This window comes from Pan troglodytes, chromosome 9, assembly GCF_028858775.2.
Source record: "Pan troglodytes isolate AG18354 chromosome 9, NHGRI_mPanTro3-v2.0_pri, whole genome shotgun sequence".
NCBI lineage: Eukaryota > Metazoa > Chordata > Mammalia > Primates > Hominidae > Pan > Pan troglodytes.
This window is the reverse complement of record NC_072407.2, coordinates 59,422,971-59,483,918: the sequence shown is the minus strand read 5'-3', so window position 1 is coordinate 59,483,918 and position 60,948 is coordinate 59,422,971. Positions and strand designations below refer to the sequence as shown.

At 45.3% G+C, this 60,948-nt stretch overlaps 1 protein-coding gene across 2 annotated transcripts; it reads right to left on the bottom strand.

Annotated features, from left to right (window-relative positions):
- Window positions 1-17,872: 17,872 nt before the first annotated feature.
- LRRC55 (leucine rich repeat containing 55) lies at window positions 17,873-29,672 on the bottom strand. 2 transcript variants are annotated; one of them, XM_009440409.5, is made up of 3 exons: window positions 29,321-29,672; window positions 26,915-28,450; window positions 17,873-22,344 (listed from the first exon to the last, which is right to left on the bottom strand). In XM_009440409.5, the coding sequence occupies exons 2-3, from the start codon at window positions 27,702-27,704 to the stop codon at window positions 22,109-22,111; spliced, it is 1,026 nt and encodes a 341-aa protein (XP_009438684.3). In that variant the 5' UTR covers window positions 27,705-28,450; window positions 29,321-29,672; the 3' UTR covers window positions 17,873-22,108. The 2 variants fall into 2 exon arrangements, with proteins under 2 accessions (XP_009438684.3, XP_024202911.3); XM_024347143.3 differs by lacking the exon at window positions 29,321-29,672 and adding an exon at window positions 28,918-29,216.
- Window positions 29,673-60,948: the final 31,276 nt, after the last annotated feature.

The window sequence follows — 60,948 nt, the reverse complement described above, 5'->3', positions numbered from 1 at the left end:
GGAATCTGTTTTTACTCAGCATGCCAAGTAATTCTTATGGTCAAGCAGGTTTGGGAAAATTTGATGTAGCCTAAAGATGAGAAGAATCAGGCACCAGTTTGGTCAGGCATTATGTTGGGGCTGTAGCCACAAGACCCTAATGGCCACAGCAGTCCTACAAGGTGAGTTTTATGTGTACTTATGTCATAGGCAAGGAAAATGGAAATTCAAGAAAGGCTTGTCCCAAGCCACAGCCAGTAAGTGATGGACTGGTCTTTGGACCTGGCTTGAATATTTAAGAAAGTAGGCTTTAGAGTCATTTTGAGGTTCAGATCACACCACTAAGTGAGCTTGGGCAAGTCACTAAACTTCTCAAAGTTGATCTCCTTCTTTGGAAAGTGACAGTCCCTACCTCCTAGGGATGTGGTAGTGATTGATTGAGATTATGTAGGTAAAGGGCTTTTGGTTCTTTAGGCATCAGATAAGGGTCCAGTAGCAAACTTAGCTCTGGTGGTAACAAAGAGAATGCCACTGCAGACAGCTCTGCTCTTCCCATCACATCTTTGTTCTAAGAGCATCTTTTGTTTGTCTGTCTGTCTCTCTTTCTCTTCTTTTTGTTTTTGTTTTTGAGACAGGGTCTCATTCTGTCTTTCAGGCTGGAGTACAGTAATGTGATCATAGCTCACTGCAGCCTAGACCTCCTGGCCTCAAGTGACCCTCCTGCCTCAGCCTCTTGAGTAGCTGGGACTATAAGCATGTGCCTGGCTAATTTTTTATTTTTGTAAAGAAAGGATCTCACTGTATTGCCCAGGCTGGTCTTGAACTCCTGGGCTCAGGTGATCCTTCTGCCTCAGCCTCCCAAAGTGTTGGGATTACAGATGTGAGCCACTGTGCCTGGCCTGTCTCTCTGTTTTATTAGGTGGTAGGGAGGTGCTGGTTTTGCTCTTTCATGGCGCATGGCTCTAGGTGTTGAGTGTGGAAGTCAGGAGGGTTCTTGCTGTTGACCAGGTAGGCCCAATCTGCCTCCTTACCCAGAGTCTGCTGTGCTGCAGGACTGCAAATACAACTTCAGCAGAACAATAAATGCATTAATAGAAATGATTACTTTGTGACAATGTAGCAGCTGCCATTGATTTATAGAGCACTTTAATTCCAGGCACTGTGCTAAGTGCTTTATGTATCAATGTGTTTAATCTTTTCAGCAAATCTGAGGCAGGGGTTGTATGCTTCATTTTATAAGGCACTTTCATAGACATGGAGTCATTGGATTCATATAACAAATGCTGTATGGTGGGGGTAGTTATTCCTGATTCCCAGATTAGGAAAATGAGGTCCCTAGTAGGTGTGATATATCAGGATTACCCAGCTAGTGGTAACCAAGCCGTGGTCTCTTAGCTGCTACATTTCTGCTCCATCAACACAAAATCACTTAAGAGAAATTCAACTTATTATTTCCAGTTTTTAATTATCTTCGTTCTTCTTGTGCCTTGTCCCATGAATGATGAAGAGTCAATGGCTTCTCTCCTTCAGGGGTGGAAGTGCTTTGATTTGGTTAAGGCCTGAGCAAACACAAGATGGGTGCTATCTCACTATTACATCTTAGTTCTAGCTCTTTCTCAAGGGTGAGGAAGATCCTGTGACCTCTAGACTCCCTGTAGGGAAATGCTGGCTCCTGGGAAGGCCTTTTCCCCCTCGTTCACTGCAATTCTCCACTTACACAGAACAAAAACTAGCTCATGGAAGCAAGTGGGTGTTGCAAGAGAAAGGGTGTTGGAGTCAGGAAGAACTGTGTTGGAATTACTGTTCCTTTTCCTTCTTGTTGTGTGAGTTAGGGCACATCATTTAACCTCTCTGAGCCCCAGCTTGCTCTACTGTATAAATGAGATTAATAATAACATTTATCTTACATGAGTGCTGTGAGGGCTGAATTAGTCAATAGCCATTAATGCCTAGGCACACAAAGGCATTCAAATAGGAATGATGACCATCTGTGATCATAATCATCAGCCAGCCAAGTAGAGAAGTAGCAGGAGGAAGGGGAGCTGTGATGCTCCATCTGGAGTTGTCCCAGGGTCCCTTTCTCTCAGTGTTGATTGGGGACAGAGGAAAAGGGGGGTTGGTCCTGGAGAAAGGACAGAGGTCCTTTAATGAGCTCAGGAAAGCCATTCTCCTGACAATAACAGCCCTGGGCTCTGCAATAACATCCTGCCAGAAGAGGTAGCGACAGGATATGTGCTAGGAGTGGGAGCGTGTGGCAGCCCCATCGCCCGCCTGCCTGCCAGCCCCTTAGCCCTAAGAAGGTTCAGGAAGTAGCAGCCGGGGATCAGAGGGAGATGAAGACTTCCCCCTCCACATGCATCCTGGACTGATATGGAGACTGGAACATCAGCTGTCTTGGACAGACACTCCTGTGGGGCAGATGGTTAGAGGCTTCTCCATGAGCTGCTCCTGTTCTATCACTGCCCCTGCCTTAGCAGGAACTATCTTCTGGGTCCATGCTCAGTGGCCTCTGTGGTTCCACTGAGTCAAGGAGCAGGACACATAAAGGGGAGTGGTCTCCACTTGTCAATCAAACACCCCTACAATATTTGTCGAACATCCTCTGAGTGCTGATGACAGAGCCTGACTGTGCAAGTACATTGATGATGGGGAGAGAGAGACTGTCCCAGGCCAGGGGAGTCTGTGGTTGGGTGGAGGAGAGAGAGAGAGGATAAGCAAGCACAGTGAGCTGAATGGAAATCCAAAAGTCCAGGGTGCTTTGGAGGTTGTGTGTGGGGTGGGATAACATGAGGGAAGGCTTCATAGAGGAGGAGGCTGGGCATTCAGCTGAAGGAAGAGCAGGAGTTGGCCAAGTGAGGAGGTGGGAAACAGCCCTGAGTGAGCTGGTAAGGTAAGGGAGGAGCTGGGAAGTGCCGAGTGAGGGACTGAGGCTCAGAGTGACAGGGCCGTGTCTGGAGACAACATCGGGGTCAGGGTCTCAGAGGACCCATCCGGAAGGATGAACTTCATATGAGGGTGGGGTGAAGCCACTGCAGTCCTTCAACAGAGAAGTGAGGCGATCAGATTTGCAGTTTGAATCTTGACATGCTCTCTCCCATCAACGGACAGACACACCTTCACAGGGACCTGCTCTGCTCTCAGGCCTGGAAGGATCCAAGGAGGCTTCTTGTCAGGGCCAGAGTCCAGAGACATGGAGCAGAGAGATCAGTGTGGGACACCAGGGAGCAGGACCCAGACCTTGGCTCTGCAGTCATTCACATGGCAAGTCTCTATCACCCTCTGGATCCCATTTCCTAGTTGTAAACAGAGAAGCTGGAACCTGGTGAATCCTAAAGGCCCTTTAGAACAATATATTCTGTGATCCAAACTTAAGATACTTTCCTGACTTCAAGAAACTTATGGTCTGGGGTTGAATGACCGAATGAGACGGCACATTTAATAAATGCTGGTTGACTCTCAGAAAGCATCAACTGGGGGTAGGGAGTGGGGAGGAACCGTAACTCTCCATTTCCTGGAAGATGAACTTTCTGCGTGCAGAGAAGGGAGGGATTGCCATCGTGTGCTCACCTCCTGCTGGAACTGAGGTTGGATTCTTCATTAATCTCAGTACTGAGTAGGGTCAGCCTCTCCAGCTGGTGGGCAGGCGACACAACAGGCTACAGGTACTCTCCCCATGGGAGAGTCCGGGATCTTGCTCTTGGAGCCTTTCTTATAAAGGGGTGATTAGGCATCCCCGGAGAGTCATTGGAGGCTCTTGTCCACAGGATCATAAGTGAGTCACATCGCAAATTCATTCCCATCCCTTCCTGAAGGCAGGGATGCAACAGGGAAATGTGTCAGCTTGAAGTGGTAGACGTGGGTTAGATTCCTGGCCCTGCCAGTGAGTGACTTGTGTGACCCTGGGGGACAAATCATTCTTTCTCCTGGATCTTGGTTTCCTCATCTATAAAATGACAGAGTCTTCCTAAGTGATAGTTGTGTTCTAGGCACTGGATGCTGGTGATAGGCGATGAAAAAGGCTATTCTGGCTGAGGAGACAGGTGTGGAAACACATTCTCTCAGTGTAGTAGTATACAATGCTAGTGGGATGCCCAGGAGGCATAGAAATGCAGATTTAGGAACCTTAGTCCAGCAGGGGTGATACAGGAAGGCTTCCTGAAGGAGGAGGCCCATTTACACTTGAATGATCTGTGCAAGTCAGTGGGTGGAGAAGGTGGGGGAAAAGGCACTTTAAGACATTTCCAAAGAAGAATCTATCTAGTCATCTTGCCTTTCCACAGTACAGACTTCAGCTCTCCTCCTAGTCTGATGCTCTGGAGCCATTCCCCCGGGCTGCCTGCTGGCTGGGAGGGCAGCCAGCTCAGAGCGCTCTAGGGTGGACTTCTGAGCACCCTCTGCTGGAATGAACTCTGAGCATAGCCATAGCAATTGGCTAAGTCTCAAGCTTGCCTTGGGCAGAGCTTTCCAGCAGTCAGCAGGATGTCTCCTCGGGAGCCTGACAGTCTTAGATCAGATCTGTTTTAGTCTTGGTCTCTGCCAGGGGTTTTGGAAAAGGTGCCATCCGCTTCTTAGGAGCTTCCTAAGGGCAGAACATCCAGTCCCTCATCTTGAAAAGGTTTATTGAGGGTAGACTATGGGATGAGTAGGAATGAGAGAAAGCAATGTCATCCCTGAACGCACTCAGAAATGGACAGGAATGCTCTGTAGAGAAGGCAATGGTCTTATGGGAAAGTCTACCCAGGGAATCTGAGCTAGCCTGGTGAGTTCCCAGGAGGATTTCTAAGCAGAGATGCCTGAGGTGAAATCTAAAGGAAGGGAAGAAATGGACAAGTTGAAGAAGGGAGTGGGATAGAGAGGAAGCAGATCAGCATTCTAGGCAAAGAAATTGCATGAACAAAGATTGAGGCTTGGGAGGCTTGTCTATTAAGGAAGCGAAAGGCCAAGGGGCTTGTGTACATTGAGGAAGGGAGGGTGGTCAGTCATGGTGCTGAGGGGTGGGCTGGGTTAGCCGTGAGGGTCTCACAAGCTGCACTATTGTTTACCCTAATTGCAATGGAAGTCCGTACCAGCAGCAGGCTAACATGATCTTAGATTTTTTTTTTTTTTTTGAGACAGGGTCTCACTCTGTTGCTCAGGCTGGAGTGCAATGGCATGAGCATGGCTCACTGCAGCTCTGACCTCCCGGGCTCAAGTCATCTTCCTGCCTCAGCCTCTTGAGTAGCTGGGACTACACGCAAATGCCCCCATGCCTGGATAATTTAATTTTTTTTTTTTTGGTAGAGCTGGGATCTTGCTATGTTGTCCCGGGTGGTCTTAGACTCCTAGGCTCAAGTAATCCTCCTGCTTCAGCCTCTCAAAGTGCTGGGATTGATTACAGGCGTGAGCCATTGTGCCTAGCTGATTTGTGTTTTGAAAAGAAACTTCACACTGGTAGTCTCCAGGATAGAGATGAGGGAGGGGCGGCAGATGTTGCTTGACCAGTTAGGAGGCTATTGCAGTGGTCTAGGTGAGAGCAGGCAGCCTGATTGAGTAGGTGGCAATGGAGCTGTCGAGATGGGGTCTGCTGGGTTACAGTGCATGCAGGTGATCAGGGGGAGGGCATGTCAAGATGTGTTCCAGTTTCTGAGATAACAGAGCTCTGGACTGAGAGATCATCTAGCCCGCCCCTCATTTAACTCCCCAAGGAAACTGAGGCTTAGAAATGGGAAGGGACTTTCCCATGCTGGCAGAGCAGGGACAGTATTAGAGCCAAATCCTGTCCATGCTCATCCTGTTCTTTTATGGTAGAAAGCTGAAATCGTAGGGCAGGAAGTAACCTTAGACATCAACTTGCCTAATTCTAATATTTTATAGATAAGAAAACTGAGGCCTCAAGGGATGAAGCTTTAGTGGCCAAAGGCCACCCAGGGAGCTAATTAATTAATCAGTTGAATGGCCTAAGCACATATACACATGGCTCTGCTGACCCCTAGATAGTGGGACATGTGTTTGTTCAGGAGGGAGATGACTTGGCAGACGTCCCTCCGAAGGCTTTCCCAAGCATCCTTGTGTTGCTGCCTCCTCACTCAGCTGGCTGCCTGGGGTTAGGGAATCCAGATGTCTGGGGCTACAGAAGCCAGCTGGATTTTCCCATGTCATGGGTTCCCAGAGTTTGGGCTCAATAGTTCAGTAGCCATGGGAAGGGGGGTGAGAGGCAGGGAAGGCATGCCAAGCTGTTCTTTCGGCAAATTCCCCAGCTGCTGAGGTTAGAAAAAGGGTTGACGTCCTCTGGTTTCTGGATATCCTCCTTCTGGCAGGTCAGAGCCCTAAACCTAAGGCCAGAGCTTGCACATTGCTACCTTGCATCAAAATACAGGGACCGTGCTCTTTAGAACCAAATGTTGTGACGGGGTCTGACAGATGTTGTCAAATATTGTGCTGTTTCCAGATGAACAACAGCTCATTTGACAGACGTATTAGTTTGGTGGCAGTATGTTGGAATTTTCATTCTTTAGAAAAACAAGCAGAATTCCCAGAACATATTTTTGGCAGCTGTCTGAGTAGCCCATCATCTGGGTGACCTGGCCTTGTCTCTGAGGAATCACTCAGAGACCTAGCTCTCTGCACCTGTCCCCCTTGGCCCCTCAGGAACATTCAGGCAAGTGGGGAAAGTGGCATCAACTTTCCTGGAGGCTCAGGTGGCTGGGAAGACTGTGGTTTGTGGAAAAGCACAGGGTCTTTGGAATGATACATCCCTGGGGCTGGAGCTGGGGGGCACAGTTGTGTCCTGGCCTTACCACTTACTATGTGTGTGACATCGGTATTTTCTTCTCTGATCCCCAGTTTCTCATTCTGTTAAGTGGGAATGAGGATACCTATTTCATGTTACCATTGTGAGTATGAAATGAGAGAATCGGAAAAACACACTTAATATGTTGTCTGGCATTGAAAAAAGCATTCAGTAGATTTAAATTGTTGTTTGTTCTCACTCCAGGATCCTGAAATCAACCAAGGCTGAGTCAGATGGATTTTGATCAATGGAACCCTTCCTCTCCAGCTCTGGCCACTCCTGGGTGCCCCTTGGGGTTCACTGTCATGGCAACGGGTCTGTGGAGTGGTGTGGAAGCTGATCGGGGAAGCTAGGCAGCCAGAACGCTGCCTGGCCTGCTGGCGCCACAGCCAAGGAGGGCGGCCACCTGATTAATGCCTGCCTGATCCATTGGCCTCATCTCAGGCCACCCTGGTAGAAGCTTCTTGCTCAGGGAGGGATGGAGCGTCACTCCTTGGGATGTGCCAGGACCCTGGTCAGTGGGCACAGTTACAGGTGCCGCAGAGTCTTAGAACTGCCCAAGCAAAATATCAGAGCTGAAAGGGACCCTGGAGATTTGGTATTCCAGGCACCTCTCTTTATGGCTGAACAAAGAATACATGGGTAACGAATGCTTACAGTGTGCCCAACACAGTATGAAGCTCTTTCCTCACAGGTTAATTTCTACAATAACCCCGTGGAATAAGTATAATTATCCCCATCAGGGAGGTAGAAACCAGGGCTCAGAGATATGAAATCTTTTGTTCATGACACACAACGTATATTTGCACCCAGGACTTTCCTGTTCCTATGTTCTTTCTACCGTCTCACTTTACTGATTGTTTGTCCAGTGCTCTGGAACTTACCTATCTCATCCCTGGCTGTATTTCCTATGCTTGCACAGTGCCTCACATGTCTTAGGGTTTTGGTAAAAGATTGTGGAATAAATGAATTGCTGTGGTTAATCTTGAACTGTTTTTGCAAGTATGATCCTAAAGATGGGTCAGGGAACCATATGCATGTTGAAGGGAGGGCCAATTATCAGACTCTAAAGATGAGAAAGGGAGGACTAAGACCCTAAAGATGAAAATCTCCCCTGCACCTCCCAGACCCTCCATTGCAGGCTATTCTTTCAAAATACCCTTTGTTCCAGTCACACTGGATTCTGTCGTGAGCATCCACTCTTCCTTCCCCTCTGTGCTGTCTCTCCTGCTTTCCCTCCACCAGGAATGGCTCATTTCCATCTTTACTGAAGAGCCTATACCCATCTTTAAATTTCAGATGTCCCCTTCTCTGTAAAGTTTGGTCTCTCACTTCTCTAAATTCATATTGTACTTGCAGATCTCTTTCTCGTGTCCTTGATTGCATTCTTCATTGTAACACGTCTTCTTGTGACTGTGGAACTCCTCCCCATTAGACCATGGGCAACTGGAGGGCCCTGGCAGTGTCACCTCCTGGCATCATCCGGGGCATCTAGCATGTTGGCACACACATCAGTAGTAATGAATGTCTAATTGAATGGAATTGACTTGGAGCAGAGTACTGATACACTGGGATTGGGCTGGATTGGTCAAGGAGTAGCGCTAGAGTTAGGCAGAGATGAGGGTGGGCAGAAGGGGTGGGCCTCTATCTGCTCCATTTCCCTGAAAGCGGCCCTCTCCAGGGACCTCTCTGACCTCCGCTGACCTTCACTAGGGCTGTTTTCTCATTCTCTTGGATCAGGCTGAGAAAAACAGGAAGAATCATTAAGAGACAGAGCCTTCTGAGCCAGCGAAATTATTGCTGATTCTTTTTGCAGGCACCAAAAAGAATTTGTTTGTGCGTTGTGACGAAGAGTGGGCCTTTCCTGCTGGCCCCCAGGAGAAGCCTCTACCAATCTCCTGGATCCACCCCAGGCACCGTGCCCAGCCCCATTTACCTCTCTTTTTCTCCCTTCCATAGTTAGAGTATCTACTATTTTTTCATAATTAAAAAACAGAATTGGAGGATCCCTCATTGTATCCAAAATTTCTCCCTGAGAGATCATTTGCCCCATTGCTACTCAAAGTGTGGTCCATGGGCCAGCAATGCTGGAGGTTTGTTAGAAATGCAACTTCCAGGCCTTCCTTCCCAGCCTACTGGTTTGGAATATGCACCTTAACAGGATCCCCGGGAAATTGTTATGCACATTCAATTTTGAGAAGTGCTGCTATAACCCACTTACATTTTTTAAATTTTAAAATAGGAGGTGAAATACCAACCCCAGAGAGGGAAATTGATTTGCTAACTAGTGTCATGATTAATTTGGTTAAACAAACATTTATTGAAAACCTGCTACACATCCAGCCCTATGCTGGGCACGGTGGATAAAATATGAATCAATAATCTCTGGTCTCTTTGGTTTTTAGTAATTCTTCATGTACCTAAACATTGCCTTGCCTCATGCCAGGGCCTCGGCAAGTGTTTGTTGAGGGACTATGTCTCCTGAATTAAAGCCTAGGGCTTCCTCTACATTACTACAGCTGCCTTCTATAATTATCAGCCTCCTGGAGTAAATCGTAGCACTTTTAGCCAGAAATAAATAAATTCTTCAAGGAGGAAATCACAGAGTGGGCTGCATCATTGGTTTTGCCAACTCTTGACAAATCCCAAGACTCTAATAATGAGATAGGGCTCATGCATCCAAAACTCCACATATCGCAAATGGTAGAAGAGGAGGATCTCTATGGAAACAAGGAATGATTTTCAATGGACTAAACCAGCAGTCCCCAACCTTTTTGTCACCGTGGAATGGTTTCATGGAAGACAATTTTTCCACACGCCTGGGATGGGGAATGGTTTTGGGATGATTCAAGTGCATTACATTTATTTTGCACTTTATTATTATTACATTGTTAACAATAATGAAATAATTATACAACTCACCAAATTGTAGGATCAGTGGGAGCCCTGAGCTTGTTTTCCTGCAACTAGAGGGTCCCACCTGGGGGTGATGGGAGAGAGTGACAGATCATCAGGAGTTAGATTCTCTTAAGGAGCGTGCAACCTAGATCCCTCGCATGCGCAGTTCGCAATACGGTTGGCACTGCCATGAGAATCTAATGCCACCGCTGATCTGACAGGAGACAGAGCTCAGGCAATAATGCGAATGATGCGGAGAAGCTTTAAATACAGAGGAATCTTCGCTCACTCGCTTGCCTGCTGCTCACCTCCTGCTGTGCAGCCTGGTTCCTAACAGGCCACAGACTAGTACCCATCCGTGGCCCGCAGGTCAAGGACCTCTGGACTATACCATTGCTTCGATGAAGCAATACAGGATGTATAACGTATCCAAAGATCAGTGCTCAGCTCCACCTCCACCAAAGGTCTGGTGATTGTTCTCAATTCTACTGCTGATGATTCTATTCTGTTCAATCTAGATCGTCTTCTGGGTATTCCATGTTGCTCTTGTTCCCTGAGATCTCTGTTGGAATGTCTATTTTTTTCGCTGAAGAACTTTATTATACGTTTAAAGTAATCTACAGAAATAACCTTTATTTCTATGGAAGGCCTTGCTTTTCCCTTATCTATTTATTCATCAAAATGATGAATGCAGTACAGCTGCACTCCTCTATGTAACTCATGGGCTCAGTGTCTTTGTCTGTGCTACCTTTGACTGCAGCTTTATTTCTGGGAACTCAATATTCTTCCACCATTGTGGAGTGAGACAGGTTTAAAATTCTTTGCATAGACAAAATCTCATACTACTTTGTGTCTGAATTGGAAATGAATTTTTTTTTTTTTGTCAAAAAATGCCTGTCATGATATATTGCTCTGTAACAATGCCATTTTGCAGGAGTAACTTGGGAAGTCCCTATTTTTTTTCTTTTTTTTTAAACAGAGTTTCCCTTTTGCTACCCAGGCTGGAGTGCAATGGCGTGATCTCGGTGCACTGCAACCTCTGCCTCCTGGGTTCAAGTGATTCTCCTGCCTCAGCCTCCCTAGTAGCTGGAATTATAGGCGCCCACCACTGTGCCCAGCTAAATATTGTGTTTTCAGTAGAGACGGGGTTTCACCATGTTGGCCAGGCTGGTCTTGAACTCCTGACCTCAGGTGATCCACCTGCCTCAGCCTCCCAAAGTGCTGGGATTAGAGATGTGAGCCACCATGCCCAGCCAGGAAGTCACTACTCTTAATGAGCAGTATGAGACCAGTTGTGGTCATCTTCTCTTTATTAACTTTTTTTGTCCTTGTCAAATCTTTTAATAATCAAGTCTTTACAATACTGTGCACTGAAATTTCCTAAAGCAAAGGAAAGTGATACAAATTTCCTGCAGCATTATTCCTGGAGAAGTTAGAAGCAAAAACTAAGGATTTTTATCTATTCCTTGCATTGCAATTAAATTGCATCTAGAATAAGTGTATTCTTGTTAATAATAAAAAAAGCAGCTAATTTTTTGTTGATTTCTTACTGTGTGGTTGGCACTATTATATGCTCATTAATAGGACTCCAGAGCATGGATGATTATTTTCTGTACAGCTTGCTTCTGGGATGCAACAGTCACTCTAGGTTTCAGCCTTATGTTACTGACACATTTTTGTCCCCAATAAGTCTTTTTCTTATAGATTAGTGTTTCAGTTGCATATTGTTGCATAACAAATAGCCCCAAACATAGAGGCTTAAAACAATAAATTGTCACCACTGTAGCTTAGTTGGAGAGTTGTTTTGCTGGTCTTGCTTTGGTGTCCCATGGGGATGCAGTCAGAGGGTAGTTGGGGCTGAAATGTTCAATATGTATCCAGTAATATGTCTGGTGCCTTGGGGGAATGGCTAGAAAGATGGGCTCAGCTGGCATGCTGGAAAGGTTGAGCTTCTTTTCTCTCCACGTGGTCTCTCCATATGGACTCTCCATCACTCTCCATGGATCAGACTTAATCCATGGTGGCTCAGGGCTTCCAAGAGCACAAAAGCAGAAGCTGCCAGGCACAGCATTACTTCTGCCACTTTTTGTTGGTTAAATCAAGTCACAGGGCCAGCACAGATTCAGTGTGGGAGTGGACCACTCATGGATATGAATATTGAGGGCATGGTTCACTTGGTCCCAGGTTTGGAGACTCGCTTTCACAGCTTGCCAGTGTGACCTATCTGGTATCTGATAGATACTGGGTCTGGAGGACAGAGGCGATTAAAACCCTGGCTTTGTCACATTTCAGCCCTGTGACATTAGACAAGTTACTTAAGCATCTCTCAGCTTCTAAGTCTTTCCCTGTAAAAAAGGAATGATAGTAATAGTCGCTATCACTAATTGAATATCACTCTGTCCCAGGCACTGTTCTAAGTACTTTATTTACATGAACTCATTTAATCTTCTCAGAGGTCCTATGAAGTAGCTACCATTATCCTCTGAAATTTACAGGCAGAGAAACTCAGATTCAAAGAGGTGATGTCAGCTGCCCAAGGTGGCAGTATTGGGATTTGAAACCAGGGAGTGTGGTTTCCTAGTCCATGCTTTTAATCAAGTCTGTGCTTTCTTCCAGGAAAATCGTGAGACATCCGTGAGATATTGCAAGTACATTGGTGCAGTGTGTAATACATTGTAAATGCATAATGATTATAACGGTTTCGGATGTTCTCAGTATTAGCACCATCCTGAGACACCTAGTTTCTCACAATTGCCTTTCATTCCTTGGTTAAGATGAGTGAGTACAAGCTGCTCATTCCCATTTTTCTTTATGTGATTCTGTGCAATATTCCCATTTCATATTTGAGCCCATCTCAAATATAATTTGTTTCCTGGGTTTGCTTCCTGGTATACAGTCAAGGGAGTCTAAGACTCTCCTTCTAGGAAACAACTTTAGATTGATGCTCCGTCTCTAGCACATCACTGTGGATACAAATCTATCTCTACTGAAAATGCTGCTGATTATTAGACTTGAACTCCAGTTCCCGAGGCCCCATCGCTCTATTTAAGGTCCACTGGGACACTCCGAATGATATTGCAGACTGTTGAAACCAACTCTGTGTGTTCATACTTTTCTACCCCCATCTCCGGGCCCTCAGGTTTTGGCCGTTTCCTGACATTATGAATCTGTTTTTCTATCTGCTTCCTCCCTCTCCCTTCCAACTTACTCATCAGGGTTTTCTGACTTACTGATTGTTGACTATCTGTTGTGTGTGTATGTTTTTTAATAGAATTAAGACAGTCTTTCCGCTACTTAGGCCTGGCTGAGCATTGCTGCAGCTGATGTGAAAGAAAAGATTAGGAGTTAGTTTTGATTTTTCTTTTGTCCTGTCTTCCTACATCCAATGCATCAGCAAGTCCTATTGGCTCTGCCTTTCAAATTTCTACTCTGATTGTTCCTTCATCCACCACCAGCCCTGGTGTCCCTTTGGAATGCCTTTCCCCTGGACTCATGGAGAAGGCCCCTCCCTGATGTCACAGCTTATATATTCTTTCCCACCTTTTGAACATACAGCATCTAGAACGGTCTTGGAAAATCGCGTCAGATCATGTTATTCCCCTGCTGAAAGCCCTCCAGTGGTTTTCCATTGCATTTATACAACATTTGAAGTCTGACCGGAGCCCACAAGGACCTACTTATCGGGTGAGATCTAGGCCTACCTCTGTAATCTCACCCCCCAAACCTCTTCCTGCTGTATTTTCTTTGCAGCACTTATCACTATCTGGAACTATTTATTTTTCTTGTTTATTGTCTGATCTACCACCATTACCAACCCTCTCACCCCGACCCCTGCATAGAAAGACACCAAGGGGCAGGGGCAGGAATGTTAGTTTCTTCAGCACCATATACCCAGCCCTGGAAATATATGTCTAGCATGCAGAGGTGTGGGATTCATATTTTTAAATGAATGGAGGCATAAACTGCTTATTTATATGGGAATCTAACTCTTGGCCAAGTAGTCTTCTTATATCAACCATTTTCATAGCTTTGGCTTATTTATTTATTTAAGACTGCGTTTTGCTCTTTTCACCCAGGCTGGAGTGCAATGGCGTGATCTCAGCTCACTGCAACCTCCACCCCTTGGGTTCAAGTGATTCTCCTGCCTCTCCCTCCTGAGTAGCTGGGACTACAGGCATGCACCGCTACGCTCGGCTAATTTTTTTGTATTTTTAGTGGAAACCAGCTTTCACCATTTTGGCCAGGCTGGTCTCAAACTCCTGACCTTTGGTGATCCACCTGCCTCTGCCTCCCAAACTGCTGGGATTACAGGCGCGAGCCACTGTGCCCAGCCCAGCTTTGGCTTTTAATATGCAGATCCAGGGATCTCTTTTGAATACTGGCTCAGCTACAGGAATAGAATCCTTAGCTTTGTAAAATCAGCCACATTATTTTGTGTTTTCTAGAATGTCATGCAGTATACTCCTGAATGATTCCATGAGATAGGTGTAAAGCTGGGTGGAGGAGGGGGGCACCTAACAATATTATTTTTCTTGTAACCGTGTCACAGTGGCGTTTGTATTTCCTTGTGATCTCTGCCTTCCATGTTGAGGGGGTTGGGAATAATGACCAGCAATACAATACAGCCAACATTTTCTCTTTAGATAGCCTCCTTACCAGCATCCACTAGGAGTAACTTTTTCCCAGCAACCTGGCAGACCTATCCCTGCTGTGGTGATTGCTGGTAGACTTTCTGAAATCTGAATGTCATCAGTGAACCTTCTAGCTTGGTAGCATTTTTTTTCTTCTTCTCAGTTTCCTTCCTTCTCATCCCGATGACCATTTCCCATGAGGAGTTTCATTCCCTTCGTGAAGTTCAGGTTGCCTAACTGTTGATGCATTTTAAATATTTTTGGTCTCAGTCCAGATTGATCCGAACCAGGTTTCTAAATGCCTTACTTAGTTCTAAAGGAGTTTGAAATTAGAAATGAAAAGAAAGAGAAAGAAAGTAAAAAACGAGGGGCACTAAAAAATGGAAAAAGCTGACTGCTTCTAGACCTAAATGATAAGAGATAAAATTGAAAAAGGCTTTGAGCAACAAGGTGCCCTAAAAACATCCAGTTAATGAGACTTAGCCAAGAGGAAATGAACAAGAATAAGAATGTGTCCTTCTCATCTGTTGTTTCAGATAATTGCAAGGCTGCATTAAGGGAAGAGAAAGAGGCATGGAAGAAGAGAAAGCAAAGCATCACAATAGGCTTGAAAGCACTTTTTGGGACAAAACTTTGTATGTGTACTGAAATGTGGAACTTAGTGGAAGCAAACAGAAATCTACTATGTTTTTAAGGGAGGTAAATTGCTATGAAACCATGAACCTGGAACCAAAACCCTTTCGACTATTGAGTCCTAAAACCAGTTTCAGGCCAGCATACTTGCACCAGCAGAAGGCTGGCTGTTGAAGCTGGGTAACTGCCAAAGATTGCATTCTCCCCAATATCCACTGTAGATATAGCCATGGTGGATAATGGAAAAGGGAGACCCTTCAATCAAAAGGGAAGAGTCAGGTCACAGAGGACGGTGACAAAGGAGTTCTTCTCAGAAAACAGAATCAAAGTTGAATATAAGAACTTAGTCTGAGGCCTTCATAATGCTCTCCAAGCAGGATTTCAGAATTGCTATGAACCATAATGGGCGTGTGTGTTTTCCTTCTTTTCAAACAAGGTCTTTAATTTGCTGTTACTCTGTCCCTGTGCCACCATTGTATATTGGGTGTGTGTAGAGTAGGGGGTGGGTTGGGGGGCAGATAATTTTTCTTTTTAGTTCATAGGTCACTGGACCACCAAGAGACCTGATGGAGATACTGGAACATTGGCAATCTTGAGCTTTGACCTGGATGTGCTGACAGGGTAAGATAAGTGTGGAGGAAGAGTGAAACAGGTATTTGGTAACAAGAAGAGCAGACCATGTTAGAGACTGGTGGAGTTGATCAAAGTCTGTTTCCTTTGCCTTCTATGTGCACAGCTAGTCTACTTCCCTGATGTTAAATGAAATCATAGGACTCAGTTCTGGCCAATGGAATATGCGGGAATTAAAGTACAATGCTTCTATTTTTGACTCCTGCAAATGTCCTTGAGATCCTCCATGCTGTAGAGAATTCCCATGGCCTCAGAGATGGCAGAGCCACTAGATGGAAGAATCCTGGGTCCCTGAATAACCATGTGAGGCAGAGCCTCTGACATGCTTTGGGACATGACATGAGCAGGAAATAAGAATTAATTGTGTCAAATAACCTAGCAAACAAATCTCTACTTTGTTGAGATTTTGGAATCACCTATTATCACAATCAGTCTACCTTGTCCAATGCAACCATTAAAGCTACTTGCAATGAAACAGATAGGATACTTGTTGGTTTTACCTATTACTCTCCAATTTTTTTCACCAAATAATCACAGAAGACTGATATGGTTTGGCTGTGTCCTCATTCAAACCTCAATTTCAATTGTATCTCCTAGAATTACCACGTGTTGTGGGATGGACCTAGGGGGAGGTAATTGAATCATGGGGGCTGGTCTTTCCCATGCAGTTCTCGTGATAGTGAATAACAAGATCTGATGGGTTTATCAGGGATTTTCCCTTTTGCTTCTTCCTTATTCTGTCTTGCTGCTGCCATGTAAGAAGTGTCTTTCACCCTCCGCCATGATTATGAGACCTCCCCAGCCATGTGGAACTGTAAGTCAAATTAAACCTCCTTTTCTTCCCAGTCTCAGGTATGTCTTTATCAGCAGTGTGAAAATAAACTAATATAAAGACCTCTGTGGCTAAAACCCTACTTTTGACTGAGACTGAATTTTCTCTTATGGCCCACATTGTTCTTGTCTTCTGAAGTTAGTCAGTCACCAAGTATTACTGAGTGTCTAAACTCAGATCAACTACTTACTAGCTATGTGACCTTAAGCACGTTAGCTTGTTTGTGCCTCAGTTGCCTCATCTGTAAAATAGAAATAATAATAGTACTTACCTTGGGTTTTTGTGAAAATTAAGTAAATTAATCCATATATAGTGCTTAGCAGAGCAGCTGGCATACAGTAAATGATGAGTAAATATTATATCATCATCATCATCATCATCATCATCATCATCATCACCATCATCAGTCCTTGGCACTATGAACAGCATTGAATGGGATATGCAAGATCTGGTCTTTCATGAGATGTCTGCTTATTTCAGGAGCCTTATTTTTGATCTTGCACTTGTTCAGCATAGTCTCTGTTAAATACTTAATTTGAAGAGAAGGGTTTTGCCTCCCTCTAATCTACTCTAGAAAACACTGATTACAGTTGAAGATGTTCTCTGTTTAGCTAAGTGTTCTGAGTCAGTATCCGTGTTCCATTTAGAGGCTATGAGTGCGGTATTTGTTTGTACCCTGTGGCAATTGGAGTGGGAGGAATAGAGGCAAGTTAACATCCCTATTGGTGGAAGGAACTACTTTCTGCTCAGAGCCACTTCCTGCTTGGATTGACTTCCTTACAGCCACTTCCTACTTAGAATACTAAGATAAAAACAGCTGCCATTGTACCTACAGAAGTACACTTTCCTTCTTTTCCTGTCCCTATTCTCAAGGTACACTGCCTAGCCATCTCACTTCTGATGATGTACAGGCAACACTTGCAAAACCCAGGAGGTTTAGAATCCTTTCCCTTCTTTATTAACCTATGAGAACAGAGGCTGAACTTATACCAGCAATGGCCTCATCCAGCCCCAACACCATGCATTTAGATGCCTGATTTACCTGCATGCCTGAGTTAATGTCTTTTTGCCTATGCCGCTGGTGTGTGCTATCTCCTTATCACACACCCTTCAGTGATGCAAACTAGGCAGGCACACCCACTTGCCTTGGTATGTTTTATGGACGACCCAAGTTGCAAACATCAACATGTGTAAGACATATGCTCTCTTCTTTGTGTAATTTCGGGCACCAAAATATGCCTACACAGAGGGGTATGTGCATACAGACACACGCGTATTCTTTTTTTGCCTGGTAGAAATATACTTCTGTGATGTTCCTTCAACTCCCACACATGCCCCTCCATGGCTGGCACATCTCCTAATTATTTCCATCCACTCCCTCCCATAGACCTTTTGTGCGTATATTTTGGCACACATTCTCTTGGTTCCGCCTAGTTCCTTTCTCTCTTTCTTTCTCTACCTCCCTCCCTCTCCCTATCCCTCTTCACAGCTCTTAGGAAAATTTGTTAAACTATACACTCTTTATTATTAATGTACACTTATGAAAAATTCTTCACAGTTACAAAAGTACATGGTTATAAAATCATCTCCATACAAAGGTTGGCATCTTCCCTCTAACCCCACCCCTCCCCAGCCCTCCCACCCCCAGACATTAGCACATTACAGGACAGTGCTTAGAAAAACTGAGAGCTCTGTGGATCCAGCTCTCCGCCCAGTGCTGTGACAAACACAATAGTGATTTACAAAAGACCTTGTGACGCCCTCACTTCCCTTTTGCCTCTTCCTGGGGTGGGGAAGAGCAGACAATTTTCTCTGGCTTTAGGAAGATGTCCTTTTGAGGAATGGGTTAAGATATATCTTTTTAGTCTTCTACTGCTGGAAAGGATGTCAGCACAGACACCTATAGGGGAAAATGGAAGCTGGAGGTCTTCCCCCATGGTTGAAGACAAACACCTGTCTTGATCTGTTCAAATTTCATACATGTCCCTCCATGAAAGGAGCCATGAACCTCTGTAGCAACTCTGGAGACCTATTTCTGCAAAGTTCCCTGGGAATTCCTCTAGGAAGGGAGAAAAAGAGATGAGGGTTTGTCTGAGGGTGACCAGAGATAACTGGCCCAAAGTGATGTGATTCAGATATGAGGGCTCTTCTAAAAAGGCATTTTCTTGGCCCAAATCTTGACCAAACTAAACTTTGATATCCTCTGGCCTAGCATGGAGGAAGCTTCTGCAATGAGGACAAGTCTCTGAGGGGCAGGAGAGAGCAGAGGGAAGCAAGGAGAAGTCAAGTTCTCATTAGGATGCCTCTGCCACAGATTTTTCTCCTTCTTTATTTTTTGAGCATCCAGTCCTACCCTAAACCTGGTGGGATTCCATCTTAATCTATCAAGCAATGTAATATTAGATTGGCGCAAAAGTAATTGCGATTTTTGCTATCACTTTTAATGGCAAAAACCGCAATTACTTTTGCACCAAACTATATATGCCTATTTAGGCATGCTTATTTATGCATATTTAGCCACTCAGCCTATGGCTGAGTGGACTATGTCAGAGAACTGAACCCAAGTTCCAGAGAGATCTGTCCCATGTCAGCAGACAGCCAATATACAAGGAACCTCACAGACAGACATACAGATGCAGAGATACCCCATCACATACATGTTAACCAGTTTGGACAATTTGAATGAAGCCTGTGGTCACCAGGGATATGGGAGCAATTCTAATCAGGATTGTTAGATTATCTCTAGAAGGTTGCTTCTGACAGCTTGGACAAGATGATGGCGGTGGGGGAGAAGCAGGGAATTCCTTGGCAGTAAGGAGGTTGAATATTTTCCTCATTGTGCTCCAGTAAACTGACGAGCTTCTAGCAGCAGGAGAAACATCTGTCCTTTAAAAGCCATGTATCCTCTTCAGAAAGGTTTGGCATTAATGGAGACCAAATTGTCCCACTAGAAAGGACATTGATGTCAAGGGGGCATTTGGTGTCTTCTCTGGTTCTAGTCCTATGCAAAAAAGCATATATCTTAAAATATATTAACTACATTTTGGCAAACAATAGTTCCTGGGAGGTTGTTATAGTATTACGGTATGCCCCTATGGGAAACTTTTCTATTTTGTCAGGATTATAGTTTCTAAAAGTTCCTCTCCAAGTATTTAGGTTGCTGGCCTGGCTTCTAGAGAACAGCTTGAGTTCACCATCCTTGGTCATCACAGAAGGAGAGAGCAGGGCACAGTTCTGCTTCGGATGTCACAGGGCCAGGGATTTGTCCCAGATGTTGTAAGCAAGATTCAGGGGACACAGGTTCAAGTACTTCAGGTCTAGCAAAGTTTCTGAAGACTCTTTTGGTTGACTAGCTCAGGGAAGCACGAGTGAGGGATGCCTTCCTGGAAGATGACATATTAGCCTCCTTCGTTCCTTTCAGGCTTTCCAGGAGGATGGGCTGATAGAATACTGCTGGAGCTTGGGGCAAGGGAGGTGTGGAAAGCCCCTGTTTTAATTCTCCTCCTGGCCAGACTTATCAGCATGTTGGACTGTGCCTTGATGTTCTTCTCCTAAACTGCAGAGGTTCTCACCTATAGCTTTCTTGCTCTCTTAGTATCTCTTGCAACACACACAGCAGGGCTTGAGAAGGAGTGGTTAACACGGCTTCCTTTCTTGATTCCCAAAGATCTTACTTTTCACATGACTGCCACCATGGCCACCATTGCTGATGTTTTATCTACACATTGTAAAGCAGGAGTCTCCTATTCAGGTGTTACCTGTGTAGTCTCTGTTTCAGAGCCTGCAATTTGCCCTACCGTGAGCATAGTTCAATCTGTACAGCAGATGGGTTTGACTGCCTTCTATTTAGCTTATCCACTAGCACATTCATGGATGCTGAATTCCAGGCCCCACTACCCAGCCTTCTGAGGCATTCTCTTCCCCAAGCACTTGAGAAAGCACTGGAAAGAGAACTGTGTTAGGGTTGAGCCCCAACCTTGCCACATAGCAAGTCATATCCAATCTTGAGACTTTTTTCCCCATCTGTAAAACAGGATTACTGATGTTTGATTTACCTCCTGCACAGGGATGTGAACAGTCAAGGAGAATGATGCAAAAATACTCATGAACTATCCGGTGCTGAACAAATAGAGGGAAGATAATGATGCTGCTGACGAAACTGATGAAGAAGACCACGATGATGATAATTGTGCTTTGCTCGTAAAGTTACTTGATTTTTGACTGACTGATTAGATGCAGTTTCCCTGAATGGAGCTGCCTACCGCCTTCCTTCTAGGGCTTATCCAGACAACCTTGGGTAAGTCACTCAACTCTCTACGATTAATTCATCTGTCAAATGGGGATAATAAAAACCACCAGGCAGTGTTGCTGTGAGAATTGAAAGAAGTGAGTCAATAGATATAAAAGTGCCCAGAGGAGTGCCTGGACCTTATGAGGAACTTTGTCAGCTCTAGTTGAATTTGAATTTATATAACTCTAGAGGGAATGGTGATGTTCCCCAACTTGGATGGGGCAGTAGAAAGAGCACGGACTTTATCTTGCTCATAGTGGCATGTGACTTAACCTCTCTGAGCCTTAATTGCCTCATCCGTAAAATGGGAACAACAGCGTTCACCTCAAAAGATTTGTGTGTGTGTGTGTTAAAGGGAATGGTTTGTGGAGAGAGCTTTTCAAAGTACCTGACACTGGCAAGGGCTTAGTATTTAATAGCTCTCTCACCCTCATGCTTAACGTGGGTAAGTTGCTCAGAAGAAAATGCAAAGCCTCATGTGGTCATAACTGTGCTGCCTTTGTCCCCTTTTAGCTCTGGGTGCTGCCAGGCTGTGGGTCTGTGGCCCACAGTGCACTTTCCTGGTGAGACCCTGTGGCATGAGCACTGTGGCAAGAACAGTCACATGATTAGGATCCCAAGGTGCCAGGACTCTTGCTGCCCCAGTTGCTGGGCCTCCTGCCTCTCTCTTCTGAAGCAAAACTTGAGTGAGAGGCAGGAGCAAGGGCATTGAAAGTGTCCATCCTCAGCCTGCTGCCTGGGACCTCACCAACTGGTGACATTTGGTCATATGGGGGCAGTCACTGGGAGGTGGTCTCACCTGGTAGCTGCTGGTGGAAGGAGGCCAGGGGCTGTCATAGAGGTGTTCTTACTCCCTGGAGGCAGTGGCTGGCATTGCTGAGAGCTGACAGTTTTGGTGTCAGGAGATGGGGAGTAGGTTTGAGTTCTGTGCCACACCCCCTCTACACAAGTAAGTGACCAGGAACTGTTCACTCTTCTCAACACAGCACACTATGCATATTCTGGCCTCTGCCATGTGCAGACACCCTTCTTTGCCTACCTGACAAAGTAGATATTTCCTGATGACCAAGTTCACAAATCACTCTAATCTTATAATTCTCATGGACATTGCTAGATACAGAGGATGGCTCCTCCTCTGGGCCTCCATAATGACGTGCTCAGAGTCCTGACATATAGTCTTAAAGGGAATAGTTTTTGGATCTCTCTCCTTGACCAGAGGGAAGTGCCTTGAGGGCAGGGACTGAGTCAGTTCATCTGATGTTCCCAATTCCTAGCGTGCCGCCTGGCTCAAAGCAGATGCTCATACAAAATGAGTGTCCCCACCTTGCTTGAACCATGACTGAGGCAGCCAGGTCACCATGGAACCAGAGTGAGCAGTCAGGGAAGGCGTCTGGTGGCCAGCAGCTGTGGCGGTCAGCAGCATGGAGGGATGAGAGGCAGGCATGTCAGATCTCTTCCTCTTCACTGGCCTTGCTCCAGCGGTGGCAGCAGTTGGCAGTGATGCCCAGGAGGAAGTTGGTGGCCACAGAAGCAATGGAGACCACGAAGCCCACGAACGCAATGAATAGGTAATCATCCAGGGTCAGGGTCAGGTGGCAGGCCTTGAAGCTCTCCTCAGTGAGTGAGAAGAGCGGGGCGCCCTCGACTTCAGGAGGGCCCCGGCACTCAGCCAGCTGAGAATCTGTAACACAGAAGCCAGGGAGGGTGATGTACCCAGGGAAGGAGAGGGGATTGGAAAGCCCACCCACAACTGCTCGCTGGAAAAAGTAAGAAAGACATTCATTGAAGTTCTTCCATGTGCCAAGAATTCTACTTAACTCCTTTAGTTCCCTCAACAATTCTCAAGGCAAGGATTTTTATGCCTATTTCTATAGATGTGGAAAGTACTGTTTAAAGAGTTTGGCAATTTGCTGAAAGTCATCTGGCTGTGACCAGTGGTAGATCTGGGGACACCATCATCTCTTACAATAACCTCCCAACTGGTTTCTGGGCTTCAGAAGGTGTCTGTCCTCAGCCTGCAGGCTGGGACCTCACCAGCAGCTGACAAACGATTTTAATACAGTCAGCTGAGTGGTTCTTTCAAACCTGATGTCCTGCCACACCTTCTCTACTGAAACCCTTCCCTGGATTCCTGTTTTTGAATGGAGCAAAAACCAAGGTGCTCCCCTTGGGCTCCAGGGATTCTTTCCCATCTCTTCCACTCTGTTCCTTACTTACCCTGCTCTAGCCACACACACCTCCTGGTCATCCTTCCATGATCTCAGAGTGTCCCCTCTTGAAGCGGGGAAGGGATGCTTTTGCATTTGTCCCTTTGGGAGGGAACTTCTCCCCTCGATCTCTGCACAGCTCAGCTCCCCACTTCCTTTGGGACTTGGCTCAATGCCACATTATTAGTGAGGCCTTTCCTTAAGACTCTGAATAAAATAGCACCCCACTTCACCTCCCCCCGGGCTCCCTATCTTCCCTGCTCTGCTGTGTTTTTCTATGTAGTGTTGATCACTGCCTGAAAGTTTATTGGTTTATTTTCTGTCTTCTCCCCTTTCAATATAAGCCCCTCCCATGGTATCTTTAGCATGAGAACAGTGTCCTGTCCATAGTAAGTGCTTGACGAATCTTTACAACACGAATATAAGAGTCTGTCTAACTCCAAATCATTGGGCCTTTCCACTACTTATGTTGCATTTCCAGATACACAGGGTATAGAGTTAAGAGTATGGGTTCCAGAGCTATTGGCCTAGTTTCAAATCCCCTCTTCACCCCTTGCTAGTTGCATGATTACAGGTAAGATATTTAATCTCTCTGTGTCTTGACTTCTTCATCTGTCAAATGACGATAATAACAGTATCTACTTCTCAGGGTTGTAGTGAGGATTCAGTGAGTTAACGTACACGAATTATATGCTACATATTAATGTAATATATAACGTATATTATATTTCAATTATATGAATTATTATATTGGTTGTTTTTCCTAGAGAGGCCATTGGGGGTCATATTCTGCACTCAAGCTTCTGTAGGAGGGGGCTGCTTTTTCTGGTGGGGTTATTGTTATTTTCAGCATTGATGGTCTCATCTCATTCTTCTGGGATCACTTTTATGAATGCATGATGGCTGTCAACGGTCTTATCTCACTCTGCCTGGGAAGTAAAAGTAGTGTGCAGGTGACACTCTTGCCATGCAGCTTTAAGCACCAGCTTTTGAGCAGCCAATCATTCCTTTGTTTAGTGGATAAATATTAATCAAGCTCTTACCTTGGGTAAGTCTTTTTTTTTGGTCTTTCTGGCTCTCATGCTCTGCCTGTATAATAAGGGGCCTCTATAAGAAGGGGATAACCCAGCCAGGCACAGTGGCTCATGCCTGTAATCCCAGCATTTTGGGAAGCCAAGGCGGGTGGATCATGAGGTCAAGAGATTGAGACCATCCTGGCCAACATGGTGAAACCCCGTCTCTACTAAAAATACAAAAATTAGCTGGGTGTGGTGGTGCGCACCTGTAGTCTCAGCTACTCGGGAGGCTGAGGCAGGAGAATTGCTTGAACCTGGGAAGTGGAGGTTGCAGTGAGCCGAGATTGCACCACTGCACTTCAGCCTGGGTGACAGAGCGAGACTCTGTCTCAAAAAAAAAAAAAAAAAAAAAAAAAGAAAAGAAAAGAAAAGAAAAGAAAAGAAGGGGATAATCCAATCCAAATTTTCTGAGAGTCAGTATGAAGACATTTTCTAAATTATGTGTTGTATAAATGCATAAATGCTATGTATTCATTCTGCAGTTTTTGAGGGCAAGGAATCAAATGATGGATTTGGATTGAACCTTTCAAGAATTGAATCAGCATCAATATCCTTGGAAATGGGGAGTCAGGTTTGGAAGGAGAACGCAACCTTCCCCAAATCCCAGGTTGAGCAATTCCTGTAGGCTGTGAGCACAGGACCCCTGTCCTGCCCAGGCCAGGATCCTCTCTGGGCTTGACTCGCATGAGCTCTCCTCTGGAAACCTGAAGATGCTGAACTCTAAAGTCTATTAGGTAGATGAAGTGGGTACTGGTGAGACAGTGAGATGGGGAATGTGGCAACCCTCATATGGACCAGCCAGAGGAGCCCCTGACAGCTCTTGGTGGGACCACACAGGATGCAGGGTGGGAACGTGGAGGCTGACAAAACCCCCTGGTAAGTCAAGGCACCAGTCCTAAAGTCATGCTGTATCCCAGGGGCTTGCTTATTATGGCCCTCTTTGTTCAATTTTTCCAAAAACCATGGATAACAGTGGAGTTCCACAAAGAAAAAGGGAGGAAGCAGCTGAAAAGGACCTAAAGGGAAGAGCATCACCTAGTCCTGCCTCCACTGGCAAGGTTTTGTCCCTACGGAGAAGCACCCTGGTGCGTGTGGCCTGGTGTTAAGTGTGTTCTGTGGAGGAACAGGGAACCTGGCTTTCCAGCTGGGCCTGCTTGCTTCCTCATCATGGGCCTGTGGACAGTCACTGTCCCCTTCTGGAGCTCAGGTTCCTCACCTGTACTACAGGTGTGGAGTACACTACATGTGTGAGCCTACACTGATGAAATCTTGGACCCCTCTCCTGCTCGCTGGGAGTCTGAGCTTCTTCAGAGCAGCAGGGACCTCAGAGATCACAGAAAAGGAGTCCCTGGGTGTAATGGAAGCTTAGTGCTTTGGGTGCCCTTTCTGTTATTAGTGCACAGGAGAGAGAGGGAAGGCGCGCCTGCCAAGTTTGAGCAAGTTGAGAGATTGCTCCAGGCATCCTCCCACTCCTGCCCTCCACCATCGCCCCATCCCAGTCCCCAGCTATTTTGATGCAAGAGAATTTCCTCCTACAGCTCTGTGGAAACACTGGAATCGTGACCCACAGCCCTTCCCAAACTATTTTGGTCTTGGGCTCCCCACTCAGTCCTCCTCTCCCTTTTACCACATTCAGCATTGCTTCTTCTCAACATGGGCTGAGCTCAGGTTCTGGGAAAGCCCCTTGGATAGGGCCTTCAGCTACTACTTCTGGGTTCTTGTGCCAAGTCTTGGTGTTGTCACACAGGAGAGCTGGTGGCTAGGACCGCAGCTGAACATTGCCTGCCTCTGGGTCAGGCTCAGATGCCACTGGGTTGGGATGCCCATCAAACCTGTGTGATTTGGGCTTCTTCAGGCCCCAGTCCACCCTCCAGTTGGGATTGGCTGGTTGAGTTGCCACATCTCAGTCTTCCTTTCAGCTCCCTACCCTGTGCCCAAAGTTTACACTGCTCAGGGCCTTGAGTTTGAGGAAAGCCAGGTTCTCGTAGCTGAGATCCAGGTCTTGGAGCTGCATGAGGTCCTGGAACTCTACTGCAGCCCTTTGGCCAGTCCAGGACTCAGGTTCTGACTCTTCCGGCAGGCCAGAACCTGACTCTTCAGGATATAGTCAGGGAGATTGCCAGGACTCAAATCCTGGCTTCAACACTTAGCAACTGTGTAACTTCCAACAAGCTACAGAACCTCTCTGTGCCTCAGCTTCCTCCTCTGTAGAGTGGCAATCTCATTAGTGTTCTTCTGGGGATAGGAAGAGATAGGTAAAGCTGCTTAAGAGAGGGCCTGGTAAATAGCAAGTACTAAGGTCTCAAGTTCCTCCTGGAACATATTGGCTGTCACGCGACTCAAGCTATTGCAGCTCTGTTGAGATTGTGTTAGCCATTACTATTTATACGAGAGTTTCCAACACTTGGAATGCTAAAAAAGCATTCTGGTAGATTAGAACAGGGCTTAGAAGTTAGATAAATCTAGGTTTTATTCATGGTCCTGCCACTTTTTAATTTTTTAATTTGTATTTTTTTCATGGCCCTGCCACTTTCTAAGTGCGTGATTCCTGTCAAGCCTTTTTATTGTTCTAAATCTCAGTTTCTTCACCTGGAAAATGGGTATAATAAAAATGGGGGTCTCATGAGATAATGGATGCCAAGATCTTAGGTCATGGTGAAAGCTCAATAAAAACCACCAACCATAGGCTCTTCTCACTTGTCTACTATCCGTCTGCCTCATTAGGTCATGAGCAGCGCAGCGGTGAGGGACATCTATTTCATGAATGAATGGGCCCTCGGTGCCTCACATGCCCTGGAAGGATTCTACAAACAACCTGTTGGCCGAGCTGGTGTACAAAGAGGCAAGCCCACATTAGAAAACGCAGTAGGTGCTTTCTGGCTTTAAGTCCCCCTGCTTTCTTTGGAGCCTTGGCTTCCCATTGAGGCAAGCCCTCCCTGTTGACTGCCCCGTTCTGCCCCTCTATTACCTGCTGTACAGCGCTGGATCCGGTTTCGCAGCCACTTCAGCAGGGGTTCCATGGTGCAGCCACACACCCAGGGATTGCCACCGATCTGCAGGGTCACCAGCCCCGGTAGGCCCTCAAGAGCCTCCAGGCTGAGGAAGGCCAGGCCCCCATAACTGAGGTCCAGGTCTCGGAGCTGCATGAGGCCCTGAAAGGCCTGGGGATGCACCCTCCGCAGCCAGGGGTTGTGGCTCAGGTCGATGTGGACCAGCCCATGGGCCTCCTGGAACATGTCGGCTGGCACGTGGCTGAAATTGTTGTAGCTCAGATCCAAGTGTGCCAAGCGCTTGGCATGGAGGAAGAGGCCCCGGGGCAGCTCCATTAAGGAGTTGTTGTGCAAATCCAGCACCTGGAGCTCCATGTAGCATGTGAGGTAGCCAGGCGGCACTGCTGTGATGCGGTTGTGGGCCAGGCTGAGGTTTCGGGTGTCCATTGGCAGGTCTGGGGGCACGGAGAATAGCCGCTGGCTGCTACAATCCACCACCTGGTTACGGCATGTGCAAAGGACGGGGCAGCTGGTGCCAGCATCCGAGTGCATCAACCCGGCTGCCAAGAGGAGGGAGATCAGCAGCATTGCTGGGTGGGGTGGCCCGGGCCAGGGAAGCTGGGCCCAAGTGTCACCCATCTTAGGCAGCTGGCAACAGCAGTGCTGGAGGGAGCCCATGAGGACTGTGTCCATGGAATCGAGAGGCTGTGATACAGGAAGGCAGCTACATCTGGGGCCAGCGTCTGTGAAGGTGGGGCTTCTGAGCATGTGGTATCATGGCTAGGGACTTTCCCAGGAGCCTCTGAGCACCAGAGGGCTTCCTGAGATCCACGGGAGGTCCCCTTCCGGAGCCTAGGGGGCAAGACACCCAGTTGAGGTCCCCTAGGGTCTGGAATGATGATCAAAACCTGAGAAAGGGAGGGGACAAGAATGGGGCTAGGTCGGCTGCCAGCAGGTCCTGGAAGAGTTCCTGCAGATCTTTTGTGTCTCTCTCACCCATGCCTGCTGGATGTTTCCTCTTGGTGCTGTGTCTGGGAGGGAGGGGCTGAAGGAGATGAAACGTGCCCTTTAAAGATCCTTGGCACTTCTTCTGAGAAAACTTAAGTCCTGTCCCACGTCTGGGACTGATTAGGAAGCCAGGGCTGCACCTGGGTCTCCAGTGTTGAAGGTCTCAGAGGCCATTTGTCCCGGTGGCCTGGTGGGCTGGAGTCCAAGGGGGTCCCAGGGTGGGTGTTTTGGGAAAAGGGCCCGGGAGGAAGTGAGTCTCCATGGGCCTCCTAAAAGCCTGAGAGTCCTCAGCCTCAGTGGCTGCTGGAATCCCCAGGAAGCCTCTTTTTTTCCCAAAGAGAGGAGGACCCCAGGTGATGCCCACTGTCTGGGCCTCTGGGGCCAGAAGAAGTCATGAGTCCTGAAGGTACAGGCTGAGTGTCAGCTGGCAGAGCTCTGGCATCTTCTCCAAGCCAGTGCCTTCCTCAGCGCAGTTCTGTGTTCAGCAGGTGGAGGCCAAATTCCCTCTGTCAACAAGGAAAGCACTCAGGCAGAGAAATCCTGTGCCCTCGACACCCCCTTGTCCCTTCACCTAGGACGCTTGGCTTATCTTTGTCTCTTTCCTTTGCTCCCCCAACCACAAAGTTCTCTGCTTACTGTCTGTCAGGTGTGGGCCATGGTAGGTTCAGACCCCAGGCTCACATTGCTGTTACCCACGAGCCCTCCCTGACCCAACCTGCAGCCATCCTCCTCTGGGTTCCTGTCTTGGGTTAGATGCATTTTCTTCTTCTTCTCATAACCCCACCCTCATTAGTACCAAACACGCCACCCTTGAACAACTCCCTAAGAAAAATCTGCATCCACACTCTGGGGGTTTGCACACCCCTTTCAAACACTCTAAGCGCTCCTCTCTCTCTCTCTCACACGCACACACACACACTCACTCACACACCATTCTGTGACTCCCCCATATTTTGCCCTGCCCCGTGCTCACGCCTCGCGGTTTTCGCTCCAGCTTCCTTCTGCACAGGCGATCCTGCAGACCCCTCCCCAGTCGACCCCCAGCATCTTTCGCCCCCCTCTCAGCGCACACCCTTCATCCCAGCATCCCTTTCCACACACTGCACTCTCCTGCTCGCCGCCCCCAGCAGAGGGACCGAGAGTGATGCCACGCCCAGAGCCTCAGCCCTCGCGCCCCGCGCCCTCTCGCTTCTCCCTTGCCCACCTGCTGTCCTCGGTCCTCCCCTCACCCTCGGCCTGGCGCTGCCTATTTTCCTACCGCTTCAAGCCTCAATCCCGCCCACCTGGAAATCACCCCAGCTCCCCTTCATGCAGACTCATTTTTCTAAGCCCCAGGTCTCCCCCCGCACTCCCACAGGCCCCAGGAGCCTACTCACTCCGTTCCAAGGACACAGCCATCAATCTGCGGCAGACGCGGGTCTCCCTCCCTCCTCCTGGAATCCCCGCTTGCTCCTTGCTTGCTTCAGAACAGATTGCCTCCCAGGCTGTTCCCCTCCCCCGGCCTCTCCTCCTCCTTGTCTCCCGGATCCCAGGCCAGCATCTTCTATGATTTCCCGTCCTGCGGTCCCCCTGCCCCTTCTTTCACCCAAAGGGAAATCACAGAGAAAGGATGCTCGGAAGAAAGTTCACAGAATCTGAATGCTTCTTTCTGAAACTCAGCTGGTGCCCAGGCTGCTGGGGTATAAGGCTTCCGCCAGAGCCAGGTCTTCCCCCTCCCTCCCCCCTTCCCACCCTCTCTCTCTCCCTCCCTCCATCCCTCCCCTAGTTCTCTCCCTTTTTCACTCCCCTTTTTTTCCTCGAGGGCCAGGTACTGACGTTTCGCTGTCTCTTAGCAACTGCCTCCACATATTTGAGCAACAGGAGCACTGGCTGTGGACCCCACCACAAAGAGAGAGGAGGGAAGGAAGCACAGGGCAAAATTCACAGCCGCCCACAGGATCCTGGGGATAGAGCGAGGAGAAGAGGGGGAGACAAGGGTGGGCAACTGGACAGGGGCAGAGAAAGAGGATCAGGCAGGGCCCAGTGGGAGAGGTCGTAGTAGGGGCAAGGTGTGGACCTGGAATCGGAGACAGAGGAGAGATGGCTTAAGGGCATCAGATCCAGAAGAAAAAACTAAGAGGGCTTGCAATGAATGGAGAAAGGGTCTTAGTGGGGGATGGGGGGAGTGAAGAATGGGGACATTGAAAACATGAATAGGAATGGAAACAAAAAAGGGATGTGAATATGATAAGTTTGCTCACTTGATGGGCTATATCTTTGTAGTCACCATATAATATCTACTTACCTGGGTTGGAAGGTATTTTGGGCTCCAGCTACCAGGTGATTGGCTCAGGGCTTGTTAGGGACCATTATTGCAGGAGAGACCTTTTATATGTTCCCTGATTTTCCCTAAGTCCTGACCCCATGGGCTTTCTGGGGCTAGGAGGCTTGGCTGGAGTAGACCAATTTCCCCTTGGCTTGGGATATGAGAACTTTTGGGGTCCAAAAGGCCAACTACTTGGCCAGGTGGGGGCACCTGGGGCTCTATAGACACTTGGGTCTGTTAAGGGGAAAGGAAGCTTGTGATCCTTTCTTCTTTCTCCAGGCCTAAGGGATTCTGTCTGTTGTCTTGTTCCCATGCTTCCAAGCTTCCTTGGAGTGACTTCAGATGAGGATGAAATTTGTGCAACACCTGTTTTCTTGCTCACCCATTAAACAAGTCTCTAGCTGTCCTGCATTTTAAAAATCGTCTTGACCGGTTGGTTTGCTCAAAGAGCTGGCTTATTTCTTTGCTTAATAAATATTTATTGAGCACTCACTGTATGCTAGGTACTTGGCCAGATGGTGGGCGACAAGATGGACATAGACTCCTCCCTCATGGAGCTGCTTCATTTGGTTGACCTGGGGCCTCTCGCATTTAAGTAACAGCTTAGGTCTTTGGGGGATCCAAAATGGAGTAATAGAAAATAACAAGTGTGAAGTTAAACAGATTCTGGGCATTTGTAAAGTTCTGAAAATCATGGTTGTTGTCTTCTCTAACATGATTCTTTTTGCTATATGCTTGTAGAAAGTCAGTTCCCTTCTGTGTTCTCTCAGATGCTCATTTTGAATCTTTCATGTTCTACAGTCTCTGGCACAGAGTAACATGGCAGCCACTCCATAAATATTTATATATTGAGTTGACTGAGGTAAATGAGATTTCACTCCCTGCTTAAAAAAAGGAATGTTTGTTTAATCTCATTTATGAGTTTAGAAGTAAAATATTAATCTTAACCCAGAAAACACAACACAATGAAACAAGTAATCTATTCTAACTGAGGACTGTTGGCCTCCGGAAAGTAAAGCTAGCATCCTATGTTATTAACATTAACTGAAAAATGGTAGAAAACATAATTATCTGAATGGAGGCTAAAAAAGCTATCCAGCATAGTTCAATATTTAGTGTTGACTAAAGGTAACTTATGAAGATTTTCTTCCTTTACATGATAGGAAGTTTATATTTAAAATTAGAATTAATAATATAACTAAAGGAAAACATTAGTGACTGTGTTCCTTAAAAAATAGGATCTAGGTAAGATGCCTCATCACTGTTTGAAACTCAGTTTTCTGACCTTTGAAGTAGGGATAATGACGCCTAAGTCACAGGGTTGCTAGATATATGAGCTATTATAAATAAAGCACTTAGAACACTGTACAGATGGCTTTGTCAAATGAACAAATAAAACAAAGTAAAATAAACAAATAGCAGAATATAAAATCTCTAAAACAGTTATGGAGAAAGAAAAACAAATAAATTGCTCAAAAAGTAAAAAGTTAAGAAAGGAAAATATTACATTTGCAGATGATTTGAATGTATTCTTGTGCAAATGAGTTGCAAAACCTTCAGAAACCCCTAATTCAAGAACATTGTCATTGCATATATCTTCTGTAGAAGTGAGGTTCAATGAGACAGAGATATTTTACGTGACTTTATACCTTTAATCATTTTACAAATCATTATGGGTTTCTATGAATCCCAAATTGGCGTCCCAAGGTACACTGTGTGCCATGAGGTTCTTAAATAAGTTTGAGAAACACTGAGTTAAACAAAATGAAATGAGTTTATTTACTGTAAGATTTCTCAGAGGCTTTAATGTGTAAATGGTTAGGGCCAGTCCGCAAGTTAATGTGTAAATGGTTAGGGCCAGTCCGCAAGTGACGGCATTGGGGAATGAGGAATATATAATATCCAGCATTTCCTAAACTTATTTGGGATCTGTAATTTTCTTTTATCTTCTGCTCTCCCTCCTCTACTGCCTTTCCCTCTCCCCTTCCTCTCCTATTCTCACCTTTTACCTCCTCTTCCTTCTTTTTGTCAGAACTGTTAATATTGGGAATAGTTTTTGGTGAGCATGGTTTGGGAAATATGGAGCTGAAATTTATTATAGACTATCTCTTGCTTAAGTATCTTTAGTAATAGCAGGTGGCTTCCACAGAGGTAATTTTATTTTTTTTTACACAAAGAAATGTGTATCACTTTATGAGAGTTACTAGATATGTAGATAATAAAATTCAATGAATTCATTAAATGAATTCATGTTGAGACACCCATACTGGGTGGTTGGCTGTTTCCCTTCACAAAATGACTTTTTCCTGCACAGCATTCTTGCAGTAGGAGTGCTTCTATTTTGAACCCCAGCAAAATGATAAATGATTATGTGTCACGGCCTTTTGGGGTCTCTTGCAAGTTATTGAAACTGTGATTGTTCAATCCATGATTGTCAAGGATTTACTGTACTGGGAAAATACACAGAAATCAATCAAAGAGTTGCACAAATGAAATGAGTTGAAAAATAATTTTCATTACTATGATTTCCCGAATACGTGCTAAATTAGCTGTAACAATGGCAGGAAATCTTTAAATACATGAGAATTAATTTAATCTAACACATAAGAAATTCATTCAAGGAAAATTATGAAACCTTAATAGAATGAAGATGGAGGAAGAAATGGTAAAAGGTAATCTCTCTAGTTGCTGGGAAAGTATAAAAATAACAAAGATGATTCTGCTTTCTTCAGTATCGTAGCTTAAAGTGTCTGAATCGAATCTGATGAACTGGTAATGAAAACCATTTGGGAGAAAAACTGGCAAGAATGCACAGATCATGTTAATAAGATGATGGTGATGATGATGATGACAGGAAATGCTTCAAAGTAAAGAGGATGGACTCATCTAACTAAAAGATTAAAAAAAATTTTGCAAACTAAAAATCACTTGATGACTTTACTAAATATTTGTGCATTCTATTCACAATAGCAAAGACATAAAATCAACCTAAATGCCCATCAATGATAGACTGGATAAAGAAAATATGGTACATATTTACTATGGAATACTGTGAAGTCACAGAAAAAGAGTAAGATTATGTCCTTTGCAGGGACATGGATGGAGCTGGAGGCCATTATGCTTAGCAAACCAATGCAGGAACAGAAAACCAAATACTGCATGTTCCCACTTATAAGTGGGGGCTAAGTGATGAGAACACATGGACATATAGAGGGGAACAGCACACACTGGATTCTATAGGAGAGTGGAGGTGGGAAGGAGGGAGAGGATCAGGAAAAATAACTAATGGGTACTAGACTTAATACCTGGGTAATAAAATAATCTATACAACAAACTCCCATGACACAAGTTTACCTAAGTAACAAACTTGCACTGTATCCCTGAACTTAAAAGTTAAAAAACATTTGTTCTTTGAAAAATGACCATAGACGAGACTATAGTTTCTGGAAGTGGTTCTCACTATCACAATACAGAGTATGAAAAATGGGAAAGTACAAAAATGTTGGAATCAACCTCAAAGCAAGAAATGGTCTTGAGACATTAGCTCCATACTTCATTTTTTTGCTCTGAAAAAAATTCAAATGGTCCAAAGGAAAAACAAGCAATAAAAAAATACGAGTCAGGAAGAGAACAGAATAGCACATTTATCTTAGCTGTGGAGAGAAGATATCTTTCTGTGTGTGCAGGAAATGGACAATGTCGTTTTTCAAACATATGACTTAAAAGATAATGGGGTTTTGCTGAGCAAAAAATGATAAAACAAAATCAGAGAGAAAGGAAAGACAGTCAATGGAAATATAAATTTTACATGAAAATCGTTTGACCCAATACATGGAAAATATATTAAGAATTGCTACAAATACAGTTCTTATAAATTGCTATAATACACAAATTACTCCGATACAGATACAGAAAATATAACATTGTGGTAGGTAAGATTCTAAGATGGCCCTTGTGGTAGATAGAATAGTGGGCCCCCAAAGTGTCCATTTTCTAATCCTCAAAACCCAGGAAAATGTCGTCTTAAGGGACATGAGATGGGAAGATTATACTAGATTGTGCAGGTGGGTCCAATGTAATCACAGGGATCCTTAGAAAGGAAAGAGGGAGGTAGGAGAGTCAGAGAAGGAGAGGTAAGGATGGAAGAAGAGGTTGAAGGTGTTACACTGCTAGCTTTGGAGATGGAGGAAGGAACCATTAGTCAAGGAAGGCAGGCAGCCTCTAGAAGCTAGATAAAACGAAGAAACAGATTCTATCCTAGAGCCTCCAGAAGGAATTCATCCCTGGTGACCCATTTTAGGCTTCTGGCCTCCAGAGAAATGAGTTAATCAGTGGGTGTGGCTGTAAGCCACTACGTTTGTGGTGATTTGCTATAGCGGCAATAGGAAACCAGTATAGCCCTCAAGCTGACCACTTCCTGGTTGAATCTGTGAATACAATGGGATAAAACGCCTATGATTAGGTTAGTTCATGTTAATTGAAAGGCAGGCTATCTAGGTGGGCCTTACCTAATCAGGTGAGCCATTAAAAGTTCCCCGCCCTTCCTGAAAGGGTATTTGACTCCAGGGATATTCTCCATTGCTAGCTCTGAGAATAGAGGGGAACATGTGGAAAGAACTTGAGAGTGGACTCCAGTTGCTATGATTGATCACTGCCAATAGTCAGCAAGAAAATGGGAACCTCAATTCTACACTCACAAGGAGCTGAATTCTGCCAACAACTTGAACACGTTCGGAAGATGATTAAGCCCAAGCTCCAGGTGAGAATGCAGCAGGCCAGCCAGTACCTTGATTACAACCTTGTGATTCCCCGAGTATCAAACCCAGCTATGCTGTACCAGGACTTCTGATCCCCAGAGGTATGAGCTAATCAATGGGGATTGTTTTAAGCCACTAAGTTTGTGGTAATTTGTGATGCAGCAATAGAAAAGCAACGTAAATGTCATGTGGAAAGATGCATGGTCTGGCTAAAAATTAAAGACATAAACATAAAAACCATTTAGTGATAATACGTTAAACTAGTAACAATAAATCCACCTGTAAAACTACATGTGCTGGGTTTGGGGGAATGAGATGCATGTACCTTTTTGGGGGGCACTGGGAATTGGCTCAGACCCACTTAAGAAATTGCTTATACCTTTGACTCGGCAATTAGTAAGAAATTAGTTCGTTCAAAAATATTCATAGAAGGAACATTTATGATAAAGAAAAAGATGGAAGTAATGTGAATGTCCAGTGTTCAGCAACAGAGGGTGCTAAGAAAGCATCTTATAATGAAAAGAAACACCAAATAGAACAGTATTAATTGTGGCATCCTGATGGGTGATATTGTTGCCTGGACAGCATGCACAATCATGTTAATGGAATAAAGCAGAGCGAAAATTAACTAATACTTCACCACTCACTGGCTGTGTGCCCTTAGGCTAATGACCTAACCTCACTCTGCTCAATTTCCTCATATCTAAAATGGGCATGATTTTAGGATGCACCTCACAGGGCCGTGGAGAGATTTCAAAGAGGCAATCCATGTAGAACCTGGCATAGTCCTTGGTCCTTTATAGAATCTCAAGGAATTGGCCATTACTATAACAATTATGAGTAGTATCATTATATGAAAAGGAAATGGGGCTGGGCGCAGTGCCTCACACCTGTAATCCTGGCACTTTGGGAGACCAATTTGGGAGGACTGCTTGAAGCCAGGAGTTTGAAACCAGCCCGGACAACATAACGAGACTCTATCTCTATAAAAAAATAAAAAAATCAGCCTGGCATGGTGGCATGCACCTGTGGGCTCATCTACTCGGGAGGCTGAGGCAGGAGGATCACTTGAACCCAGGAGACTGAGGCTGCAGTGAGCTATAACTTAATTACTGCACTCCAGCCTGGGCAACAGAGTGAGTTTCTGGCTCTAAACAAAAAAGTAAAAAAAAAAAAAAAAAAAGAAAAGAAAAAAGAAAATGAGTTGGATGACTTCCGTTCCTGATGCTAAAATCTCTTGATTCAACCTGGGAGGTAATATTATATGATAGGAGGCTATGTAGCATAGTGTTAGGAATAAAGGCTTTGGTGTAATTAATAATAATAATAATAATACCTGACTCATGGTTATTAATGAAATGACTCATGTAAAATGTGTAGCATAGTATCTGTCAACTCTCAACAAACCATAACTATGACTATTATTTTATTATTTTGGTAGGGAGTTGGTGGAGGTGAATATGGAGCCACACCTCAAATAACAGCACTTAGTCTTTAGATAACAATTGCAGCCTATCCTTTTACTCGTGACCAGTTCGCATGTCCTTTCTGCTCCTTGGTTTCTGCATCCCTGGTCCAGTTTTTGAGCTTTTATGATATATTCCTCATGCTCCTGCCTTAGTGATCCTCCACATCATCCCTTTGTAATTTGATGTTGACGTGATTCAACATCTGCATGATTCCTGACCACCACGGAGGTGTGTGTGTGTGCATGCATGCCTGTGTGTTCCCGAGTGTGTGCATACATGGGTATGTGCATGCACGCACAGTATGTGTGCATGTGTGTGTGTGTGTGTTTGTAGAAGGGGGGATGTGGTTAACTTGGAAGCATAAACAGTAAAATCTAATGATTATCTGTTGCCAGACAACATGCATTCATACATAATGTGAATGGTAGGTGGCTCCAGTCCTGTGACCACCTCCCTGGCAGGGAGAACAACCTCGAGTGGAGGCAAGGCTAGATGGGAAAAGAAGGGTGAGTGGAGCGTAGCTCCTCTTGTCACCCGGTACTCTCTTGGCCAAATCTTTCCTGGAGTCATTGCCACAGTCCTGCAGGCCTAAGGCAGCTATAAGGCTTAGAATTGTCCCCACCAATATACAACCTGAGTTGCCAAGTGCTTATTAAATGTGTTTTCCTGAAAAGTTAATGGGAGAACAAAATAAAATTTGTTAGGAACTGCAACTCCCTGCCCCTCTTCTCTCGCTTCTGTCAGGAATTCTCAAGGTAATTGTCTGTTTACCTGTCTGTTTCCATTGTTAGGCTGTCAGCATCTTGTGGGCAGGTACAGGTATTTTGTTTGAATCTTTTTCTCCAGTGTCTAGCATATAATAACCACAGAAACTTCACAAATATTTGCGGCATGAATGAGTCAATTCTTGAGCATCAGGTCAGCAGTACCTGCTCATGGGTTCTCCTGGCTGAAAGCCCATAAAACCTCTCTGGCTGAGGCGGGCTGGTTAAATGTCTATCTCGGGACACTGCTGTTGACCACTCTTGATAATGGAAAGAGAGGCTTCTGGGGGTTGCTAGACGAAATAGAAGTGGATATAAAGGGATGAACTAAAAGATCAAAATTAACACTCAATGATAAGAAGTAGAAGTAGCAGATGCTGTTGCTTTGAGGTCCTATTGAGAGAGATCAATTTTACTATAGTAGGAGACAGAATGGGGCCACATGGGGACTTTTCATTAGCTGACCAGAAAAGACCACCATGGGAGTGGACAGGAACCAATATATGCTATAGATATAATGTACAGAGGGTACAGAGAGGGTGACCGGCTGAAATTCATCCACTTATTTAACACATATTTATTCAACACCTACTATATATCAGACCCAGGTTTGATCTAACTGTACAGCATATATCCCTGCACAGCTTATGAGGCAGACGTCCACTCTGAATGGTCAGTGTCCATGATGCTTGGTTGTTAAATATTTAACTATGCCTTCTGTTAGCAGTGAACAAAAGGTCCCTACTCTCTTGGTGCTCAGTTTTTGGTCAGAGGGGATAGATGATAAGTACAAACACAAACAAATATATGACAGGTGATGATAAATGCTGTGAAGAAAACCAAATCAGGGTACAGGGACAGAGGTTAAATAATTTGCCTGAGACTTCACAGCAAATAAGAGGTGGAACTAGGACTTGATGAATTTGAAAGCTGACTCTAGTCACATCTGAAGAGGAGCTGTGGGAGCAGCTGGTCACAAACCTCACTGTAGTCCTACCTGAGCAAATGTCAGAAAGAGAGATCTTTTCATAAGCGATCATCAAATATTTATTGAGCCCCTAGCTGTATCAGGCAACTTGCTAAGCAGTGGAGATACAGCAGCCGACAAACCAGAAAAGATCCATGCTCAGGGAGGGGTGAAGCAGAGGAGATGAATCTTAAATCATTGAAAAATAAAAAGAGATAAAAAGTGTTTCAAAAGAAGACAGAATGGTACAGGGAGATAAAAAGCAGAGCTATCCTAAGGAAAATGAAAGCCAGCTTGTAAAAGACTTACCTGCATTCCCATGTTTATTGCAGCATTATTCATAATAGTCAAGATATGAAATCAACCTAAGTGTCCATTGATGGATGAGTAGATGTAAGAAGTGCCTTTTGCCTCCCACCATGATTCTGAGGCCTCCCCAGCCGTGTGGATCAGTAAGTCCAATTAAACCTCTTTTTGTTCCCAGTTTCAGGTATGTCTTTATCAGCAGCAAGAAAACAGACTAATACAGTAAATCAGTACCAGTAGAGTTGGGCATAGCTGAAAAAATACCTGAAAATGTGGAAGTAACTTTGAAACTGGGTAACAGGCAGAGGTTAGAACAGTTTGGAGGGCTCAGAAGAAGACAGAAAAATGCAGGACAGTTTGGAACCTCCCAGAAACTTGTTGAATGGCTTTGGCAAAAATGCTGATAGTGTTATGAACAATAAGGTCCAGGCTGAGGTGGTCTCAGATGGAGATGAGGAACTTGTTGGGAACTGGAGCAAGGGTGACTCTTGTTATGTTTTAGCAAAGGGATTGGCGACTTTTTGCCCCTGCCCTAGAGATTTGTGGAACTTTGAACCTGAGAGAGATGATTTAGAGTATCTGGCAGAAGAAATTTCTTTTCCTTTTTTTTCTTTTTTCTTTTTTTTTTTTTTTGAGATGGAGTGTTGCTCTGTTGCCCGAGCTGGAGTGCAGTGGTGCAATCTTGGCTCACTGCAACCTCTGCCTCCTGGGCTCAAGTGATTCTCCTGCTTCAGCCTCCCAAGTAGCTGGGATTACCACCACATGTGCACCACCATGCCTGGCTAATTTTTGTATTTTTAGTGGAGACAGTGTTTCACCATGTTGTCCAGGCTGGACTCAAACTCCTGACCTCAAGTGATCCACTTGGTGGAAGAAATTTCTAAGCAGCAAAACATTCAAAATGTGACTTGGGTGCTATTAAAAGCTTCCATTTAAATAGGGAAACAGAGAGTAAACGTTCAGAAAATTTGTAACCTGATGATGCAATAGAAAAGAAAAACCCATTTTTTGAGAAATTCAAGCCAGCTGCAGAAATTTGCATGAGTAGCAGGGAGCCTAATGTTGATCCCCAAGACCATGGGGAAAATGTCTCCAGGCCATGTCAGAGACCTTCACAACATCCCCCTCCCATCACAGGCCTGGAGGCCCAGGAGGAAAAAGTGGTTTCATGGGCCGGGCCCAGGGTCCCTGTGCTGTGCAGCCTAGGGACTTGGTACCCTGTGTCCCAGCCACTCCAGCCATGGCTGAAAGGGGCCAAGGTAGAGCTTGGGCTGTGGGTTTAGAGGGTGGAAGCCCCAAGCCTTGGCAGCTTTTATGTGGTGTTGAGCCTATGTGTGCACAGAAGTCAAGAATTGAGGTTTGGGAACCTCTGCCTAGATTTCAGAAGATGTATGGGAATGCCTGGATGCCCAGGCAAAAGTTTGCTGCAGGGGTGGGGCCCTCATGGAGAACCTCTGCTAGGGCAGTGCAGAAGGGAAATGTGAGGTTGGAGCCCCTCCACAGAGTCCCTACTGGGGTACTGCCTACTGGAGTTGTGGGAAGAGGGCCACCGTCCTCCAGACCACAGAATGGTAGATCCACTAGCAGCTTGCACCATGCTCCTAGAAAAGCCGCAGACACTCAATGCCAGCCTGTGAAAGCAGTGAGGAGGGAGGCTGTATCCTGCAAAGCCACAGGGGTAGAGCTGCCCAAGACCATGGGAACCCACCTCTTGCATCAGTGTGACCTGGATGTGATACCTGGAGTCAAAGGAGGTCATTTTGAGCTTTAAAATTTAACTGCCCTGCTAGATTTCAGACTTGCATGGGCCCTATAGCCCCTTTGTTTTGGCCAATTTCTCCCATTTGGATCAGCAGTATTTACTTAGTACCTGTATCCCCATTGTATCTAGGAAGTAACTAGCTTGCTTTTGATTTTGCAGGCTCATAGGTGAAAGGGACTTGCCTTGTCTCAGATAAGACTTTGGACTGTGGACTTTTGGATTAATGCTGAAATAAGTTAAGACTTTGGGGGACTGTTGGGAAGGCATGATTGGTTTTGAAATGTGAGGACATGAGATTCGGAGGGGCCAGGAGCAGAATGATACGGTTTGGCTGTGTCCCCACCAAAATCTCAACTTGAATTGTATTGTCCAGAATTCCCACGTGTTGTGGAAGGGACCCAGCAGGGGCGGGGAGTGTGTAATTGAATCATGGGGGCCAGTCTTTCCCGTGCTATTCTCGTGATAGTGAATAAGTCTCATGAGATCTGATGGGTTTATCAGGGGTTTCTGCTTTTGCTTCCTCCTCATTTTTCCTTGCTGCTGCCATGTAAGAAGTGCCTTTCACCTCCTGCAATGATTCTGAGGCATCTCCAGCCATGTGGAACTGTAAGTCCAATTAAACCTCTTTTTGTTCCCAGTTTTGGATATGTCTTTATCAGCAGTGTGAAAACAGACTAATACAGCAGATAAAGAAAATGTGGTACATGTACACAATAGAATACTATTCAGTCTTAAAAAAGAAGGAGATCTTGTCATTTGTGACAACATGGATGAAACTGGGGGACATCTTCCTAAGTGAAATAAGCCAGGCATAAACAGAAATATATTGCATGATCTTACTTATATGTGGAATCCGAACAAATCGAACTCATAGCAGCAGAGGAGAATAATGGTTACCAGGGGCTGGGAGGTATGCAGGAGAGGTATGGAGATGTTGGTCAAAGGATACAATGTTTCAGCTAGACAGGATGAATAAATTCTGGATGTCTATTGTGTAGCATGGTGACAATAGCATGCACTTCAAAATTGCTGAGATAGATCTTAAATGTTCTCACCATAAAAATTTAAGGATGTGGCATGATGGATATGTTAATTAGCTTGATTTAATCATTTCACAATGTGTAGATATGTCAAAACTTCACATCGTACGCCATAAATATATACAATTTTTTTCCTTAAATATTTTTTCTTTTGTAGTGATGGGATCTCACTATGTTGTCCAGGCTGGTCTTGAACTCCTGGCCTCAAGTGGTCCTCCTGCCTTGGCCTCCCAAAGTGCTGGGATTATAGGCATGAACCACTGTACCTGGCCAATATATATAATTTTTATTTGTTGATTTAAAAATTAATAAAAATTAAAAAATGAAATTAAGCAGGGCTATTTTCATCTGGTGGAGGATGACCTCCCTCAGAAAGCTGTGTGTTAGCTGAGTGTGCCTGTTCTGTGCTCCCACTTTCACCTGTGAGATGGTGTTTGTTATAAGCCTGTTGACTTTGAAGAGCATCACTCCTTTCTGTCTGGCTCCCTACATTTTCCTTCCTTTGTGAATGTCAGTGGGGGCTGAGTCCTTCCCAGCTCTCTTCAATTTGTGATTCTGATGCTGGCCAGATGTGCTTAGCAGGCTCTCATCTCCCCAGCCAGACCACTGAGCTCTTCCAATTACCAGCCAGTCACTTGGAATCATGCCTCTGACCCATTCATTCAGGGCAGATGCCTTCTCCCAGGCATCCTTAGAATTCTGGACAGAGGAAAGTGGGAAGGAGCCCAGATTCTGCCCTGAGATTTTCCAGAAACGGAGAGCTGCAGTGTCCGAGGAGGAAGAGATGAGAGGCAGGAATTGGAAAGAGCTGCAAGCTCTCTTCCCAGGCACTTGGGAAGTAAGAACTATTTATCCTATTTATTGGATGATTGTCAATAAGTCTTGCCAATTGCCTGGAAATATCCTGGCACTGCAATGAGGTCATACTCACCTCTGTGACCTATGCCCTTTGCTCTTTCTTATCTGTCCACATGGATAAAGGTGCAACACCTATCTCTTGGGTCAGGCACAGAAAACTGCCACATGGGAGTGATTTATTCCTGCCTGTGTTTGTGAGGCCCCTATTGCTTATTTCTTCTTTTCTTTACCATTATCAACCTTGCTCAGGTGCTGCTGGGTTGGAACCAGAACACCCTGGTTGGAACTTTAGCCCTCCTTTTCTGGCTCTCTGATCTGGGGACATCAACACAGAGCTAACAGGTGTTGAGCACCTTTCCTGTGACAGGCAAGAGGTTAAGTGCTTTATGTCAACTATTTTATATTGTTCTTATAGCAGGCTTATGAAGGGAGGTGCTTTTTTTTTCCCTTGAAAAGAATCACAAAACAACCGAGGCCGAGATAAATTAGGTAGTTTGCTAAAAGTAACACAGTTAGGTGGTAGAAAAGCTTATGACTGTCACTCATGAAACACTGTGTTCAGTGTTGTACCTGTGCCATCTTTTAAAATCTTTGCAATAGTCTTCTATTTTTTTGAGGTGGAGTCTCATTCTGTTGCCCAGGCTGGAGTGCAGTGGCGTGATCTTGGCTCAACGCAACCTCCGCCTCCCAGGTTCAAGCGAATCTCCTGCCTCAGCCTCCCGAGTAGCTGGGATTACAGGCATGCATCAACATGCCTGGCTAATTTTTATATTTTTAGTAGCGATGGTGTTTCACCATGTTGGCCAGCTGGTCTCAAACTCCTGACCTCAAGTGATCTGCCCACCTCGGCCTCCCAAAGTGCTAGAATTACAGGCATGTGCAATAGTCTTAAACCTAAGTATGACAACCCCATCTTTTATACATGAGGAAATTAAAAGCAAAAACATTAAGAAAGTTTTCCAAAGTCACACAGCTTGTAAATGGCAGAGGAAGAACTTCAGCTTAGTCATTCTCCTTCCAAAGTCCAAGCCTACACCAGCTTTCTGAGCCTCAGCCTTCCCTTCTATGGTGAAGGGAGCCCCATTGTGATAAAGGGCTGTGAGGGAGGACATCTTGGAGTCACACCTTTCTTCTATTGAGTCTGCACCAGTTCTGAGGTTTGAAAGAGATGCCTATAGGGACTGGGAGAGGTTGGGTCACACTAGAATCCCTGAGGCTTGGTACAGGGATGATCTTTTTGAGCCACCTTGGGTTTTCCTAAATATTCCAGAGTAGGAGGCCTTAGAGAAACAGACGTTGAACAAAGCAGCTACTGGGGCTCCTGCTTGGTTAAGGGAAAGGGTTTTTCAAGTCCACCTGTGGCCAAGAAGGAGAGTGATATGGTTTGGCTTTGTGTCCCCACCCAAATCTCACCATGAATTGTAATAATCCCCACATGTCATAGGAGGGACCCAGTGGGAGGTGATTGAATCATGGGGGCAGGGTTTTCCCGTGCTGTTCTCATGATAGTGAATAAGTCTCGTGAGATGTGATTTTTTTTTTTTTTTTTTTTTTTTGAGACCGAGTTTCCCTCTTATCACCCAGGCTGGAGTGCAGTGGCGTGATCTTGGCTCACTGCAACCTCTGCCTCCTGGGCTCAGGTGATTCTCCTGCCTCAGCCTCTCGAGTAGCTGGGATTACAGGCACTCACTGCCACGCCCAACTAATTTTTTTTTTGTATTTTTAATAGAGATGGGGTTTCGCCATGTTGGCCAGACTGTTCTCGAACTCCTGACTTCAGGTGATCCACCTGTCTCGGCCTCCCAAAGTGCTGGGATTACAGGTGTGAGCCACCACACCCAGCAGAGAGCTGATGGTTTTATAAAGGGGAGTTCCCCTGCACATGCCCTCTTGCCTGCCACCATGTGAGATGTGGCCTTGCTCCTCCTTTGCATTCCACTATGATGCCAGCCATGTGCAACTGTGATTCAATTAAACCTCTTTCCTTTATAAATTACCCAGTCTTGGGTATGTCTTTATTAGCAGCATGAGAACAGACTAATACAGAGAGATATTAACGTGTATTCCCTGCATGGCAGGCGGTGCAGAGGGCAAAGCACCAGATTGAGGGCTAGCAGCACTGGGCCAAAATGTCTGGGCTGTTCCTTATCAGCTGTGTGAGCCTGGATTAGTCTCCTAATCCCTTGAGGCTCAGTATCCCTCTGTGGAAGTGGGAAAAGGCACTTCCTCACGCAGTGAATTGCTAAGAGCATTTTATAGACTACTGAGTGCTTTATACATTTGATGCTAATTTCCTTCCTTTGGGTAATAAATGAGACATGCTGGGGTTCCCTTGTTTAATAGGTTTCTAGGTCTGGCTCCAGGATCTCATGATGTGCCCTGGGATGTGGATGTGTCAGAGTATCAAAGAATGGAAAGAGCAAGAGATGAAGTAGATACAGAAGATTCTGAGATAGCCTCACTCCAATCCCATGAAAGTGACAAATTGGCTGTACAATCACTCAGTTGCTAACTTTTCCAGCACCTCCCACCTGCCTGGTCCTGGACTTTGCACTGCCAGGGGTAGAAGAAAACCCACTGGTCTTGTCTGATGAGAGTTTATGGTTTTAGGTGGGGACAAGGACAACACCAAGTCAGAACTATTAGACATGGAATTTAATTCAGAACTAAGCTGGATGGGAAATGGAGGTGTACAGGTTCTGGAAAGAAAGGCTGATGGAGAGATGAGAGTAATCAGCGAAGGCTTTGGCAGAACCAGAGCTTGAGAGGGACTGAAAGGAGCAGGAAAGGTAGTGGTGGCTGTAGTGACATCCCCTTCATCCCACAACATGTGGCAATTAACAGCTTCCTACTGCTAAAAAAAGCATCAAGCACTGACTATCCTGGGCACAGAGCCAAATCCTTTATGTCATTCAAGTCTCCCAACCCTTTGAGGTGACACCATTTCACAGATGAGAAAACAGGCAGGGGAAAGAAGGTGTTTCCAGGTCACATACCTAGTCAATGGCAGAGGCAGATTCTAACTCTGGACTGTCTGGTATATCCAGAGTTTTTGCCCCTAACCACAAAGCTGTACATTGAAGGCATGACAGACCTGTGTGAAACACTCTTTGTTGTCCAGCCAGGCTGAGAATGTAGGGGCAATGGAAAGGTTAGTACTTGTCAGGAGCAGAAAAAGAGAAATTTCTTTCTTATTATTCTTTTGTTTTTCCCTTACTCCAGGAGGGACTTTGGGCCAAGATGTTTTTGCCCAACAGATGCTTTTGGTATGGAGAGCTGAGAGGAACTACACCGTGATGGAGAAGTGAAGGCTGGGTGCTTTGGGCTGGTTCAGGCTCTGAATCCAGAATAGAGAGTGGGGCCTGAGGGTGCATTGTATAGTCCTCAGTGGAGCACATGACGGCAGAGAAGAGGGGTTGTAGCAGGAATCCACACCTGCAGCTACAACATGGCCTTTACTGGGAGAATGTGAGGCATAAAGGTCAAGAGTTGATCTAGCCATGGAAGGCCAAGCTCCAACAGCCCCATGAAATAGAAGGATCATGATCCCAAATGGGACTCAGCCTGCCTCTCAATCCCCAGGGGAAGGAGTCCTGAACTGAGAAATCTGGCAATGCCCAGCTATCCTTCAAATATGCTGTGGGGCCGTGGAGCGAATCATATCCTCTCCCTTGGCCTCAGTTTCTGCATCTAATAACATGGGGCATTTGGACCAGATGAATTCTGAATAGGTTGGGTGACTGTAGAGTTGTATTCAGGACAGTGACTAAGCATTTTCCATGTTTTGAGATGATAGTTCACCATTTTCTTTAAGGGGCTGAGTCCCTTTGGCCTGACTGCCTGACTCTAAAGTCTCAGCTTTCAGACCCTACATCAATAAGGAGCTGGAGAGAGGATGGAGAGCTCCCCAATACCCTAGGGAAATGGGGACTGGGAGGGCTGGGGTAATGGAGCAGTCACTGCCTGCATCCTAGAATAGCTGCAGCCTTCCTGGCATCTGCCATCCTGGCTGCAAACTCCCATCTCATTGGCTGCTCCTTGTCCCTGCCGTCTGGCAGGCACTGCTTTCCAGGTTTTTGTGGCACCGACTAAGCAGCCTCCTTGCAAGCTACAGCATGCTGGCTTCTTTCTCCACGTGGTTGGGATCATAATAGCAACTCTCCTCTGGTTCCCTCCATCCTGCCTCACTTCACCTCCCTGACAGGTGTGGACAGAGGGGTAGTTTAGGACATTGGAAAGGGGCCTATACTTGGCATCAAGGGTCTCAAGTTCTTCCTACCCATTTGTTATGCACCTGGGCACAAGTCTAAACATCTCTCCTGGCTTCAGCATCTTCACCTGTGAAATGGGTGTGATCAGGCTGTTGTTCTACTGCTGTTAACCAGGGTGTTCATCCCTGTGGTTCACAGCTGGAGTCCCTTTTGCTTGGCCAGTGCCCAAACTATACGGATTGTTTAATAAATGAAATATCTCCCTGAGGATAATAACGTTGGGGCATTCACATAGAACTTGCTGTGAGAATTCAATGGAGATAAATGAAGGATGGGAGCAAGTGCTTTGGGAACTGTAAAGTCATTATCAAGTAGCGAATACACCTGTCTGTCCAGTACCCATTTGTCTCCTCTGTCTTGAAGGTACATTTCACCTTGATTTTCCACTCCCTGATTCTTAACCATATAGTTCAGTTGGGACTTGCTCCACTCCCAGCTCCAAGTCTGCATGTGAGCAGGCCTGGGCAGGTGAGCATGTCCTCCTCTGGCTGCAGTGATAGGTTGAGAGATGAATCAAACCGAAAAAGCCTTATCCAAGCCAATCCTGGGGTAGGACCCAGACCTGATCAATAAGAACACACATGTTCTCACTGTGATAATGGCTTAGGGATAGTCTTATGACCTGAGTTAGACCAATCCGATGATTTTTCTGAGATTATTCTCACTGGAATGGGTGGGAAAACTCCTTTCTCTTTTAGTTGTTGAGTTTGGAGGCTGTGACTCATGGCTTTTTTTTTTTTTTTTTCTCACACAGAGAAAGCCTGCCTGGGTAGAAGAGAAAGGAGCCAAGCAAAACCAAAAAACGGATATGAGATGAAAAGGAAAGAGAGTAGAGTCCTGGTGACATCAAGTCCTGGCTCTCTTTGGTCCGTAATGCCCTCATTCCTTTAGCTCCTCCTTCAAGCAGAGTAAAGAACAGAGGGTAGCAAGCTGTGGGATACACTTCTACAGTTTTACATTGGTGATCAGGGAAGGCTTTTCTACTAAGGTTAAATATGATCTGAGATCTGAATAAAGTAAGGGAGTGAGTCCTGTAGATACACAGGGGAAGAGAATTCCAGGCAGAGGGAATAGAAGGTGCAAAGGCTCTGAGATGGGAGGGAGCTTGGTATGTTCAAGGAATTGCAAGTGCACCAATTGTGTCTGGAGCTGAGTGAGAAAATAATAACTTATCCTAGAACTTCTCTCTGGGGTGTCTCAGCTATGGAGTTTCTCTCTGCCTGGACTAGAGTTGATGTTGGGACCTGAACTGCAGCCCCACAGGCTTTGGTGCCTGTAGCTGCCGGGGGCTAGAAAGGTCAGAGACTAGCACTGAGGTTTTTTTGTTGTTTTTTTTTTTTTCTCTGTAATCCTATATCTGTCAATATCCAAAGGATATGACCTCCTTCTAATTAGCTTCCTCTAATAACTCACCCAGGAGCTGTCATAAACTACTCTTTCTACAAGGATTCAGAGAAGGGAACAATTCTGTGTGGCTAGAGTAGACAGAAAAGCTTCAGTGGGAATGATTCCTTTCATTACAATTGTTGAGGTGTGACATTCCATGAACACATGCCAATTTGTTCCCTGTGTGTTTGTTCCTTTCTTCATTCATTTAACAAGAATTTATTGAGTATCTGATATCTGCCAAGGTATACAGAAAGGCACTGAATATACAAAGATGAATCAGTCACGGTTTTTGCTTTCAAGGATCTCAGTCTGGGATGGGTGTGGAGGAGGCAGCCACGTAAACAGATAATTAGAGAGAAACATGGCAGGTGTTGGAACCAAGGTAGGAACGCGGTGCTGGATGGGAGCCCTGAGGAAGGAGGGACAGTTTTACCCAGAAAAGCCAGGGAGATCTACACTGACCTCTGAATTGGACATTGAAGACACAGGGAAATTTGACCAGTGGAGGGGATAGCACATGTTGACAGTATGTAGTCATGGGAAAGGATGGGATTAGGAAATGGCAAACATTTAGTATAGAGGGTTTTGGGGTTTGGGAGTTGGTAGGTAAAATAGAGGGGAAGTGTTTGAGGTAAACCCAGTCTGCATTAGACTTTGTTCTGCTGATTTGGAGAATCACTGGGGATTCAAAGCAAGGGAGTAGTAGCAACAGATTAGATTGTTATATAATATAATAATATAATATATAAAATATAATATAGTATTATAATATGATAATAATGGGAGTTAGTCTGAAACATAAATGGTTAGTTGTTTGGGTTGAGACAGAGTTACCAACTCAATGCCAACAGGGGCCAGGCAGAAAACAGAACAAGGAGCAAGGTCAGCAGGTCATACAGCCCTGCAGAGGGTAGGTGCTACTCAACTTAGTCAAATGTTGCCCCAATAGAAGCTTAGGTCCAGGGCTGTCAGAGCTTCTGAGTTTTCAAGAGCAGCTGGAAATCCGGATCCTTATGTAAAAAAATCTCACCATTTTTAAATGTTGGCAACTACTTAAAATTCTACAAAATGTTGTGTGGGCCAAGTGTAACACATCTGCCAGCCTGATCTATCTGCAGGCCACTGGTTTGCAACTTCTGGGTTGAGAAAAGAGTTTTCTTTCTTCAAAAGAGAGATGAGATGAAAATAGTTTTGGATCCAATGATTCAGGCCTGAAATGACCTTCTTTCATTCTTGTTCTAGAAAATTCCTAATCATTACTTAAGGCTCAGTTGCAAATCCCTTTGTGAAGCTTTCCTCATCACCTCCCCTCTCTCTGACACCCTCAACGACCTCCCACATCTCCCAAGCATGTGTTCGCTGCATCTTTAACATGCTCTGATACCTGAAAACAAAGGCAAAAACAAAAACAAAAGTTGTGGAGGAGCAGAGAAGCCAGGGCCAGAAAAGACATAGAACTGTTGATTAATGGATGGAACCAAGACTTGCAGAAGTAGAAGAAACTCACAATACAGGCTCCCTCTTCCTAATTGGACTGTCTGGGATGGGAAGAAGCAACTGAATCTGAAAGGAAAGATGAGTTGCTTGAGAAGCGGTTGGACTTCAAGAACTCAGTAGTGAGGCTCAACTTCGAGGCTCAATATTGAGTTTATGTAGGATGTAATTCTTAAGCAGGGTTATGTACCATTTTTGAGTCCGTAATCACATCTGTCTTTAGTTACTGCTAATCCTGAGACACTGAAGACCCATCTGGGAGTTTTCCATGAAGGGATTTAAGCTGTGGGGGTGGAGTGGACATCTGTTGTTTTTGCTGTCCAATTGCCTTTCATTTTTCTCTTAATTTCTCTAGGGATCAATTCCTCCCCAGCTTTCAGTCCATGTGCTTCTTTTTTTTTTTTTTTTGAGATGGAGTCTCGCTCTGTTGCCCAGGCTGGAGTGCAGTGGTGTGAGCTTGGTTCACTGCAACCTCCACCTCCACCTCCTGGGTTCAAGCGATTCTCTTACCTCAGCCTCCCGAGTAGCTGGGACTACAGGTGGCCACCATCACACCTGGCTAATTTTTTGTATTTTTAGTAGAGACAGGGTTTCATCACATTGGCCAGGCTGGTCTCGAACTCCTAACCTTGTGATCTGCTCGCCTCGGCCTCCCAAAGTGCTGGGATTACAGGTGTGAGCCACCGCATCCAGCCTCCATGTGCTTCTTACTTGAGAGTTGGGCATGGGACATATTCATGGCTCATTGAGGCTTCTTATTGCCTGGACACAGTGGTCAGTGCAGTGATGGTCACATAACTCTATTAGAGTCAGTGAAAATCAGGCTCAGGAATTTCCTTGAATTGTTTAGAGAGAGGCATTCTCTCTTGTGTTTCTAGATTTGAACCTGGGAGGGTATAGTTTTTAGAGCAACCTAAGAAGGAAACAATATGGAGAAGAGGAGAGTGAGAGATGGTGAGAAACCTGGATGCAGATGGTGTCGTTTGAACCATTGAATCAAACTGTACCTAGAGCTAGTTAACTTGATTTTCTAGTTATTGTAGCTAGTAATTTTTTCTCCCTTAAACCAATTTGAGTTATGAATATGTTTTTGTCAGTTGCAACCAAAAGTGATCCTTCAACCTCCATTAAAGGCGTGAATAATGGTCCCTCCCATGTACAGTTCATGAAACATTTTTACACTTATTGCCCTGATTCTCCCAACTCTCCTGTGAAGTTAGTAAAGCAGGTATTATCATCCCCATATCACAGAGACGGCAGTCGAGGCTTCATGAGGTTAGGATCCGTAGTCAGATGGCTTAGGAATGGCAGAATAAAAATCCTGTTCTTGTGAGTCTGGTTCCAGAGTTTCTCTGCACCGACAATGTTATGCTAAATTAAACTCTGATAATGCTGAACTAAATTACTCTAAAGTACCCCTGGAAATAGCCTCTCAGAATCATAATTCATGCAGGGTAATTACAAAATAACTTTCTTCTGATTATTTTCCTACTTACCTACCTCCAAGAGAAAGGTTGGTGATAAATGTCAGGGTTGGGACAATTTAAGTAATTATTTAGATGTCTGGCTGATAGATATCTTTTACCATGGTGCTACTATCTGCTTTTAACTTCTGCTTGATAACAAAGTGGGAACCCTACATTTCATATCCCCAACACAAATAAAGTTATTTTGTAAAGAGATTGTTGAGAGCCTTCCTCATGTGATTCCATCTTTCTGGAATGATGCTCCTACCACACCTAGGTCTTGCCCACCCTTTGGGTTTGGCTTCAATAGCGTGGATGAAGAGCGGTCCTACTTTATAAGAAATAGTTTTTTTTTTTTCCCTCTCTCAGCCTCAATTTTGTCCATTTTAAGCTGTGTTATATTCTTCCTACATTTTTTTCACAATTTAATTTTAATTAAATTTTAATTAATTTTAATTAATTTTAATAAAAAATTTAATTTTAATTAATGTTTTTAATTTTCTTCCTTTCCAATTGAATTTCCAGCAACATGTTTCACTTCTCTATCCCTAGCACCTAGCTCAGTGCCTGGTATGTGGTATCTAGTCACTAAATATTTGTTGACAGAGTAAAGTGGTGAATGAGTGGCTTGTCCCAGAGTATCGAAGAGAAGGGGACATGTGAGCCATTAGCAACTTGGGGCAGGGAGGGCTCTGGGTTGGAGGCTCTAGATTGGTGGTTATCAGCAGAGAGGCTGGGCTGGGTGGGGGAGACAAATCCTGAGAAGGGTGAATCCTCTAGGGAATGCAGTATGAGAGCAGAGAAGTATAGTGTCAAGGACCAAGACCTACCGCATGGAAAAAGAATAAGAAGCCAGGAAAGGGGACAGGGATGGGTAGAAACCATGTCCTAAAGGCCAGGGCAGGAGGGGGCTCAGGAAGAAAAGGGAGTAGATAGCAGTGCTTCATACCTCCACATGTTGCCAGAGCACCTGATTCACACCTGACTTACTTTTCCAATTATTTTTACCCTGATTGTAGCAGTTGGCAGATTTCCAAGTGGCAGTGCAATTTTGTTTGCTGCCTGCAATTCCCACCTCTCCAGGTTAGCAGACACGAGTCCTCTGACCTTGCCAGCGAAGGTGACACCTCTCAATTTAGCTCTGTCTGCAAAAGTCAGCTGAGATGCTACGTGCTTTCTCCACTGGGTCTTAAAGTATATTCACAGGGGCCCAGGCGCACCCACACCACACACTTTACATCCTCTGCTCCCTCAGGAAGTGAGGGCATCTGCCGGACCACCACTTTGCAGCCCACCTTTGTGGGGATCCTTACCAGCTTTCAATATTGTGATTAAGGGAATACGAAAGTTATTTGAGTGAGGAGTCTCAAGTCTAAGGAATCAATAACACGAAGAGAGGCAAAGCTGAGTCTCTGTCATTCTTCTAGGAAGTAGTCTCTAAAATTCTAGGAGCTGAGTTCATCACACTCCAGAGAGTGACACACACCTGGGTCCCTTGTTTCCCTTTGAAGTTCCAAGCCTTCCACAGCCAGGCACATGTTCATGATAGCTAGAGATTTTAATAGATGCTAGTTTGGAGTACTTACAATGGGCTCAGCACTGTGTTGGTCTTTTTGTAGGTGTTCATCTTACTTAATCTTCTCCTGGAATCCTATTAGGTCATTATTACTGGCTCCATTTTGCAGATGAGAAAACTGAGGCTCAGCAAGGTGGTATGACTTGCTGAAAGTCGAACAGAATGTATAGCACGGAACTGGGAATCAAACTCAGGTCACGGTTTTTCCTATGACCCCTACTTGGTGGAGGCACCAAGCCATGCTGGTTACCTGATGGGGACTGACAGCGTCTGTCACTGGAATTAACTAACTGGGGCCTGGCCTTGTGCCTGAATGTTGAGTGAGCCAGCCACCTGGAAAGTCGTGCCAGTTCATGTGGCCCAATGGGTAAAATTTCTCCATCACGCCCACTCCTCTGCTTCCCTCCTAACCCACTCAGGGTTCCTGCTTCTGATGAGGGCAGGGACCTCCAGTTGACAATTTAGCTCCCCAAAGCAAAAAAGAGTCTTTCCCTCCTGATCATTAAAAACTCAAACAGGAAAAAACAAACAAACAAAAAACCTATTTTAAAACAGGGTTTAACAGGATTCTTTGCTGTTTCCCAGAGACAGCCTGTGCTTTATATTTTATTGGCAATTAAGTGGGGGTGGAAGATATCCTTTGTGACTCAGGTAAGGAACTGCCACCACCCACCCCAGGTTGCCTGCCCGCCGTGGTTACATCCCAGCTACAGCCAGGACATGTGAAGGATAATCAATGAATCAGCAGGCAAGCAGCATGAATAGGGAGGGAAGAAAGCCTTCCTCCTGGGCTCTTCTCACAAAGAAAATGACCATCTAAAACAACAGGAATAACAAACCAGCCTCTGGAAGCGTGTTGGGTGGGACTGGGCCAATCACCTCCCCCTATGTGTAATTCATTTGGCGGGTCTGGCCTAGTGGGGCTGGGTAGTGATGAGGAGGTGGAGGCGGGGGTGGCAGGGGGGCTTCAGTGGTTCCTTCTGTTCCCCACCCATGCCCCACCCTAGACTGTCTCCTCTGTTGACCTGAAGGCTTTGGTTCAGAAGCTGGAATTTAGTTTGCATACAGCACCCGGGGGCCTGGAATTTATCTTTCCTGTTGTCCTGCATCCCTGGGCTGTGCCGACTGCCTTGTTAGGCAGCTCTAAGGTGACGTAAGGCTTTTCTGCCTCGTCTGTTTTCTATCTATTACAGTCCTCCTGACCAATTCCTTTAAGCTGCCAGGACTGCTCCATGCCACATGAAAGCAGGTTCTGGGCCCCATCACATCCTGTTCCTGGATCCCCCTTTGCAGTGCATCTTGAGTGGCCCTCATTCTCTTGGTTCTGATGCCACCAACCTTGTTCTGATGCCATCCCCAGGAACAGCCAATAGCCTTGCTACTGTGGCTTTCTCAGCTTGGTTTTCCAGGCCTTTCTGAGGGCCCCCTGATAACCAACTGCATGTCCCCATATTGGGAAAGAGGTCTCTTCATATGGAACCATTAAACCCAATTCAAATTCATTCAGTGTTTCTGTAGCACTCTATACTTCCTCTTTCGCAGTACTTATCAGACTTGCAAATACTGACTCGATTTCTATTTTTTCCAATACAGTGAAACCACAACAAAGGTAACAAGGAAGAGTAATCTTTCCTGGACACTCACTATGTGCCAGGATCTGTGATACGTGTCCTGTGTATGCTGCCTCATTTAATCTGACAACAACTCTGGGAATTAGGTGCTAGCATTACAGTGATTTTATAGATGAGGCATTGGAAGCTCAGAGAGGGTAGGTAATTTGCCTGAGGTCACAGTAAGCAATAAGCCAGGCATGAGGTAGGAGTTCATTGCCTGTTTGCTGAATGAATTAGATGAATGGGCCAATGTGTTTGTGGCCAGTGGGTGGACTGAAGATGGATGTGCTGGGCAGGTGTACTGGCCCATGTAGGGGCTGGCAATAGATCCAGGCAAGCATAAGGAAGAACTTTCCCAGAGCAAGAGCTCTTGAGTAGGCTCAAGATAAGGTGTTCAGATGAGGGTAAAGGAGAGGGTAGAAGGGAGTTAAGCCTTAGGTGGGGGATAGGCAAGATGACCTTTAAGATCCTTTCCAGCTCCAAGAATCTGCGATTGTTATGTAATTCTTAAAGAAATGAACAAAACCCTTTGCAAATACAACGCACTTTCAGCCCCAGCTCTATGCTGTTATGAACAGGAGCTCAGGGGATATTCATTTTGGTGCAATAAAAGTCAACAACGGTGAGGTCTTAAGCCCTTTGGGGATCTGTGTCTATATCCAGTCTTCCAAGAATGATATTAACAGCAGCTGGCATTTATGGAGTGCTTACTACATATTGGGCAAGATTATATGGAGCAATAGCAGGCAATATTTATGGAGTGCTCACATATTAGGCAAGAGAGTACATATTAGGCGAGGTTTATATCTTTTGCATGTATTAACTCAATTCTCACAGCAAACCTATGTGATAGTGGTGGATTAGTCAGGCAAAGATGCAATAACAAATTAACCCTGAGTCATTAGTGGCTTTATACAATAAAAGTTTATTTCTCACTTTCTTTTTTTTCTTTCTTTTTTTTGAGACAGAGTCTTGCTCTATCACCTAGGCTGGAGTGTAGTGGTGTGATCTCGGATCACTGCAACCTCCGCCTCCCAGGTTTAAGCAATTCTCCTGCCTCAGCCTCCCGAGCAGCTGGGACTACAGGCATGTGCCACCATACCTGGCTAATTTTTTGTATTTTGAGTAGAGACAGGGTTTAGCCATATTGGCCAGGCCTGGTCTCGAACTCCTGGCCTCAGGTGATTCGCTCGCCTTTTCCTCCCGAATTGCTGGGATTACAGGCGTGAGCCAATGCGCCTGGCCTATTTCTCACTTTCTTAAAGTCCAAAGAGGTTGAGACTTTTTTTACCTTTTCTGTCTGAAACGTGGCTTCTATGGAGGCTGTGGTAAGGAAAGAGATAGATAGTGAAGGAAGGTGATGTGTTTGCCATTTGCAACCTAAGACCCTAAAATGGCATTTGACTGCACATGCCCATTGTGATAGTTTAATGAGGAATCAGATGTGAGGCATTTCAAACCATGCCTGCTAGAAAATAAAGGCTCAATAAATGCTGATGATGACAGTAGTGATGATCTATATGATCAGAGAGGTGATTGGAATCCCCACATTGCTATGCACAGAAGTGGGAAGGGGTAGGAAGGTGGAATCTCACATTAGCTAAAGCTTGTTGGCTGGAGTCATCCATGCACCTGTCAGGAGGTTCGGCCCAGTCCAAGTTAAGAGGCCATCCGACCAGGTAAGCGAGTGTATCAGCTGCCTCAGCCCACTCTCTGCCAGGTGTCTAGTGCCTGGTAATACTTAATACTGTACCAGCCCATGTCATCTATGTGCCTACCTTTGCATAGTTCTGTCTCTGTGGCTAAGCATCTGATAGATCATTCTGGTCCAATATCATTTATATCTATCTACTATCTTCCATCTATCTATATATTTATCTCTATCACTTATCTAATTTCTCTCATCTATTATCTACTATCTTCTATCTATCTATCATCTATCAATTATCTACTATTATCTATCAATCATCTATCTTATCTGTCTTCCATCTATCTATGTATCTATCACCTATCTAATCTCTCATCTATTATCTATGTTCCATCTAACTAATCTATTTATCTATCAATAGTCTGTCTATGTCTTTATCATCTATGTATGTGTGTATGGATGGATGTATGGATGTATGGATGTATCTATCTGTCTATGACCTACCTACCTATCTACTTATGCTGGGATTGCAGCCATTCCTGAATTTCTGACAACTTGCCACTCTGTCTGACCCTTGTTAGTGCCCAGAGCCATGGAGCCATGATGCTGGGACTGTGTCATTTGGGGGACTCTCTGCTGCCTCATAGGCTCTCCCTGAATACCAGTGGCTTCCCAGATCTGTTCATGTGCTTCATGTTATTTGACTGTCCTCAAGATGTCCAGACTGTGTTTCCCACCCCCTTGTCCTCTCGAGAAGTATCTTTCTTCCCTTTTCCGCCAGTCGAGTTGCTTCATGCCTAAGGCCGTCTGAACCAAGGATCTGAGAGATGGGGAAGGCAAAGCTATTTAATCAGAGGCAGTTTTGCAGAGGGATTGCAAGCTTGGTTCTGGAGTCAGACCTACTCTGCTGTTTTCTTGCTGAATGATATTGGCCAAGTCACTTATGTCTCAGTTTTCTTATCTATAAAATGGGGATAATAATGTTGCTTAATTCAGAGGGTTATTGAGAAGATTAAATGACGAAATCTACAAAAAGTGAATTGAACAGTGGCCAGCACGTGGTAATAATACATATTAGGTATAATAAAAAAATTGTCATTATTTTAATCCAAATCTGTCTGTCTCTAAGACTTCTGCTTTTCTACTCGATTGCACATCAAAAAAGTATCCGTTGATGGAAAGCCAATCTGAGCAGACTAACTTTGATTTTTTTCTTCATTCTGTTAAATTCACAGGGGATCCTGGAGAAGAGTATTTTTAGGAGGCATTACTGTGAAGCATAGCAGGTGGCCAGATGGTAATGGAAGGAAACATGGTCCCTTCTATCGGCTACAAGAACTGAGTGGCATTCAGGTGTGTAATGAGATAAACTACATTTCTAGAGACATTGTCTTGGATCCAGGTGGAAGAAGGGGGCACCATGGAATCTTGCCAGAGAGTATGAAGTCTGGGAAAATAGCAAAAAAACAGACTATTGCACCCAGTCCTGTTCCCTAGGTAGTCCTTTCCTTGCCTTAGCTGTGACACCTGGGAATTTACTACCATCCCTTTTGAAAGCTTTCCTCCAGAGGATGTTGATAAGGTCATGTCCGGATGATATTCCCCTGCAGCTTGTGTTCCTGTGTTGACTCCTTCTCCTTTTCTGAATCACAGGCATTGCTAGAAAATCAAATTATGTCTCTCGTTATAATATCTCAGTGGGAAAGGAAATTCCCTTGGTTCCAGAGTTTCTCTCTGGAGCCCCACTTTTCTCTTGTTTGATTTGATTTTACTTTTATTTCTTGCGAGGGTGTGGTAGGTCTAGCGGTCACTTTTCCATTTCTTGTCTGTTTGGCATTCATTGCTTTCCCCAAATCTCAGTGGAATATTAATACACTACCTTTATATCTGTGAGATTTGGTGGGAAAATGATTCCCAGTGCTCACCTCCTATTCCTAGGGAGGCTAAGGAGGACCAGTTACTTCTTTCCCAGTCTTAGGAAAAGCCAAGAGAGGGCGTATGTCTAACCCCCAGGCAAGTGGATACTTCTTCCCTGGGTTTTAAAATATTTAGTCTACGACTGGGGGCGTAGAGATGGTTGGAGGACCTGTCTTTGAAGACTGAACTGGATAACTCAGGGGAAAGTCTACCCTACGATTCCTAGACTCTCCCTGCAGCCACTTTCTACTTTGATTCATTTACAAAAAAGGTTGTAACTTAATACCTTCTTGGTCCGATAAGTGCTCTAAATATGTGAGTTAGTGGAGTGAAGGAGACAAGAGAAAGGTTAGGCCAGCGGGGAGTGCAGGCTTCTCCTAAACAAAGCATTGAACAGCCTGGGCTTTTGAGCGCAACCCAGCGTCTAAGGTAGCTAGTGTTCTCGTACTTGTTTGAAATGTCCCAGAAATAACAACGTTTTAGCATCCAAGCTGTATCCCTTAGAATGCTCCTTGTTCCATGGTATATATACGCCACATTTTCTTTATCCAGTCTATCATTGATGGGCATTTGGGTTGGTTCCAAGTCTTTGCTATTGTAAATAGTGCTGCAATAAACATATGTGTGCATGTGTCTTTACAGTAGAATGATTTATAATCCTTTGGGTATATACCCAGTAATGGGATTGCTGGGTCAAATGGTATTTCTGCTTCTAGATCCTTGAGGAATTGCCACACTGTCTTCCACAATGGTTGAACTAATTTATACTCCCACCAACAGCGTAAAAGAGTTCTTAAAAAAAAAGTTCCTTGTTCCCAAAAGATGCCTCCAAACCCTTTCTCAGACTATGTAGCCTGATTCAAGGACCAGAAAATAAAGCCTCCACAGCAGAAGTAGCAGAGGGCTTCAAGGGGTGTGGCTCTGAGCTGGGATCAGAGCTGAAATCTGGCTACCTGGCCTGAGTGCTCCCCTCCCTCTCTGTGAAGGGCACCAAGCTGTGCTTATCAAATGGCATGGCAGTGGGCACCAGGGACGCCGTTACCTGAGGTGGGGAAAGACATTGATTGCTACATCAAGAGTCAAATAATCCTGGCTTATAATAAGGAAGTTTATGCCTCACCCATGTAACAGTATGAGCACAGGCAGCCCAGGGCTGACACACTGGCTCCATGGCCCTGGGCAGCTGACTCTTTCTAACCTGTTGCTTTGCTATCCTCCAAATATACATTCCATCTAGTGGCTGAGATGCTGATTCAGCTCCCACTACCACGGGGCTCTGTCCAGCAAGCAGGAGCTAAGGGGAGGTGAGAGCATGCTTCTTCCCTTTTAAGGCCTGACCCATGGCTTCTGCTCATAACTCACTGGCCTCAATCCAAGCATTTGGCCACAGCTAGTCTGCAAGGAAGATTAGAAAAGATAGCGGTTAGCTGGGTGGCCACGCATCCAGATAAGAAGTCTGTTTATATAAGAAAAGGAGAATAGATATCAGGGAGATAACCATCAGTTTCTGCTCTGACCTTCATGTATACTCCCACAATCACCCAATAACCTTTATATTCTGTCATCAGAGCAAAATGTCTACGGCTGACCTTCATGCTTTTTACACAGAAGGAGCTTAAAGGACCTGAATGAGGTTCTGCAGGAATAACAAATGGTAGATCTTCAGGCACTAGGCAGGCGAGCAGAGGAGATATTTTATGACAAGGACCCTGAAGGCTCTTCCTGTCTTCCCATGTAGGCAGTCACTTATTCTTTTGTTGAACTTCTTCTGTCTGCACTATGTATTCTCTTCTTCAGCTGCGCTTAAACTCAGACACTCTGACCCTCATTCTAGCAAAGGCAGCCCTGAGCAGAGGCCTTTAAGAGTGACCTCCCTGGAGAAGCCACCCAGTGCTCCCTGCCACAGTTTCTTCTATCCCTCCTGGTATGCCCGTGGCCTCTAATTCTGCTGTTTGTACACCTTGTCCTTGTGCCTCCAGGCCACACATAGGCAAACCAGGGGTGGACATCTGAAAGGCCACCCAAGGAGAACCAGTCCACAGGCTGGGTTGGGCAAATTGCATCCTGTCTCTGGAGAATTGGAACTCAGCGACACAGAACTAAGTCAGTTAGCTTGAACTGAGAGCTCACGTAGAATTGGGGTCAGAGTTCCTGACATGATACATCAAAACTGTGTATAAACCAAAGGTTTTGGAGAGTACAGAGGAGCCTCAAGTAACCCCCAAAACTGATCTGCTCCAGGCTAATGGGGCAGATATGCAGGGAGTGGGGAGAGATGATGTGGCTAATGAGAGATTTCTGTCATTCCTGTTCCCATTCCATGTGCTCAAGCTCTCCTTCATTGCTTATCTTCATGTGCTTGTCTGGTTGGTATAATGTAATAGCTGGGAGTGTGAACTATGGTCTCAGATTGCACTGGGTTCAAATTACAGCTCTTCTCCTAATACCATGAGTATGGGCAAGCAACCTAACCAAGTAAACCTCAGTTTTCTCATCTGTAAATGGGGATTTTATGAGTACCTACTTCATAGGACAACTTGAGGATAATGCAAGTGACAAGTGCACAAGTTAGTTTGAGAAGGCTTCCCGGTTTCCCACCCTTCCTCTTTTCCTCCGTCCCTCCCTTCCTCCCTTCCTTCCCTCTTTCCTTCCTTCCTTCCCTCCCTCCCTCCCTCCCTCTTTCCTTCCTTCCTTCCTTCCCCTCTTCCTTCCTTTCCTCCTTTCCTCTTTTCCTCCTTTACTCCCTTTTTGTAACCAAAGGTTCAGAACAAAGGGCAAGGCATCTGAAATGCCTTCCTAATCACTTTCTCCTCCAACTATCTTTGAGATATGAGCTTGTCCTATGAATTAATTCATGGAATGATTTGCTTAACTTGATTCGGCTCCTTTCAGGCCTCTAGCCCACTTTCCTTCCTTTTGTGGATGAGGTAACTGAGGCCTCAGAGGCTTAGTGACCTGCTCAGGGAGATGTAGTGAGGAGGTGGTGGCACTGGTGTCCTGCTGACATTAACTCTGAGTTCAGTGCTGCCTCCTCTGGCACACTTATGTTCCAGAGATACCCTTGCAAGATACCCTTGCTGCACGGTAGTTGGCTCTCCTCCTCCCCTTCCCTTTCCTCCATATGGGAAGAACCGGACACGGTGTGCTTGAAGAGCCTTCCAGAAGGCTATACTAATGAATTTTTATTCCTTCTCACATGAGGAGTTGAGACCTTCTGACCTCAATATGCAAGGAGACGCTAAAGATGTAAATCAGCTGCTCTCAGTTTCATAAAAATAGCTCAGCAATGCAGCTCCCTCCTCCCCTTCTCATCCCAGCATTTGAGCTTCTGCTCCTGGTCCCTGCTACCTTTTTGTTAACTCCTTTTTCCTTCATTCCAGGTCATCAGTGCTTGTCTCCTTC

What these genes read in the sequence shown, in the direction of transcription:
- LRRC55 (XM_009440409.5), bottom strand. Translation starts at nt 27,704, where the DNA reads ATGCTCAGAAGCCCCACCTTCACAGACGCTGGCCCCAGATGTAGCTGC. An exon ending in GATCCAGCGCTGTACAGCAG is followed by an intron (nt 22,345 to 26,914) that starts GTAATAGAGGGG and finishes TCTGTGTTACAG; the next exon opens with ATTCTCAGCTGGCTGAGTGC.